At 47.1% G+C, this 63,658-nt stretch overlaps 1 protein-coding gene and 2 pseudogenes across 1 annotated transcript; 2 read left to right on the top strand and 1 right to left on the bottom strand.

The window, feature by feature from the left end:
* The first annotated feature begins 7,231 nt into the window (after positions 1-7,231).
* Positions 7,232-13,041, top strand: LOC136500025 (putative disease resistance RPP13-like protein 1; annotated as a pseudogene).
* On the top strand, positions 12,764-16,363 carry LOC136500486 (large ribosomal subunit protein uL1). Its single transcript, XM_066495842.1, has 6 exons — positions 12,764-12,883; positions 13,030-13,058; positions 14,654-14,873; positions 15,170-15,335; positions 15,753-15,958; positions 16,094-16,363. The coding sequence occupies exons 2-6, from the start codon at positions 13,054-13,056 to the stop codon at positions 16,145-16,147; spliced, it is 651 nt and encodes a 216-aa protein (XP_066351939.1). The 5' UTR covers positions 12,764-12,883; positions 13,030-13,053; the 3' UTR covers positions 16,148-16,363.
* Positions 16,364-29,141: 12,778 nt separating this feature from the next.
* On the bottom strand, positions 29,142-43,442 carry LOC136500023 (fatty acyl-CoA reductase 1-like; annotated as a pseudogene).
* Positions 43,443-63,658: the final 20,216 nt, after the last annotated feature.

Below are 63,658 nucleotides of genomic sequence, written 5' to 3'. Positions count from 1 at the left end.
AAAATTGACTCCCAAATTCTTAAAAGAATAAAGTGCTTGTTGAAAGTCATTCAAATTACTTGTGGTACTTATTTAGGGGGAGCTCAGTTTCTATTTTGCACCATTGTGGACTAATAAATTTATCTAGCATTATTTGTAGTCCTTTAGATGAAAATTGATTTCATATATGGTATGATTATTTGACAAGTGAGGTCAACATGATGTTGTCATGCCATGTATTATCTCAATGGTGATATTGTGGGCTCAAGGCAAAGGTATGTAGTTACATATGTGCATTGTAAGTGCATCTAAGGCCCTTTATATGCTAGTGTGTGCATTTGTGTGATATAGGATAGATGTTTTACAAAATCCCTAACTAGCATGTGTAGGTGGTGTGGTTTTTGAAAATCATGTGGTTTTTGGGTCTTTGTGACCTAGTCATGTCATATTGTGATTGTTGCTACCCTTGGTTGATTATTTGCCTAATCACATGTGACATGGTTCTCTCAAGTCTACAAATATCCCTATGTCCCACTAAAATCTCTCTCAAGTTTTGAAAATCATAAATTTGCCAAATATTCAAAAAAAGGAGAAAATCAATTCTTGGCTAATTTATGTCCCCTAAGTGAGAATCCTAAGCCTATTTCAATTAATGCAAATATTATGCCTAGAAAGGTTTGTTATTGTACCTTATTGGTTAGTATTGCAAAAATTCCGCTATTCATACTAAGGCTATGCCTAAGTATGTTGCGTCTAACATGAGAGGACCCAAACTAGTTTGGGTACCATCGAAAAGTGGATGATCGTTTGTAGGTACCATGGCATTGGAGACTTGATTCAATGGAATTATTTATTGAAGCCTAGTGCAATTCTATCCCAATGCCAAGTCAAAATTGAGTGAAGTCCATATGCTATCAACATACAAGTGTCATATTCAAGTTGTGGGAATTTATTGATATATTTGAAGGCATGCAAATAAGTGGAGTTGAAGCTTGCAAAGATGATCATAAGCTATCAAGGTATATCTCTTGTTGATCAAAGTTTATTTGGGTGCATATGAGTTAATTGAATTGGATATATATGCATATGTTGCTTGCTATGAGATGTTTGAATGGATTAAATGCTTAAGTAATCAAGTTTGAAGTTGGTTTGATTGAATATGTTCATAAGATTTCTTCTAGTAAGTGGTTTGAATGGACATATGTCTTGTGAGAGTATTCAAACAAGTTGATTTCAAGTTTGGTTCAATTTGGAGAAAAATAGCTCAATTATTGAAATCTGTCCAATATTGAAAATCTGAGCTAGCAGTGATCATTGACATGTTTGAGCGACAAAATCTATTTGTATTGGCTTGAAATTTGGTCTGCATGCTCTACACTTATGGTATTAGTTGCTGTGCAAATTTCATGATATTTGGATAAGTGATACTTCGGATTTGGAGTAGATCTTGTCAGCTATAGTGCAGCAGTTTTCAGCATGTAGCAGTGTGGAAAGATATGAAATCTGGTAGCAATATAGAAGTCAAAAGAAGCTCAAATTTTTACAGCTACTAGAAGACTTAGTGTGTCACATCTTCACCAAATTTCGTGGTTTTTGGATATGTACTTTGGGAGATATGATTTATTCTTTGAAGAGTACAGAATCTGCTAGGAAAGTGACAATTATTGGATTGATCAAAAGTCACTTAGATTCAAAGGTCCTCAAATTAGAATCATATCTATAAGTGATTGAGGTACCTATGTTTTGGTTTTGGTTTGAGATAGAAGCATGACAAATGATGAGTACAAGACAATTTGTTTGAAGAAGTGTATCTGGTACACATTTGGTACTCAAGCTAGAGATCAAGACCAAGATCAAGATGAAGATGGAGTTTAAGTTCTAGTGATAATAGGAGATCTTTTGATAGAAACAAAAGGACTTAAACAAGTAGAAAGAAAAGGACTTAAAGAAGGATTCAAAGTTGTTCATCAAATTAAGTCCAACAATGTGGATCAATCAAACAAAATCCTTCAAGTGGATCAAGTGATTTTCTTTCAAGTTATTTCAAGTGAGCATCAAGGATGGTTCTTTGGAGAGAGGTCACTTCACCCTAGGCTTGGATGGCTAAAATCGAAGTGGTAATCTAAAGGAATATTTGAGGTACTTGGTTGAAGAAAATCAAGAGATTGGTCTAGAAAGCAAGCAACACCTAAAAGAGAACAAGTCATGAAATTTCAAGTGGTATTACAAGTGGTGCATCTTTTAGTTCTCTCAAGCAAGCAATGATCAAAGAAGAAGCAAGCCAACCACAACAAGAAGAGTGCACTTGATCATTAGTGATTCTCAATTCATAAGGGTGAAGAATAGGAATTTAAAGAATTGGTATCTATTGGTCTTCACCAAGCTTATAATTGGACTTCATGGTGCTATTGGAGAAATGAATTGAAATCTATATGACTATCTTCCTCTCCAATATAGCAAAGGTATCATTGTATTGTGCATGATCATTTTTCATCCCTTACTAGTATGCGGTTAGTGCATATAGTACATGCTTATAGGATCATGCATTACAAATGAAAATTTTTTAGATTCATAGACTACCACTGTTGCTTGAATGGTTATATAATCTAGTGGTTAGTGTATGAGTTTGTTCATGAGCTAGTAAACCCATGTACTTGATCTATTTTAAATTGCAAACAAGTGTCAAGTACAACCTCTTTAAGATGACAAAGGGGGAGAGGTTAATACAAAGAGGGAGAGATTAGTACAAAGTTTGTACCTTAAACACCCTTTATGCTTTGTGTGACCCTTTTTGGCGATAGATGACAAAGGGGGAGAGATATGATTAAATCTTAAGGAGGAGAGAGAGATGAAAGCTTAAGGGGGAGAGATATGGGAGAGATATGCTTAAAGCTTCAGGATAGTCTCATTTGCTTATCTTTGTACCTGAAGATATGTACTGCAGGCTGTCGTTTCTTGTTTTTGAGCTTCATTGATATATCTTGGATTTGAGATAGATTGTATCATGTGAGAGATGAGACTTACTTATGCTTTATCTATATATCTCTTGAGACATGATCTTTATCTATATATATCAGTGGTTTCTGGACCTGAGAAAATTTGTAATGAGTGCTATGTGTGAATTACATGTGTCATATTTATTTTCATAAGGACTATGCATGCTAGAATGAAAATATTTGATGTGATGCCTTTATATTTATTCTTGTATGATATATCTTGTCATATGCATCACAGTTTCTCTTTGTCACACACACATGCACCCCACGGATGCAATGATTTAGGGGGAGTCTCCTATTTGTTTTAATATGTGCAATTGACATTTGAGGTCAGTTTGTGAATTCTAATCATAAGCACATATTAAGGGGGAGCCTCTCATAAATCATTGAACCCAAAAGTTTAAATGTTTATATCATTTTGTAAGCTTTAATCAAGTTGTCATCAATCACCAAAAAGGGGGAGATTGAAAGTGCATCTAGCCCTTTAGTGGGTTTTGGATGATTGAATGACAACGTGATTAAAGGACTAACCCGTTTGCTAAGTGTAGACAGGAAATTGATTATCTCACAGATACTTGATGAAATTGTATAAAGCCAAAAATGATGTATTGTTGTATAAACAATCTAGTTCAAGCATAAGACAACAATGCAAATGGAATTCATGTGAAGGCTTATTTATTGTGGGATTTCAATGATCTATGTGAAAGCAAGCACGATAAAAGTTAATTAATGAGACATGAGGGATTGCATATGGAATGGTCTCATATTTGAAGCTTGCTAAATTGAAAAGAAAAAGACAACAATACAAATGAATGGATGATTCAACACAAGATGTGACTTGATGGCTTGAGATGGTGAAGATAGCAAGGAAAGGCTTTGAGGTACTAAGCAAGGGTGAAGGGCAAGCGACGGCTTGGCGGCCGAAGAACCTAGCTAGGGTGAAGAAGGAAGTACTTGCATTTAGTTGAGGTACTAATCAAGCTGCGATAGTCATATTGATGTGGAGGATCAAACCTATATTAGACAAAGCGTTGGAAGTGACTTGATGCATTTGGAGTTATTCATATTTGATGAATGGAATCAAGTCACGTGCTCAAGATGGCTATGCTCAAGTGAAAAGATCAATATCAACATGATTGGCACCCTCACTTGATGAAGATTGGAAAACACGGCTTCGGTTCAAAGAGATCAACTCAAAAGGTTTAATTTCCTTATACTTTTAAATTTGAGTTAATAGGAATGCCGTACTATTAAGAGGGATGCAAGTTTAGGTGGTCTGAGGAAGATAGAGTGCTCAAGCATAATAACTAAATCAATAATGAGACACTCTAGCACTTCACGAGCACATAGAATAATTTTCTGTGACTGTCGGTGTCGGAAGTCCCGACGTAAGCCGGAACTCCCGACAGTCGGAAGTCATGACTCTTGCCGGAAGTGCTGACTCTCAGTCACAGCCTGCGCGGTGACTGTGGACGTCGGAAGTCCCAACGTGTGTCGGAACTCCCGACTGTCGGAAGTCCCGACGTGTGTCGGAAGTCCCGACAGTCAGAAGTCCCGGCCTCAGCGGTGTTGGCTGTTTGTTTAACTGTGCCCGTCGGAAGTCCCAACGTACGTCGGAAGTGATGACCGTCGGAAGTCCCGACGTACGTCGGAAGTGATGACCGTCGGAAGTCCCGACGTTTGTCAGAAGTTCCGACACTGACTTGCACACACGGACTTCTGACCTGTTGTGAACAGTGTTTTCTTCATACGTCGGAAGTCCCGAGATCTGCGTCGGAACTTCCGACGTAGATCTGAACGGTTTGATTTTCACTTGGGGTATAAATACCCCTCTCCTCACTTCTAACCGTTGCCCACTCATTTCATTGCGACAAACACTCGGCCAAACAGCCCCCAAGCATTCTAGGCTCCCCTCTCTTCACTCCCTTACTTCCAACTTCGATTCCCAAAGGGTTTGAGTGATTGGAGAGTGGATTGAGTGAGAAAAACACTTGGAGCAAGCTTGAGCACTTGATTTCTTCGTCAAGCCGGTTTGATTTGCATTTGTTACTCTTGGGGATTTTCCCCTAGCCGGCTAGGCGTCGCCCAAGAGCTTCCATCTTGTGGAAGAGCCTTGGGAAGTTTGTATTACCCTTGTTTTCTAGTGAAGAAACTCAAGTGACCTTTGTGGTATCCTTGAGTGAGGCAAGGAGGTGGAAGAGACTCCGACCTAAGTGGTCACCTCAACAACGAGGACGTAGGAACTCCTTTGTGGGGCTACTGAACCTCGGGATAAATTCTTGTCTCCCGCGTGCTTGTTGTTGTTGTGATTTGCTCGAAATTACTTGTATTTGGTTGTCTCCCTCTCTCTAGCTATTTCTTAGGGTTTGGGACTCGATCTACAGATTGGTGGCTTATCGACGTCAAGAGAGTGACCCAACACCTTACCTTACCACTAGGAAGTGGGTTTGTAAGTTATCGGCATCGCAAAGTTCATTTTAGCACTTGTAGTTCATTTCCCGCAGGGGTCGGAAGTGCTGACAGTTTGCGTTGGAAGTTCTGACTCAAACTGTTGGGACTTCTGACACGTCGGAAGTTCTGACCCAATCGTCGGGACTTCCGACACGTCGGAAGTTCTGACCCAAACGTCGGGACTTCCGACATTAACAGACTAGTGCATTTTGATTCAACTCTTTGGTTGCCGCTGTTTGGCTCCCTAGGTTTATCTAGTATCTTTTATATACTTTGTGGCTAACTTGTGAGGGGTGGTACTACTCTGATTTGGAGTTTCCATTTTGGAAACTCCTATTACTAATCGTTTCCGCTTTTAAAGGTGTTGATTTTTCAGAAACGCCTATTCACCCCCCTCTAGGCGACATCCTAGGTCCTTTCATGGTGACTTTATTCCTGAGCCTAGGTGCTCAAAGTTTGCAGTGGGGTTACAAACGAGAAGGAGAAAGATGGGGTGTATAAGAGGTCCGATCGGCTCCAGTCAGAAGGGCCGAGGGCGACAGGAGCTCTACTATGAGCTAAGTGTTCAAGCGTGTGCTTGAGGTCCGAACCTGGCAGTTCTATGGTTGTGAGCTAGTAAACTTGATCGATCTAATGAATCTGGATTAACTTGAACCCCTCTTTCTTGGGAGAGAGTGCATCCCCTTTTATAGATGAAGAGGGTGGCCTTATAAGTGAGAGGGAAGGAGTATGTTTGCTTCTAAGCTTTGTTGCCCATAATGACGGGTACAGGATGAGGATAGACGTCTACAACACTGTGGGATGTCAGATGCACGTGGGAGGTTACATCATCTTGCTTGGGCATGGTAGATGTCGGTACCTGCATATACTGTTGATGCCTAGAGGCATGTGAGGAGTTTCATCATGTTCACTCGGTATGGTAAATCCTGGCGCCCACAATACTGTCGATACCCAGAGGCATGTGGGGGCCTTATCGTATCAGAGTTAATGGCGTCCACAATACTATAGGTAAAATGTTGGCACCTACAACATTGTTCATGTCAGGGCGGTTGTAGAGTACTGTTCTTGTAGGTGACAGGGTACGGTCCCTAGTATCGTGGTTTGACTTATGCGCCTTGCTTTGCTTTCTCTGTTCGTTCCCTAGCCTATTTCGAGCGAGCGTCCCCGGTCGGTTGGCCCCAGTCAGCTCTAGTTGCGTCAGTCGGAGAAGAGCAGTGAGCAGGGTCTTTGCATACCCCGGTCGGAGACGTGGGGTCAGAGTCAGAGGTAGTGCTTTGCCAGGCCTTTCGATCGGAGAGACCGTCCGGAGGCGGCTGGAGACCGAAGTGAGCGCTCCGGTTGGAGAGGTGGGCCGAAGTCGAAAAACGGGCGCTGCTCCTCCTCGGCCAGACCTTTCGATTGATGATTGGATCGTCCTTCTGGCCTGCTGTTTAGACTCTTGGGCCGGCCCATGCATTACACGCTTTCTGCTTGGGCCGAGCCTTTGCGGGGAAGCCGATCCATGAGGGACCCCATGTTTATGAACCCGACACACCTGCTCGGCAGTCGCTACAGGCAAAACTCGCATGCTCGCTCCCCTTCTTCTCCGTCAGTCTTCTCTCCCTATGAAAAAAAACAAAACTTGAAGTCGGAGGAGATGAGGATGGGGCGGAGGAGTCATCGAATGCCGGCGCCCAGGAAATCACGGCGCCCTTCCTTCAGCTAAAGGCGCTGGTCCCTTAGCCGAGGTCTCCCCATGCTGGCAGATCGATGCGCGGGTCCAGCAGGGGTCGCGGTAGTGGGGCGGGCTAAGCTTCCGACAAGGGATGCGGTGGGGGGTGGGCTCGTCGGCTGATGCTGGCCCCATCTCATGGGGCAGGGGGGCGCGGTACGAGGAGATCACGAGGCGGCTCCACAGTAAGATCAACGACATCTGGGCGAGGTACGAGGAGATCGCGTCGGACAGGAAGAAGCTCCGGCTGTGACCCAGCCCACGGTGAGCCTGCTCGTGCCAAGCAGCGCGCTTCCCCATCCTGAACGCCTCCACAGGCGGCAGCGCGACATCAAGAGGGTCACCGCGCTGGTACACGAGGAGCCGGACGGCGGGAGGACCTCCGTTGTTGTGCCCATCATCGGGATGGCCGGCGTCGGCAAGACGGCTCTAATGCATCATGTCTACGGCATGGAGGCCGTGAAGTCCTGCTTCGAACTGACACACTGGATTTGGGTATCCAGGAGTTTGACGTCGTTAGCGTGACCCGCAAGATCATCGAGGCGGTCACCAGATCACGCCCAGAGTGCGGCTAGCTAAGCACGCTTCATGAGATCATAGTCGAGCACCTTGTGGGGAAGAGGTGCTTGATCGTTCTCAACGACATGTGGGATGACAATCCTAGCCACTAGAATAGCCTGCGCTCCGGGGAGCGCGGTTGCCGTGACGACGAGGAGCAACAAGGTTACTAGGATGGTGAGCACCAAGGTGTATCATCTCAAATGCTTGTCAGATGAAGACTGCTGGCGTGTATGCCAGCGACGGGCACTGTCGAATAGTGATGCCAATGTCGACCAAGAACTTGTAGAGATTGGTGAGAAGATCGCGAAGAAATGTCAGGGCTTGCCATTGGCGACGGAGGCAGCTGGTAGTGCCCTAGGTGCTTCAACCAGCTGGAAGCATTGGGATGAAGTCCTGAATAACGACTTGTGGGCTGACAATGAGGTGAAGAATCTGGTACTGCCGGTGCTGAAGGTGAGCTACGACCACCTGTCCATGCCGCTGAAGCCTAGCTTTGCATTTTGTTCATTGTTTCCAAATGGCTTCGTCTTCGACAAAGATCCGCTTTCACATTATGTCCATTTATTCTTTTCCTTATTTGTGATATTTATGCTTTCCTTATTTGACATTATATCCATTTATTCTTTTTCTATTTGGCACTACATGTTACTGGTATATAGAAGGGAATATATGTCATTTTAGGTGGCACTTGACACCGTTAGTGTATCAAATAGACGGAAGTGCCATATATGGAAGGAATTTTCAAGTTGATGCTAGATAAGGAAGTTCAAAATTTCCAGTGCCAAATACGGAAGTATGATTTGTTTTGGTGCCAAATATAGAATTCTCTCTTAAAACTATTGCACTCAAAGAAGATAAAATGCCCACACTAGTACACATGTCAGCGATTTTCAACATATATTCAACTTTCCTGTACGAATGTCTGATACCTAATCGTGCAACCTTCATCAAATTCAGTAAAACCCACTGCTTTACTAAAGTATGGTAGAATTGCACTAGCATTCCAAAAAAAAAGTAACCTTGTGCAAATTTTAGCTAACAGTATAAATAAACTGTAACTAACACTTTTCAATAGTAGGTAGGAGGAAATAGCAGACGTCAGAATATGAATATGAAATAATGAAACACGACAAACACTATAAACACGGGGTTTGTCATTCTTGACATGGCACAAGTTTGCACAGAGGAGAAACTGACCTCCAAAAATTAGACAACATTCAGCCCCATTGAATGAATGAACTGGTTCAAGAATCTATAAGAGTGACTCCATAAATTGGGAACACAATCAACAGGGTAAGAATGGATAAGAGTCAGTACCATTCAATGAACAGTTAATTCAAGTTTCAGGCCACAATCTAATCTCAAAAACAATTTCATGATCATGTAAGTTATTATAGACCAGAAATTGGACACGATGCACTCCTATTGAATGAACCGATCCATTCAATCTGACAAGAGTCAGCTCATAAATTGGAGACGCAAATTTGATCCACAATTACCTGTCCTCCAGAGCCGGTCCCTCCAATCTTCTAGACTGGGCAATCCACCGCTGCGGAGACCGGAGACACACAAGGAGATCATGTACTCAACCACCTAGCCGGTTCCCTGATCGGAGTAGTCGGCTTGTCCTCGGGTGGAGACACACAAGGAGATCGTGTACACTGATCGAGAAGAATGACCGCACGGTCGTGTTTTTGGGCGGTTAGCCGGCGAGCACGCCTGGGCGAGGTAGAGTTACAAGCGCACGACGAGCGCGGGATGGCGGTCGAGCGCACTGCGCGAGGCCGAGTTAGCGTGGGCGAGGGCAGGCCAGCGGCGGAGGCGCCATGCAATGGCGAGGGCGAGGGCGAGGGCGAGGGCGAGGCGGCCACAGCTAGGGCCAAGGGCAGGGCAAGCCGGCGGCAGCGGTGCCGGGCGAGGGCGAGGGCAGGCCGGTGGCGGCGACACGCGATGGCGATGGCGAGTGCGAGGGCCGGGCAGCCTCGCGTCCTTCGGCCTCGCCGCGTGCGGGTTCGGTTGCGCCTGGGCGAGGGGTGGCGGGGGGGGGGGGGGGGGGGGAGCCGCAATGACAATACTAACCTTCCACTCATAAATTAATTAGAGCTAATAACTTGCTTAGAAACCAAGAGGAACTCAGAAGTACCCCAACACTGTAAAAGAGCTCAATTATGAAACTACTAGAGAGAGAGAGGAACTCATCGTTCCATCAAATCATGTACGAGCTAGTAGTAAGTGGAGTAAGAGTAAATAACAAGGAGTACGACGACGACGACGCACGACGGACGCGGCGATGGACATACATACGTACGTGTATGTATATCCACAAGAGATGCCTTGCATGTTCTCTTGTAATCAATGGTATATTTAGATTATTATTAATTACGTGCATAATAATCACCCGATCGTCGTCGATGAAAGTATTACAGTATTAATTTTGGATTACTCGATCACAGTCGCAAACATTGCATATGGGATGAGGAGATAGATGATATATAGGAGGCCGGATATATATATATATATACTACCTCCATTTTCGTTTATTTGTCATCGATTTTTTACTGTAGTAATTGTGACCATACGTTTTTTTCTGCAAAAAATTTTTAGATACATCAAGTTTTCACATATATACTTCTTTATTAAACATACTTCATTAGTGTCATATACATTGAAGTATCTAAGATTTTTTTAGAAGGAAAAATAGATGGTCAAATTTGCTACAGTAAAAAGTTGCTCACAAGTAAATATAAACGGAGAGAAGTATATATATATATATATATATATATATATATATATATATATATATATATATAGAGAGAGAGAGAGAGAGAGAGAGAGAGAGAGAGAGAGAGAGAGGGGAACACCGGACTGCAATTGCCCAGATGCCGCCTGAAGGATCCAAGCTACCGGGCGCGCCGACTGCCTTAATTTGCCAATCATATATGTATGTCACAACTACTTAGTCGTCATATATACATGTATGTGACAATTAACAACTAATTAACTCTGCCCTTGACGACTACTTAGTCCTTCACATTCACATAGCATCCATTTGGTTGATTACATTGATATATGAATTTAGGTTGCTTGTGTGGAGTGTAGTCTATCCATGTTTGGTTGTCCACAAAGCTTCTTGTACAAGTTTGCATATTGCTCAAAACACATACAATGCACCATTAACCAATACGCCAAATTTAATTTGGTTGTATGCAATGATGGAACACACAAAAATAAAACTTTCTCACCTCCCACACGGTGCCTCCACTAGAACACAAACCTCTACTAGAACATATAGATGTGACTATATGCAACACAATGTAAGAGCCAAACACAATCTTGCCAACTTCACAAAGTACAAGCAAACACCAAGACATAGCATATATTGTCTTAAATTGTGCCAAATAAGGTCTAATACAACACAGACTAGACTAATACACGTAACCAATCATCATAAACATAAAGAGGGACACCTTGGATGGGTTTAACTCTTCTTTAGTAGCGTGTTTTTGGTTCTAGGAAAAGTAGGAGTTAGTTTGCATAATATTAAACTTCAACAAAGTTTTAAGCCGTTAGTTAGTCAAAATGACTATTGAAGTTTATTTTCCTAGGTCATATATATACCCACCAAAACAAGATTTTGTTAGTCTATTGTTTGCTTAAGCATTTTTCAACTTTGGATCTCTGACTAACCTGACCATCTTAGGGACCGCTCACCCACCGCTCAGACCAAAAAAATTGAATCGCCTCGAGTTATTGGACAGGCTTAAGTAGGGCTAAGTTAGACCAAAATAATTAAAAAGCCTAGTTCAATATTTTCCCCATATATGTTAATAGCATAATTAAATGTAGCAAGTGACCTGACGCACTTGAGTTTGAAACATAGGACCCGAGACATACCCTTTGGGTGGGCGTGTCCATCAATTTTAGCTCGAAAGGAACAAAAGCTTTTTCCTCCATCTAGCATTAGCTTGTCCTAGCTCTAGAAATGCTCAAGTGGCCATATGCACATGCAGGTAACGTCAAGGGAACGAAATCAGCTAAGTTTGCTGACAATGGGACATTTGTTTTTGTGTTTTTTCACAAACCCTATATTTAAACCAAGGAAAATCCCTCTAAGTTTCTAAAAATTATGATAAAATCCTAGATATAGATTAGTATACAACAAATTTAATAAAATATTTAGAGCTTATATCTCTAGCAGCTTCCAAAAATTAGATTTAACTCTAGAATTCTGGAAAAATATCCAAAAATTATAGAAAATTCCAAAATCATTCTAGTTGATATCTAAATGTATACAACTGAAACATAAGATGCAACCACCACAAATGTATAACATAAATACTGAACATTAATGTATGTTGCATTCATACTGGTTGCATCTCATATTTTTGTCATGTCAAGTTTTTAAAGCTCGTTTATACATATCAATCATAATGTTTTTGATTTTTTCAAGATTTTTAGTATTTCTCCCATTTTTCTTGTGCTAAATATGTTTTTAAAAAACTTCTAGAGACATTTTAACAATCAAATATTTTAATTGGATTTTTCACATCCCAATATATATATATATATATGATTTATCTTGAAACCTTAGAAATTTAGAGACATTTTTATTTTAAATATTATCAAGTATTTACTAGATTTTAATTTAATTAAAAAAAATTAAGGAACCTCCTTCGAAAACACTTCAATCCATGGCAGGAGCTAATTTGAATGGTCTCGAGAGATTATAGGAGCTATAAAATGTCTGATTTTAAAGTAGGAGGGAAATCCGATAATGACGATAGCTTATAGGAGTTAAAATAGCCTTATAGGCCATGTTTGCTTGTCTTATAAGTCATACTGTTTCAGCGAAGTAACAATATTTTTTCTCACAACAAATCAGCGAACGGTACTTTCAGACATGGCTTTTTAGCAAAGATAACAGGGCCATAGTCACTGCTGGAGGCCCTTGATCAGCGGCAAAGCGACAAACATGGCCCACATACATCCGGAAGAGGCCCAATGGCCCATAACGTCCATACCCGCATCCGACGGTGTCAAGCTTAACACGCGTCATTCATCAGGAGCTCGTTCTAGGGTTTTGCTTCGACACCGCTCCCCGCTCATATATATAAACACCCGGCGCCGCCGTTACAATTCCCTTTCCTCTCGATCCGTCGCTCGCCTCGGGCCAAACCCTAAGCAGGTACGTTTCTGCTGCCATGGCAGCCTCCTCTCTTGCTGACGGCTCGATTCGCGAAATCGCATGTTTCGATGCCCTATCTGCTGTCCATTTTACCGTATCTGACCCTTCTTTCTGTGTTTTATTTTTTATTGTTGTTCCTTCTACAGGGAATCGAGTGATCGTTTGCAGCCATGAGGTACTACTGATTTCTCGTTCACTCGTCGCATCTGTTATGTCGTGCATCAGTTCTTGCGATAGAAATGCCTATTTCGTGTAGTTGTCTTGTCGATTGCCATGGTAGGATTTGGTCCTTTCAGCTGAATCGTGCCTTCAGGAGATCAATGCCTTATGTATTTGACTTGTGTTTCATTTGATTATTATAAGCTATGTTATCGATCTAAGGATGATAAGAAATCTAGGAGCCCCTTTGTATCATGCTTTGATTAGTTTATGCTTGATTTAGCCGTGGTCTTTCCAATCTAGGCCTGCTAACGGGGCGGGGTTAACTGGGTTTTTTTTTTTGGGACGGGTTCTAATGTGTGCTGTGTAAATGGGTGGAAACTTGCTTTACAATGTCATGCATCAGGACGGGTTGGGTTTACAAGAAACGCGAGTTGGGGCGGGTCGGCGTGTGCAGTCAGCTGATTTTATCAGCCCCTACTGTCGCAGGGGAGCTAGGGGTGGGGGCTGGGTCACTGCTACGTTGGGCGGTGGCGAGGCTGAGCTGCGTGGCCGGTGCGGCACCACTCTCCCCACGGAGCCTAGTGTGGGCAGGGCTTTGTGGGAGGGCCACCACACTGGAGAGGAGGAGGGGCGGCAGGAGGAGCGTGTCGCCAGCTCAGGAGAGGATGTGCTTGTCAGTTGTATCTTCCCACAGGCTGTCGCCATCCTCGATCTGCCACCGCTGGCAGCTTGCATAGAAAGTGGGGAGCACTGTTCATCAGCGATTTCTCTAACCTATCTCTGCCGTTGAGTTCTGTTTTCTTTTGGTCCATTTGTCTACTGCATCACACTGCACTGGTTCTGTTTTTCTGGATCCATCTGGCTGCAGTCTGTTTTGTTCTTTTTGGCTATTTTTCCCCGGATTAGTGATGGATTTGGAAAGCGAGGTGACTGTGTGATATGGAAGTGATCACACAGTTTCCACCACAGCTCTGGAGCTCTTTCCTACAACAAGAAATGCAGGATTTAATGCTGGCTGGCCGTTGCTAATGGCCGTCCAGTTTGGCTTTTCTGTGACATTTTTTTTAAAACGAACTGTGGGAATCAAAATTAGTATCCTGGATCTTGGTTGCGTTGCTCAGAAATTTCTATTCATGTTCGTCTGGATTATTTTTCTCCATGATTCAGAACAGCCTGGGGACGGACCTTTCAGCAACCTGAGAGCATCAGTTAGCATGCTGCATGGGTTAAATTTTGCGGTTGGGGTGGTTATTGCGGAGCAGGTCGGGGTGGGTGCTTGATTTAGATTTTTTGGTAGTGTTGGGCTACAACAGGCTATGGGTTGGGTTGGGTTAGACCCCATTAGCAGGCCATCCAATCTGATTCTTTCGGAGTTGGGTTCAGCTGTTTGTTCGTTCACATAATGAAAATGGATGTGAGATAGATTCGGGCGGTTATCTCGACACATGAGATAGATTAACTTAGTTTGCTTATTATGATTGATTATTCTGCAGTTTTTGCCTTCTACAATTCTCCCTATTGGCAGGGATAATTGGAATGCTAGAGTAGTGTTCCCATCCAGATAGATTATCTTTGTCAAATAATTTCTATGCACTGATATTATTGCAGTAAGTTGCAGTCCGAGGTTCTCAAGGATGCAATCTCCCAGATTGTTGGGGATGCCAAGGAGAAGAATAGGAAGTTCACCGAGACTGTTGAACTTCAGATTGGTCTGAAGAATTATGATCCACAGAAGGACAAGCGTTTCAGTGGCTCTGTTAAGTTGCCCCACATCCCTCGTCCAAAGATGAAGGTGTGCATGCTTGGTGATGCCCAGCACGTTGAGGAGGTAAGCAGTTAGTTGTTGATGTGCTTGAAAATCTGCTTATTTATATGTTGAACATGCTTACAGTTGTACACTAGTAGTTTGTTGAACTGAAAAAACACCATTGTTTTGAATTACTCAATTGTGACTGGCATGTATTAGTCAGTCCAATCTTGTGCTTGATTCCATTTGCATGAAAATATGTATATACAAATTCTGCTCAACTGTATGGAAGTTTGAGAATTTTGCTCAGATAATCTAAGTGCCCTTTCTATCTGGATCAACTCTTCCTCACACAAACTGTTTTACTACATTTGCAGGCTGAGAAGATGGGACTTGACTACATGGATGTTGAGGCCCTCAAGAAAATGAACAAGAACAAGAAGCTTGTTAAGAAGCTTGCCAAGAAGTACCATGCTTTCTTGGCATCAGAGGCCATCATCAAGCAGATTCCCCGTCTCCTTGGTCCTGGTCTCAACAAGGCAGGCAAGTAGTCCATTTCTGACATGATTGTTACTTACTTTGCATGCTAAGCTGTAACATGCAATGTTGTTTCAAATTTCTGTATGTAGTTTTGCATGATTTTGCTGTTTTCATTCGTTTATGGTATGCACTGAAAGTGTTCCTCCTATGCATTGTCTTACTTGCAACGAGTGATAATGATGATAATGACTAAATTGGTACTTGGTACTCGTTGCAAGCCAATGTCCTGTCATTATTGTGTTAATGTTAAACTGTTTTATTAGTTGCTATTTGACATTCTCAAAGCAATGATACATACCTATTGTGAAATGGTATCATAGTACCCTTAAACTCTGAGCTGTGCATCTGAGAGGCTTTTGCTATATATGGTCTAACATTGCCTGCCCTGCTGATTGAATCATGTTGATATTACTACTGCAGGCAAGTTCCCTACGCTGGTTACTCACCAGGAATCCCTCGAATCCAAGGTGAATGAGACGAAGGCTACAGTCAAGTTTCAGCTCAAGAAGGTCCTTTGCATGGGTGTCGCTGTCGGTAACTTGTCGATGGAGGAGAAGCAGATCCAGCAGAACATCCAAATGAGCGTCAACTTCCTTGTGTCCCTCCTGAAGAAGAACTGGCAGAATGTGAGTGATGCTCTGTTCTCCGTTACATCTATACCTTAATAATAATTGTTCCTGTTGTGTTTACATGTAATGAACCTTTTAGAATATATAAGCTGAAGGAGTTGGTTATAACATGTTGTGATGTATTTTATGCAGGTGAGATGCCTGTACGTCAAGAGCACCATGGGGAAACCATACAGGGTGTTCTAAGTCTGCTCTTTGTGAAGTTTGCTCTTTATATGAATTATGATGCTAGGGTTTTGGACCGAGGTTGTCTTGAACTAAACTCTTGTTAGAGTATGTTTGGTTGGCAGGATATTGGGAGTGGTAAGTAAGGGCGACCAACAATGTTCGTCCGTTCTTTATCAAAAAACAAATAATGTTCGTCCGTTGGTCATCCAACTATCAAGATAGTTGTTTCAGCTCTGTTCACTCGTAACACCTTCGCCCTCGCTCGCCCACTCACGGTCAAACTCACTGCCGTAATTCTCTATTTTCGAGCTCCTCATCGTGGTGCCAGACTTCAGCCCATCAAACGCCAACCATGACTGGCAACTCTGCAGATCTGGCCAAGGACACTGTGAGAATGAGATCAATTCTTTTATATATCCGTGCTTGAGGAGCGAGGACACCACAGCCAGCCTGAAGTTCAGATACCACGACTAGAAATCCAGACATACAGGCCCTGTCTGGTTTATACGGGCGCTTAAAATTTCTTTCACATCGAATATTTAGATACATGTATAGAGTATTAAATATGGACTAATTATAAAACTAATTATACAACTTGTAACTAATTTGCGAGACGAATCTTTAAGCCTAATTAGTCCATGATTTAACAACGTGGTACTACAGTAAACATGTGCTAATGACAGATTAATTAGGCTTAAAAATCGTCTCGTAAATTAGTCTCTATCTATGTAATTGGTTTTATAATTAATTTATATTTAATGCTCTTTATTAGTATCTAAATATTTGATGTGACATGAATTTTAGGAGCGGACTAAAGAACCAAATACCCACATAGTTACCTTAATGCATGCTCAAGTTTGAAGTTTGAGTAGATGCTCTTTGTTTGGTTCAGTTGGGCTTTCAACAACGTAAATTTGCCTCAACATAACAGTTTTCTTACAAAACTAAATAGGGCACATACGTATCATAAATGGATCTGGATCCAGCATGTGGACAATGTCTCCTCCACAAGTGACCGTTTGACCAGCATGCCCATAAAATCTGAAGGCACACTTTGATTTCCTGAGAGATCAAAAACACAAAATACTCTTAATATCTTTTTTCCCCCATGAATGTCTGCAATTTAGAAAGCTGGGTAATAAACACATTCAAATCCGTATCCGTAGCAACTATGTTCATCCTACTAATACTTGAAATAGCAAAATGACTTAAATCAGTTAAAACCACATGTGATGATTCAAGCTAATGAAACAGGAAAGGAAGCACATGTAAAATGTAGATGCCACCACTAAGAAAAGCAGGGAAATCCTACCTCCACACCACAGGATCAAGCATAAAGAGAGTATTCAGAAAATTTTCTGTTGCTTCAGCATATATAGCATGTCTCTCATCATTCATGCCACTGTAATCTTCTGAATTAAAATTCTAATTCTAACTACATCAGGCCCTGTTCGCTTCTCTTATAATCCTTACTTTTCAACTTGTTTTTTCAGCCGGAACAGTGTTTTCCTCTCACAACAAATCAGCCGGAACAGTGTTTCGGCTTGTTTTTTCAGCGAAGCGAATGGACCTGCTCAGTGTGAGGACTGATTTCAGCAAAGCCATCAGGACATACCTGCACAAAGTTATAAATAAAAAACCTGCACCTTTGAGCAAATCTACACAGCTATATTTCTAGGAAACACGCACCGGAAAACTTCCAGCAAACTTTGAGGTGTGCTTTTTTTGGTTAATGTATGTTTCTTGACTCAGATAGCATGCTAACTGACCAGATCTCTTATATGAGGAGTTAATAGAGTTTCAGATGTCAGAGGTTTGGAGGTGCAGCTGGCTACATGATAGCAGAAGAATGCAAACCTCCCATCCAGATTAGCCAGCTGAAATTCATAGATGGTAATAGTACAAAGGATGTGTCTGCCAACTGGTCGGTAGGAGGCCAACTCAAATGGCTGTTGGTGCTGAAGTTTTCTTTGATACGATACTACGATAGCAGCCTTCGTTTATATAACTACAATTTATGAAAACTGTAATATAAAGTAAATTATGTTACTAATGTTTCCAGAAAACATATTTAGACCAGTAATGCACCTACACCATTTTTCTGACTCAGTTTCTAAGAAAGCTCACAGCCCTATAGTCTCATATATGAACAACAAAAGGACACTCGAAAGTTTAATTCAATAATCCTACATAATACATTAACAACTGAGATCACAGAGTTATACCTTCTCCATTCCCTTGACCAAAAAGTATCCACCTGCATCGAAAACACTTTCTTTGAGACAAAGCAACAAGCATAAGTTTGATTTCACCATAACCGAAAGGAGGCCAATAAATATCTAATGAGTTTCATTCATGAAGTCTCTCTCTTTTTTTTTAAAACAAAACAATGGTTCCTTGTTTTAGACTTGTCACTTTTCTCTAAAGAATAAACAGGGTACAACGAAAAATAACCCACAGATAATCAGGTGACCATAACACCTAAGAAAGAGTAATATCATGACACCAAAACCAGTACCATGATGACTTCATGTCTCCAGCTTCATCATGCACAAGGAATAAGTAAATGTACAGATTCTTCACATGGAATCCAGTATGGAGAAAATGCCATGTTCGCTTGAACTTATCAGCCCGACTTATCAACTATGGTACAGTATTTTTCTCTCGCAACAAAACAGTATCAGCCACAGAAAGAATAACTATAGTGCTGATGACTGATGGGATCGGGCTGCTTTACTTAATATTGAAGCAAATGAAATGCAGGCATGTCAATACTGCTCGGTAGCCAAGGCATTGGCTGGAACAAATATTCAGAGAGGCTTCTACTTCTCATATTCTTTAATTTCACAAATAATTTCTGTCTTTGATTTCACAAAATCAAGGGATCACTTGACCCCGATTGCAACTCAATAGGTAGAAATTTACACATGAACAGGCTGTTCTTTTTTTCGTAAGGATTAAGTCCACTTTTGGCCCATCAACTATTGTGTTGGTCTAATTTTAACCATCAACTACAAAACCGTCTAGTACCGATACCTCAACTGTCAAAACCGTTCACTTTTAGCACCTGGGTGGGGACAAGACTGTTTTGACCGACGTTGAGCGGTTTTGACTACGCCTCCCTCTCCGTCCCCACAGCAGCGCCCCCACGCCATCGACGGCCGCCCCCACGCCGCCGGCATAGCGACGCCCGCCCCCACGCCGGCCCTGACAGCAGCGACGCCCACCCCAGCGACGCCCCCACGCTAGCGCCGTTCCCATCGCGGGGAGCGGCGAGAGCTAGGGCGGGCTCCGCAATGACTGGTGGGTGAGGACGAGGTGGAGCGCCATGTGGTGGGGCAAGGCCGGCGGCCCCGCATGACCATGGCTCCCCGGCAACTGGCCAGCTGTGCTGCTCGCGCCGCCGCCCTGCTCGCGCGTCACGCGCGTCGTGCTACTCGAGCGCCACCGCCCTGCTCGCACACCGCTGCCGCGGCCGTGTCCGGCAGACGTGTCCCGGTGATGCCACAGTAGCCCTCATGCGGGCTCGCTCGGCGGCGGCGTGGCAGCCCTGTTCACGTGCTCGGTTTGCACCTCCCCTGGGTCGTTTTTGCCACGCGCCCGCGCTGCCTTGGCTCGTCTCTGAACCGCCTCCATGCCTTGCTCGCCAAGAAGCGCTATGGCCTCGCCACGCCGACGCCATCACCAACATCGCCACCCCGCGCTGCCGTGCCGCGCTCGGCCGCTGCCACGTGCCTCGCACCCCTCCGGTTGGCACCTCCGTGGACAGCCCTCTGGCCTTTCTTCGATGCCAAGCAAGTGCCGGTGTGCCCCAGCCCCGCCTTTGCCGAGTGGCTATAAAAGCCGAGAACACGATCGCCATGACCGACCACCCGTCCCTCCATCCCTTTTCAAATTCATCGTGCCCAATCCATCTCTTCCCAATTCATCTCGTACACAACTTCCTCAGGTTCCTAGCTATCTCTTGGACGCGATCCGGACTACTTCCGTGCAACAGCGTCTCGTCCGAGTCGATCTCGCCGCCGCAGCCACCATGGACACCGAACGAAGATCGCCATGGCCGCACTCTCCTTGCTCCACTTCTCCGAGCTATTTTTCATGATTTTGCTCCGATATGATGCCTTGGTCTCGCCTGCGAAACAGGTTAGCCGGAGGACCTTCGCCGTGACGGGAAGGCCACTGCCTCCGTCGCTGCGAACCGGCGCACCGCCGTACACGTGGCCAGGCTTCCTCGAGCCGTCTCTCCCGTAACCGACCCTACAGAAGCATTCGCGGTGAGTCCCTGTTTCTCATCCGCCTACCCGTTAAACCTCTACCGCCGCTGTCTCGTCGGAACGTAAGCGCCATCGCCGGCAAACCCGTGCTTGCGTGGGTAGCCGCGCTCTGCCCCTGCCGCTACCCCAACTGCGCACCAGTGGCCTTGCAGACCTAGCGCGTGGGGCGCCTCCCTCCCTCGCCGCCGACGAGCCTCCTCCCGGTCGGATTGGCTTCCGACCGTCGCCCCCTGTGGCGTGCTCTGCTCTGGTGCCGCCCAGGGACTGGGAAAGGTGAAGACAAGATTTTTATGGGTGCTAAATACAAATGTTATGACTCTTGTGAATAGTAGTATGTAGCCTGTTCGGCCGGTGCTGATACGATCGTATACGATAGTGGATTATTACTGCTGGTTGGTTGGTGTATGAGAAAAATATTGTTCTGGCTGGAAATTTACGATTGTTTACGACCAAGCGAACAGGCTGATGGAGTAAAGGTTAGTTTTATGAAAATATAGGGTCTCTTATGCAAAATGCGCAGCGCGCCCTGAGCCTCCCCTCCTGGGCCGGTCTGCTCCCCCGCGTGGTCAAAACCGCTCAATGTCGGTCAAAACAGTCTTGTCCTCGGCCAGGTGCTAAAAGTGAACGGTTTTAACAGTTGGAGTACTAGTACTAGACGGTTTTATAGTTGAGGATTAAAATTAGACAACATAGTAGTTGAGGGGTCTAAGAGTGGAATTAATACTTTTCGTAATCATTCAGGTTACAAATTCCCAGAAAATTTGAACAACCCTTGCGCAGGCTGTACTACAAGTACAAAGCACTCAAGCTGAAACCGGACTTCAGAGACTCCATTCGATCACAGAAAGCTTCCGAATTCAGATCATTCACTGCCCTGTCTGAAATCTGAATCCCCTACCTTTATACAAATTCATCTTACCCGAAGTGCACACCCCAATCCCATCCCCGAAGGACCGGCGCTGCAGGCTGCAGCATTTCTTGGCGGGATTATCGCAGCCCACGTCTTGATTCTCCGTACTATCTTGCCTCCCTCGAGCCGCATCAGCCACCGGGGGAGACGCGGCGGCGGTTGTTGCTGCCATCTTTGTTCTTGCCGCATTCCTTTTCCTTGCGCGCGGGCGCCTCGGGGACGACGCCCCGGAACAGGCTCGCGAAGATGCGCGCCTTGATCTGCCCGCGCCGCGGCAGGGTCCGCCTCGCGGCCTCCTGCTGCCGCTCCATCGCCGCCGCGGGTGGCTTCTTCTTGCTCAGGAAGGCAGGGGACTCTGGGGACTGGAGAGCCGTGAGCTGTGCTGTGTCTGATGTCAGAGTGAGGATTGGGAAGAGTGGGGGCCAAGGCGCCAAGCTTCCTTGGTGAGCAAGGAGCTCCTCTCCCAAGTTTGAAAAGTTCTAGAATCGCTCTGGGCTTGACGGCTTGTACTCACCTTTCACAGTCTGAAACCTAATACACTACTGTTCAGCTCAGAAAGACTGATGACGTCAATCTGTCCTGCATTCATTCAGTCCAAAAAGACTCCCGTCTTGTGTGCAGTGCATTGTGCTGCTTGGCCTCTGATTCAACCTCCATGGTATCTGTGGATGCATTGCCAGCCAAGTGACAACTGTGCAATGTGAAGAACAAAGTAGTACAGACATGGGAATAATCAGCCATCTTTGATGGTTACCAGCAATCAAATCTGATTTAGCCCTTGTTTAGTTCACACCCTAAAACTTTACACTCTGTTACATCAAATGTTTGGACATATGCATGGAGCATTAAATATAGACTAAAAATAACTAATTGCACAGTTTGCGACTAGTTTGCGAGACAAATCTTTTAAACCTAATTAGTCCATAATTTAACAATAAAGTGCTACAATAACACATGTGCTAATGACGGGTTAATTAGGCTTAATAAATTCGTCTCGTGGTTTACTGACGGATTCTGTAATTTGTTTTTTTATTAGTATCCGAACACCCCATGTAACACCACCATATAACATCTGATGTGACACCCAAAACTTTATAAGCCTTACGAGAACAATGGCCACCAGCCAATATGATGTTTCAGTGTTTGGGTAGAGTAGTCACAAAGCTGATCTGAAAAATGTTGGGACTACGACTGACTAGATTCTCTTTCTCTGATCAGCAATCCAGCTGGCTTGCCATAGAAAATTATGCCCTTGTCTGGCTGTCCAATTCCCCATGGTGATTGTACATGGTCTAAACATTAATCAATATCTAGCAATAGGATTTGGTCTCCAGACAAGAAGAGGAGAAGAAAATAGAGATTCACTGCTAATGCCAGATAGAATTATGCAGTTCAGTTCTGGTTCTTTGTTAGTCATGGACCTTGCAAGTGCCCCAAAACCAGACATAAACTAAGGCATCTGTTTGATAACTTGTACAATAATGCACAATCAATGAGCCACTAAAATACAGGTACAGATGGGCCAAGGTTGTTAGAAGAAATTATATGGTCATCCAGAGAGCAGTTGACTTGAATGACACACTACCCCTCTGTGTGATCCATCTATTCCGTTCACACAGGGAAAGAAAAGTCTTTGGTCATCAGCATGGACCAATTTTCTGTTTGCTACTGTCTGGAATTAAACACAGTGCAATAGTAACAAAAGCAAGAGACAAAAATAATAACTATCACGGACTCACGGTAATAATTCATAAAACAACATTGTAAGTTATATGTTCTGCACTGTTTTCAGCTGAAATGTAAACTGTTTTTTTTTTTTTTTTGTCATTAGTGAAGAACTGAAGGTAACACAACCAACTCCAGATGCTCTAAACAGTCTGTTATCTTAAGAATGCTAAAAATTATGGTTTGTAATTTCAGAACCGCACCAATCTCTTTTTACTGGACCGACAATGCAACAGCACACAAGAGTCAAAACTTGGAAAGTGTTTCAAGTCTGAAGGATGAAAAGTCTTAAGTTTGACTTGATCCAAGATGCTTCATATAAAGATGTAACGATCAAAGTCTTCAACATAACCTGAGAGCCTAGATATGTTAATTTGCAATTGCATTTCCTCTATATATTCAACAAAATATTAAAACACACCATTCTGATGCCTCCAACACAAGAGACATAAGCCAATTATTTAGGGCCTAGGAAACAAGGTTAGTTACATAGCTTTACATCTAAGCAAGATTCTTGTCTGCCTTGATCTGTCTTGTTTGACTTGAATTTTTCTGTAATAAGAAACGTGATTCTCATGTGTCCATCAGTTTCCAATTGATACTTTGCACATGTCTACTTGCCCAAACAGTCCCAACACTACAAACTACCCTTCACAGATTAATACAGCTAATATTCGATGATCACACATTGCAGTTGCTGAGAAGTGAGAACATGCACAAAAGTTACATCAGGAGCATCAACATGTATTGTGATTATTGAATACCGACCAACATATTATTCTACCTGACCCAAATATTCTTCGTTATAATGAAGGAATAAAGACTCAGAGAGCAGCCATTTAGTATACAATTGAAGAAAACCTTCAGAATGGAATGAACGTGGTGTTATATCTACTTGATTGACAATTGAAGCAATACTGCTATAGTTGGTATAATACACGTAAAAATGTACAATACAGACTTCCCAGATGAAATCTTAGTTTACAGCTCACCTCCTAGCTGTCATTTCTGCAGTTACTTGGGAGGAACAACTAGTGTATAGATTAGTAATGTCAAGACAATGATAATTGCCCCCACCAAGGTAAACTGGGGACTTGTCCACAGCATCAAGTTAGATCTTTCAGTTCTCTTGATTGGATCAACCTCTTCTGACAATGGATACTCGCTGCGCCGTGGGTTCCAGGTCACATACTTGTTTGGTGAGAAATCAGAAAAGAGGGTCCTCTTCCCTTTCTTAAAGGTAGTCCATGCCTTGTCCCAGTCAGTAGAGGTTTCACCTGACGAGGAAGAAAAGAAATGGTTATTGCTACCTTCATAACGGTATCTAAAATAAACTAACTATGAACAGATAAGAAAGGAAGGCAGGAATGGTGCCATCTTAATAAAAAAGGAAAGTGAGAAGTTTTAAAAGGTACAGTGGGTCAACTTTTTTTTTAAAGTACCAGCTTATAGCTGGCTTGTATTAATAAGGAGAGTCAGAAATACAAGCACATCGCCTCTTAAGCTGGTAGACCACCAGCCAGGCAAAAGAAAGGGAGGAGGAAAACTGACTACTCACTAACTGAGTTTACAACTAAAGTGGACAAAGGTCTGATGCTCAACATGCTCCAGGAGACTACTTGGTCATGGATTTCTTCAAAGATCGAGCTTTCGTTCTTTTCTCAACGACGGAAAATTCTACTGTTTCATTGTTTCCAGATCGTCCACACTACTAGGAGCACGAGGGAGTCCAGTGTCTGTCAGCTCTAGGAACCAACTTTGAATTTCGAGTACTGAATTCCAGTATGGTGGATTCAAAGTAAGCCATTTGCTCCAGCAGACGTCTGAATTACAGTGGGTCACATCAGGAGATCTAAACGATCAAAATCTATAAAGGGCGTACCCAGTGCAGAGAGCTCCCGCTCTGTGCGGAGTCTGGGGAAGGGTGTCAGTGGCAAGCCTTACCCTCGCCTGTGCAATGCGAGGAGACCGCGACTCGAACCCGGGATACAAAAGGTTTTAACTTCCTAATGCTAACTTTCTTTGAGCAATATCCTCCCTGATGAAGTAGTAGATGCTATCTTGTTGTCACATTCGAGTTTTGATACACTATGGTTTGGTGTATTCCAACGGTTTCACAAGGTGTAGGCAACGATGGCACTCGCTTCCATTCTCCTTTCCACCGGAACTAACACTAGAATCCACTACCAACACTTTTCAGGAGGTCTTTTGCAATTGCAGACTAGAGCTACAGTTAGCCATCTACATCCAGTTAGATGTCGTCCAAACATCCTGTGCAAAGGAACAATATAAAGTAATATCCTTCGTGTTTTCAGGTTGATGGGAGCAAAGTTCGTGAATTAGAACAGTGGTCCATCTCTCCTTGCATACCTGTGGTTTTGTTTTGCAGGAGAGCCTCAAGTCATCTAGTATTATTTCATTAGTACAGCAACAAAATTCTGACCATGAGAGGTTTCTCAGGTCATGCATAACCTTCTAGCCGTAGAATAGACTTTTAAAACCAACTATAAGATGGAAATTCATAAATCAATCATCACCAACTATCCACCAAAGCAAATGTATGGATAAGCAGCATCAAAGCCAAATATATTCAGGTGGAGCCTCTCAGCTCCCCCGGTGATGTTGCTCAAAAAAAATCAGTGACTTTTTGTGTAAAGGGATTAGGCACTATACGGAAAACAATGCAAATTCGAGTGTGAAAATCTCCAGAAGGCAGAAACACTGTTTTCTCTTCTTCAAAACCATCACAGTGCTGACACTTAAAAAAAAAAGGAGAAAAGGTTTCGATTACAGCGAAGCAAAATTCGCATCGTGTCAAAGACCAAAAAATGGAGCAAAAATTGTTTATGATTACTCAGGACCTAACTGCTGGATTGTGCACTGTTAACCTCACCCAGACACTCGGAGAGGGAAATGAACACCAACATGAGGACAATCTACACAATTGGTGCATCGTTGATTTTTCTTCGCCTAAATACATTTCTTTACGTCAAACTCAAATTATACATACGTTGTCTTAAGGTAAGGTTGCAGACAACCACCAAAACCTGCACCTCTTGAAATTGAAGCAAGCAAAGCAAGCATCATCCAACTCAAACAATCTTAGCACACAAAGCCCTACGCGATCAGAAAAAAACAGATCACATCAACCTATAAACGAGGAAAGCAGGCAGTTGCATCCTGAATTCCCGATGTGATGACTGGGCAACTCAAACCGTACTGTATCTCTAATCAGCCATACTCACGCTTTGATCACAACGCTAGACTGACTGACACCGCTACTAGTCAGGTACGTAATCCATTGCGGCATTTCACCAAACACTTGTACGGTAGCCACCAAAGAACTTGACAGTGACAGCTATCAGGAGTTCAGAACGCTTACCTTTGTCGCTGCCGCTTTTGTCCGGGGAGCCTCGAGAGCAGCGAGGGACGAGCGCGAGGGGAGGCCGTCGCGCCAAGAATCTCCCGGAACCTAGCAGTATATCCATGGCTGGCTGCCAAGATTAGCCGGGGCAGGAATCTCGATCAGAGATATTTTTTTTCTCTCACTCGTGTACTCCTGTTCCTCTCGCCGCGTGGTTTCTCTTCCTCTTATCCCGTCTGCAGGGGAGAGTGGTGGTCGGTGGACGAGGAGGAGGAGGAGGAGGCGTGGCGGGGATCTGAGACAACGAGAGGAGCAGGTTGCGTTTGCGTGAACGGAAGGTGAGAGAACAGTCGTAATGCACTGCCGCACTACGGCACCTTAAACATAAAATTCATTCATTCTTTATAGCACTACAAACAAAAGGTTTAATATATATTTAATATCTTCTGCAACAAACAGATCTAAAAGAGAATAATTTTAGTAATAGATTTCTAGAAAAGAGAATGTCCATATTTAGGTTATGCCTCTCAGACAACCTAAAATAGATCTTCCGTATAGATATTCTGTTTGAGACTAATTTTTAATTTTTTACTACTTATTTTAGATTTAAGTGTTTGTATGGATTCTTCGTTGAAAATAGTCTAAAATAGGGGGAGCCATTGAGAGAAAGGAGAGTGCAACTCGGAGCGCGCGTTGAAGGACATGCGGTGCGATCTGCGAGCAGCTAGCACTGAGGAAGGAACTGGTGCCGCAAGCAGATGCAGTGCAGGCTACGAGACTGGGAATTTGGGAGACGGAGGAGGGCAAAACTTGTGGTTCGGGATAACAACGATAGCCAGCTGAGGGTGACGCGATGGAGGGATCCAATTGTCCAGTCAGATCAGGTCCCGGTTTGGTTACCATGAGGTTTTTAGAATCTAAACTAAATAAAAATCCTAGAATCTCATCCAAACAAATAAAACACAGCAGATCATTTTTATCAAGATTAGCAACCAAAACCAAACGGTACCTACTACCTAAGGAAGCATTGAAGGTGGTATATATGTCGCCAGCTTAAAAAATCATGAAAAGTGGGATTATCAGGGAATATCAGCCTGTTCGTTTGGCTGTGGCTTGTCGTAAACGATCGTAAATTTTCAGCCGGAACAGTATTTTTCTCTCACACAAACCAGCCAGCAGTACTTTTTCATGAACCAGCAACGATACGAACCAACCAACCGAACAGGCTGTATAAAATAAAATTACAAATGCAATCATAAAGCCAACCATTTGCTGGCTGAGATGAGAACCAGTCATATCTTCTTCTTCTTCTTCTTCTTTTGGCTGTGGCTGAGCTGTTCTGACAATATTCTTTTCCTAGCAGTAAACCCTATGGTGGGGATTGAGCAACAAGTTACAGAATCAGGTATGCTGATGCATTCCTCACCTTAATTTGCCAAACTTAAATGTAAATCAGGCCCGGCTAGTAGAAAAATGCATCGAACTAGGGTGAAACTCCAGGCATGGAAGTGTCAACCAGGAAATGAATCCAGTCATGGTTCAAGTGCTCTGGACCAAGATAAATGTGTGAAAACATATGTGCACTACTTCAACAGTATTTTTCAACGAATAAAGTGTTTTTTTCTCACAACATTTCAGTATAAACAGCAGCTGAAGCCAAATTTCAGCGAAACGAACGGGGCCATAGTCGAAATCGATTTGTGTTTTGGATGGATAGCCTGGCCCAGCCGCCCAGGCCCAGCTTCTGATGGAAATGTATCGTCAGCCAGCCCGTAAGCATTGATGTCCTCTCAAAGCATGATGAGTTTCTGCGTGATCTGAGTGTGCTCCTGCTAGTAGATCCAATGCAAGAAATTGCATCTCTGTTTGTCCTGCATTTTGGTTGGGTTCCAAAGGAAGCGCGCGCACACATACACACACGCAGAGGACGCACTAACCTTATACAGGCTAATTAATTGAGGAGGGGGATTGTCAGGGATGAAACATGCCGATAAAAGAATGTGCCATGGTGAGATCAGGACGAGCCAAGGGTTGCAGACTTGGTCGTTATTTGGCATCAATTAATCCAGTAATAATTAGCACAGATAATGAATATTGGTATCCTCTGCTGACTTCACACATTTTATTTTTTCTGTATTTCTTTCATCCAGAGAAAAAAAAGGTGGTGATGATTGATACCTATAGTATTCAAGTGTATCATGGATGCTTCTATTGTATATATATTTTTTTGAAAATCAATTAACATTTCCAACAAACTGGAAGTATTAAGATTGTGTACAGTTACATTATCTTAAAACGTTGTTCTCGGCATCAGAGGGAAACTTGTTGAGGGTGGCCATGCTGTTTATTTGCATGTACTTTTAAGGGTTTGTTTGGAACGCAAGAATTCTAAAGGAATTGCACAGAAATTTCATAGAAATCAGTTTATTTTTACATGAAAAACACAAGAACAGGCAAAAAATTCCCGCGTTCCAAACAGGGCCTAAAGACTTGGTAGCATATCATGGATACAAACAGAGATTACAAGTTCATAACTGAGATAAGCTGTGAGATTATATATTTAAGATATATGGAATTTCTCCAATGCAAATATACAAGTTACTTACAATAGAGTCGACTTATAGTATGCCACCTTTTCTTTTATTTCCTTCATAATCACCCACATACGCGCTTGTCCAAGGAACTTTATTTTCGCCGAGATGAAGGCGAGATGTAGCTTTATACTAATCAAAGGAGGCTTCACTTGCACAAATACTTGAGAACACCAGGGATGTGGATTCTGGTGAAGTAATCATCCCAGTCGATGGTCTTGGGGTCGAAATTGAACATTTGATCTTCAGGGGTCTTCATCACCGTCGTCAACCTCAACCGCTCCATGTTCATGTCATCAAAGCTTCATCATCAGCCAACCAAAAAATATATAGGAAACGTGTTAATGACTTTGTTTTGTTACATAAGTATAATAATGGAGATAAGCGGTAACGTCTTGCCTCTGCACCACCAACAAGAGGGATGTACTACACGAGTTTTTTTTTGTTATATATTTTTTTTCGAATTACATAGTACAATGTAGACTATACCACCATTAGTATGGACGATCAATTTGCACACATTATAGTCCAATTCCTAATTAATTACAAGCCGAAGGGTAACTAATTAATTACCATCCATTGAACAAGGCAAAGCGTCCATAAACGTCAACAAGATGCATGACAAACTTGTACTTGCAGTTGAGGTCGTTGTAGAGCCGTGCGAAGAGCCCACAGAGGAGCAGATTCACCAAGTGCAGAAACTACAGTGCACAAACAGCTCACTTGAGTAATTGAGACAAGTCAGAAACTACACTATAATTATTAGTGTCGGTGCAGAAAGTGACCAACTAGTGAATATTTGTAGTTTTGCTGTACGTTATGATCGGAGGTGGCCTAGCACTCAATGACATAGGATTTATACTGGTTCAGGCAACATGCCCTACGTCCAGTCGGGGTCAGTCGGTGACTTTATTCCTGAGCCCAGGTGCTCAAATTTGCAGTGTGGTTACAAACGAGAAGGAGAAAGATGGGGTGCACAAGAGGTCCGGTCGGCTCCAGTCGGAAGGTCCGAGAGTGACAGGAACTTCGCTATGAGCTAAGTGTTCAAGCGGGTGCTTGAGGTCCGAACTTGGCGGTTCTGTGGTTGAGAGCTATCGATCTAAGGAACTTTGATCAACTGGTCTCCGTCCCCCTTTGTTGGAGGAAGCACACCCCCTTTTATAGATGAAGGGGACGGCTTTACAAGTGAGAGGGAAAGGGTGCGTATGCTACCGAGCCTTGTTGTCCATGCCTACCGAGCCTTGTTGCCCACACCGACGGGTATCAGATAATGGTAGGCGCCTACAACACTGTTGATGAATGTTAGATGCATACGGGAGGTCGTGCTGTCTTTTTTAGGGATGGTGGACGTTGGTACCTGCAAATACTGTTCGATGCCTAAAGGCATGTGAGGGGTCTCGTTATGTTCACCCGGTACGGTAAATCCTGGCGCCCATACCACTATTGATGCCTAGAGACACGTGGAGGGCCTTACCGTTTGGGAGTTTTAGTGGCCCCTACAATACTGTAGAGGGAGATGTCGGCGCCTATAATATTGTTTGTGTCAGGTGGCTGCAGAGTACTGTTCCGTGTAGGGTATGGTCCCTCGTACAGTGGTTTTGACTTGTGAGCCTTGCCTTGCCTTTCTTCGCACGTCTTCTGGTTCCTACCGAGCGGGCGTCCCCGGTCGGATGGCTCCAGTCGGCTCTGAGTGCGCCGGTCGGAGAAGAGCGGTGAGCAAGGTTCCTACGAGCCCCGGTCGGAGGGACGTGGGGTCGGAGTCGGAAGTAGCGCTTTGGGCCAGGCCTTCCGATCGAAGAGGGTGTTCCGATCGGAGAGGGCGTTCGGAGGCAGCTGGATGCCGAAGTGAGTGCTCTGATCGGAGTGGTGGGCCCAAGGGGTTGACGAGCGGGCACCGCTCCTTTCGGTCCAGACCTTCAGGTCGGCAACTGGGCCGTCCTTCTGGCCTGTTGTATTTAGACTATTGGGCCGAGCCTTGGCATGGAAGCCGATCCTTGAGGGACCCCAGGTTTATGTACCCGACAGAAGCCCCTGAGCCCCCGGGCGATTCGGGTCGAATCATCCAGGGGATTTTTGTCTTGCCGATGGGTGCGTGCGAGCGCACCCGCGGGTGTAGCCCCTGAACCCCTGGGCGGTTCGGGCGAAACCGTCTAGGGGGGTTTCTGTGTCATTAGGGGAGGTTTTCTATTTTGTCAACGGGTGCGCACGAGCGTACCCGCGGGTGTAGCCCCCGAGCCCCCGGGCGGTTTAGGCAGAACCGTCTGGGGGGTGTTGTTCTGGTGGGCGTGTGTGCGTGTTTTTAGTCTGGGACATAATTTTGTCGCCCGAGGTGTCATTGTGCAGCTGAGGCAGTTTTTTAGTTTGTTTTGATAGATTGGGTGAGAGGGAGCTTGTGGATCCCGATGTCGGTGCACGTCGTGGGATCGAGCGAGGGAGTCAGTCAAGGGTTTTGGATGAGACAGAGCTCACTGATCCTGGCATCAATGCACGCCGTGGGATTGGGTGAGGCAGTTAGTTTCGGATGAGACAAAGCTCACTGATCCTGGCGTTGATGCGTGCCGTGGGATCAGGTGAGGTAGTTTCAAACGAGACAAAGGTCACTAGTCCTGGCATCGATGCGCGGCGTGGGATCGGGTGAGGCAGTTAGTTTCGGACGAGACATAGCTTACTGGTCCTGGCGTCGATGCATGCCGTGGGATCGAGTGAGTTAGAATCGTGTTTTGGACGAGACAAAGCTCACTGATCCTAGCGTCGATGCGCGCCGTGGGATCAAGTGAGTCAGAATCGTGTTTTGGACGAGACAAAGCTCACTGATCCTGGCATCGATGTGCGCCGTGGGATCGAGTGAGTCGGAGTCATGTTTTGGACGAGACAGAGCTCACTGATCCTAGCATCGATGCACGCCATGGGATCGAGTGAGGGAGTCCATGTTTGGACGAGACAAAGCTCGCTGATGCTAGCATCGATGCGCGCCGTGGGATTGAGCGAGTCGGAGTCGTGTTTTGGACGAGATAGAGCTCACTGATCCTAGCGTCGATGCGCGTTGTGGGATCGAGTGAGTCGGAGTCGTGTTTTAGACAAGCCAGAGCTCACTGATGCTGGCGTCGATGTGTGCCGTGGGATCGAGCGAGTTGGAGTCGTGTTTTGGATGAGCCAGAGCTCGCTGATGCTGGCGTCGATGCGCACTATGGGATCGAGCGAGGGAGTCAGTCTTGGACAAGACAGAGCTCACTGATGCTGGCGTCGATGCACGCCATGGGATTGAGCGAGTTGGAGTCATGTTTTGGACTAGACAGAGCTCACTGATCCTGGCGTCGATGCGCGCCGTGGGATCGAGTGAGGGAGTCTGTGTTTGGACGAGACAGAGCTCGTTGATGCTGGTGTCGATGTGTGCCATGGGATCAAGCGAGTCAGAGTCATGTTTTGGATGAGCCAGAGCTCGCTGATGCTGGTGTCGATGCGCGCCATGGGATCGAGCGAGTCAGAGTTGTGTTTTGGATGAGACAGAGCTCACTGATCCTGGCATCGATGCGCGCCATGGGATTGAGCGAGTTGGAGTCATGCTTTGGATGAGACAGAGCTCACTGATCCTAGCATCAATGTGCACCGTGGGATCGAGTGAGGGAGTCCATGTTTGGATGAGATAGAGCTCGTTGATGCTGGCGTCGATGTTCACCGTGGGATCGAGCGAGTCGGAGTCATGTTTTGGATGAGCCAAAGCTCGCTGATGCTGGTGTCGATGCGCGCCGTGGGATCGAGCAAGTCAGAGCCGTGTTTTGGACGAAACAGAGCTCACTGATCTTAGCGTTGATGCGTGCCGTGGGATAGAGTGAGGGAGTCTATGTTTGGACCAGATAGAGCTCACTCATGCTAGCGTCGATGCACGCCGTGGGACCGAGTGAGTCAGAGTCATGGTTTGGATGAGACAGAGCTCACTGATCTCGGCGTCGATGCACACCATGGGATCAAGTGAGTCAGAGTCATGTTTTGGACAAGCCAGAGCTCGCTGATGCTAGCGTCGATGCACGCTGTGGGATCGAGTGAGTCAGAGTCATGTTTTGGATGAGCCAGAGCTCGCTGATGCTGGCATCGATGCACGCCGTGGGATCAAGCGAGTCGGAGTCGTGTTTTGGACAAGCCAGAGCTCGCTGATGCTGGCGTCGATGCGCGCTGTGGGATCGAGCAAGTCAGAGTCATGTTTTGTACGAGACAGAGCTCACTGATCCTGGCGTTGATGCGCACCGTGGGATCAAGCGAGTCAGAGTCATGTTTTGGATGAGATGGAGCTCACTGATCCTGGTGTCGATGCGCGCTGTGGGATCGAGTGAGGGAGTCCATGTTTGGATGAGACAAAGCTCGCTGATGCTGGCGTTGATGCACGCCATGGGATCGAGCGAGTCAAAGTCATGTTTTGGATGAGCTAGAGCTCGCTGATGCTAGCATCGATGCGCATCGTGGGATCAAGTGAGTCAGAGTCATGTTTTGGACGAGATAGAGCTCACTGATCCTAGCATCAATGCTCGCCGTGGGATCGAGTGAGGGAGTTAGTTCGGTTGTGAGAGAGCTCACTGATCCTGGCGTCGATGCGCACCATGGGATCGGGTGAGGGAGTTAGTTTGGACAAACCCTGGCATCGGTGCGTGCCGTGGTTTCTAAGTAGTTAGTTTAGGGGTTGGACGAGACCAAGACCGTGGGTCCTGGCATCGGTGCACGCTGTGGGACCGAGCGGGTTGGAGTCATGGATCCCGGCCTCGACGCAGCCTGGGCAGCCAAGGTAGTTAGTTTTCACACTAGTTCAGAGTCGCGGCCCCTGGATTTTTGGAGCGCAGTCGGAAGTGAAGCCGTTACGCGAGTTTAGAGTCACGGTCCCTGGATTTTTTGGAGCATAGTCGAAAGTGAAGCTATTACGCGAGTTTGGAGTCACGATCCCTGGATTTTTGGAGCGCAGTCGGAAGTGAAGCCATTAAATGTGTTCAGAGTTACGGTCCTCAAATTTTTGGAGCACAGTCGAAGCATAGTTAGTTAGTTAAAGATCGGATGAGGCGGTGCTCGTGGATCCTGGCGTCGGTGCGTGCTGCGGGACCGGGCGAGTCAAAGTTGTGGATCTAGTGAGTTCGAGGTCGCTGTCCTTGGCGTTTGTCTTGAGCCCTCGAGCCCTATCAGGCCTTCGTGGGGGTCGACGTGAGTTGTGTGCGTTACCCCATCCGGTTCCTCACAACTGGAGGGGCTGAGTTTTGTCTCTTGTCCCGATCGCTCTGGCTCAAAGACTAGCTCGGTGAGTTCACTAACGGGTGTGATCGAGCGGAATCTTGGTCTGTCATTCGTGACGAGGTTGGCAGAGCCCTCTTGTGACATTCCACTACTCCTTTACCTACAACCCGGCAGATGCCTAGGTCATTCCGGAGACTGGCCCGGGTGGCCTAACGGCCTCCCCTCGATGAAGATTCTATGAGTCTGGAGAGAGGTCTAGGATCGAATGAGAAGGTGAGAGGACCCAGTCTACTAGACTGGGCGAGGGCCACATGGTGCTCATCTACAGTTTTCTCCCCTAGCTCTATTTGTTGCTCATGTCGAATGAGGCAACCGCTGCTTCGTGACGCAACACGGAGCGTTCTGATGCATTTCGCTGCACGTGCGATGCTTAGTTTCCAAGCCCACGGGCGGTTCAGGGCTTGAATCATTCGGGAGGCATGAGCGTATGGAATGAATGCGCGTATGGATGTATGAAATGATTATAAGGAAATAGAGGGGGTTGGTAGTGCTCACCTTGATGGCTTAAGTGATGGGGTTCGGAGAGCTTCAGTTGGAAATGTCCGACCGAGACCTACGCTCGTCAATCGTGGGTGAGCCCTTATGTGAACAGTTTTTGTATTAATGAACACATGCTCACCTTGATGACCTGAGTGATAGGGTTCGGAGAGCTTTAGTCGGAAATGCCTGACCAGGACCCACGCTCGTCATTCGTGATGGAGTCGTCATGGCCTACATGGGGCGTCCCTTCGCTTCCTACTCGTTGCGCTTGACGAAGCCAAGGGAGCAGAACCGAGCGGATCCCTTGCGGTCGTAGTAGTAGAAAATGTAAAAGTTAAGTTTGTGGGGGAGCCCCATGTAAATATTACTATGTGTTTAATGACTACCGTCGGTTTTTGTTTTCTGTGATGGAATTGCTCCGTTCGGGGAAGCCTGTTCCCTTTCGTTTCTTAGTTTTCCCTTAGCATAATTTTGTTTTTTATTCTTTCTTTCTCGTACCTACCCATTTGTCCCATAGGCCGCAACCTTAGGAGCCCAGGGCATGGCCCGTGAGGCTCGGCTGCTCGTAACCGTAGGGAAAGGTGGGGTATGATCGATTGGAATGTTTTTAAAGCAAAGCTATGTAAAGCAAAACTAAGGAACAAACTATCCCGTTGGTTGGGTAGGAAGGAATTCCACCATTGGTAAACAAAACAGGGAGGTAGTCATTAAGCATAATGATAGTAGTGTACCCTAGTGGAGCCCCTGAGCGCCCCGAGCCAGAAAGTGTTTGGGTCGGGGCGCTTTTGTAGGTGCATATACTAAGTAAATAATGGTAAGATTGAAGCTTTAGGAAAAAATGACATAGCTGTTCCAGTAGTTCGGAGAGATGGGCGTTGTTGTCATCCTTCGGTCAGTAGGTGTCCGGTCAGATCACTTCAACCTTCAGTCATCTGGATCCTCGCCCGCTGCGCCCCCTTCTTTGGTCGCTGCTTCCTCGCCTTTTTCTTCCTTTGGCCTGCCAGCTTACCTTAGTAGATGCTTGAGGAGCTGGTAGTCCTTGTAGAGGTGTTTGATGGGGTAGTCATGGTTGGTGCACGGGCTCTCCATGAGATCATGGAAGTGGCCCGGTGGGTCTTGCTGGGGCTATGTGCCCGCGTGATCGGCCGCGGCGTTCGACGCGAAGTTGGCCGGTCGGCGGTGATCCTTTCTATTCTTTTTCCCTCTGCGTTGACCCTAGCGCTTGGCCTTACCTTTGCCATGACCTCCGTTGAAGCGTGGTGGGAACAACGCTTGCTGGAGGTGTTGGACGAAGGTCCGTGGTCCTAGGCCATCAGGGCTAGGACTCCGGTTGCTGCTGCGTGTGTCTTGGTTTGGTCCGAGCCACATGAATATAGGCGGTCACTGAGTCAAGACGAGGTGCCAGTGCGGCCTCTTGTGCTGCACTTGGCGATTGTAGCGGCGATCGGGTGGAGCGACCCGTCTGCCACGTTCTCGTTCCCCTGGCAGAGAATGTGGATGCATGTCGGCATCATGATATGGAGCACTCCGCTTGTTGAACGGTGACGGTCTCCACTACTGCCCGGAGGCTCCGGTGGATCGCCTATTCATGAGGGTCGTTCGGCTCGGATAGGCCACGCAGAAGCATTGCTACGGCGGCGATGTTCTGGTTCGCTCGAGCAAAGTGCGGGGGACCATTCCCCCTATCCATGGTGTTGTGCTGGACCTGACGGGTGTGCCCCCGGGCACTGCTCGCCGGTCTATGTGCACGGGGCGCAGTGTGGTGTGCTGGGCGTGCTGGCGCAGTTGGTGGCTGATGCAGCCGCCGTTGTCATAGTTCATCCCCGTGCTCAAGTGTGAACTTGGGGTCTCTGCGTGAGGGCCCAGAGGGGCAAGGGTCCAAAAGGACTCCATTACTCTTGGCGACTTGTTCCAGAGCGTCCGCCATAGCATACTCCTAGGACGGATGGTGGCTAGGCGCCATGTTGCCGATGCTGGAGCCATCACTCCCGATATCATCATCCATGATGTCGAGGAAATAGGTGGGAGCATAGCTCGCCATCCCCATGAACTCAGATGTGAGAGGGTGCGATGCCAGCATCTTTTGGAGTCCCCGGGCGTATGCGTCCGCAGAAGACATGAGGCCATAGGGGAACCAGTCATACGACGGTTGCATTAGGGACAATGGGGTTCCACCGAGTAATCGGTGGAAGATAAAGAATAGTAAGTAAATAACAACATGTATATTACTCATAGTGGGGTTTGAGCAGAGAGTTTGCTCGGAAAGAAGCGCAGATGCCGCGTCATCGAAGCCATGTGTCCCAGAGTTGATGGAGGGCACTCCTCCGATGGGTGTCGGGATGTGAGCCTCCTCACGGAGATGTAGCACGCAGAGCCGGTCGGCGACGAAGTTCTGGCTTCCAAAGAGGAAGGCCTAGGATGGCTCGAAGACAAGTGGAACCCACATCCCGGTGGGCGAGGGTGCAGGAAACTCCAACAAGCCGAAGCGAATCGTATCGCCCGAGCCTACCATGGTGGGGCTGGTGGAAAAATGGGCCATCTGATGACCAAAAAGTGTTGAACGTACAACATCTTCCCCACGAACGACGCCAACTGTCGGTGCAGAAAGTGACCAACTAGTGAATATTTATAGTTTTGATGTACGTTGTGATCGGAGGTGGCCTAGCACTCAATGACATAGGATTTAAATTGGTTTAGGCAACATGCCCTACGTCCAGTTGGGGTCGGTCGGTGACTTTATTCCTAAGCCTAGGTGCTCGAAGTTTGCAGTGGGGTTACAATCAAGAAGGAGAAAGATGGGTGTACAAGAGTCCCGGTCGGCTCCGGTCGGAAGGGCCGAGAGTGTCAGGAACTTCACTATGAGCTAAGTGTTCAAGCGGGTGCTTAAGGTCCGAACCTAGCGGCTCTATGGTTGTGAGCTATCGATCTAAGGAACTCTGATCAACTGGTCTCCATCTCCCTTTGTTGGAGGAAGCGCACCCCCTTTTATAGATGAAGGGGATGGCTTTACAAGTGAGAGGGAAAGGGTGCGTATGCTACTGAGCGTTGTTGTCCACGCCTATTGAGCCTTGTTGCCCACATCGGCGAGTACCAGATAATGGTAGGCGCCTACAACACTGTTGATGAATGTCAGATGCATACAGGAGGTCGTGCTGCCTTTTTCAGGGATGGTGGGCGTCGGTACCTGCAAATACTATTCGATGCCTAGAGGCATGTGAGGGGTCTCGCTATGTTCACCCGGTATGGTAAATCCTGGCGCCCACACCACTATTGATGCCCAAAGGCACGTGGAGGGCCTTACCATATGGGAGTTTTAGCGGCCCCTACAATACTGTAGAGGAAGATGTCGATGCCTATAATATTGTTTGTGTCAGGTGGCTACAGAGTACTATTCCATGCAAGGTATGGTCCCTGGTACAGTGGTTTTGACTTGTGAGCCTTGCCTTGCCTTTCTCTACATGTCTTCTGGTTCCTACCGAGCGAGCGTCCCCAGTCGGATGGCTCTAGTCGGCTATGAGTGCGCCGGTCAGAGAAGAGCGGTGAGCAGGGTTCCTATGAGCCCTGGTCAAAGGGACGTGGGGTCAAAGTTGGAAGTAGCGCTTTGGGCTAGGCCTTTCAATTGGAGAGGGCATTGAAGGTAGCTGGAGGTTGAAGCGAGTGCTCTGATTGGAGTGGTGGGCCCAAGGGGTCGATGAGCGGGCGCCACTCCTTTTGGTCTAGACCTTTAGGTCAACGACTGGGCTATCCTTCCATCCTATTGTATTTAGACTCTTGGGCTAAGCCTTGGCGCGGAAGCCAGTCCCCGAGGGACCCCGGGTTTATGAACCCGACAATTAGCAAGCACAAGACATTTAATTTCCCCTCCGATTCTAAATGTACTCTCTCTGTCCCAAACAAAGAAATGAAGTTGTAGTCTTTGAATCATGTCCTAGTCATTTTAGACATGGATCCCACATAGGATTCCTTTCTCCCCTCCCCTAGCCATCCCACTCGCCCCATCCTTCCCTCGTGATCCCCTCCCTCCTCTTTTCCACCGCCCTCTCTTCCTCTCCACCAGTGGCCTCCTTCTCTTCTATTCCACCGGTCATCCTCCTCTTCTCATCTGCCCATAGGAGGTCAGTGCCTGTTCTCCTCTTTTCCTCCACTAGTCTCCCTCCTTTACTCCCCCTCCCCCCTGCCTGTGGCTTCCCCTTCCCTCGCGCTGCTAGAGAGGAGTCTAGGATGGAGAGGGCGCGAAGTTGCTGGATCCAAGCAGGACGGGGTGGCGGCCTATGAGCGGGTGGTGCCTCCTTAGTGGGACACGACATGGAGCAGATTGGTCATGTAGGACGCGGGATCCCTTGTGATGCTCAACGCGGAGCAGACTAGTGATGAGGCAATCGTGGACTCGGCTTACCAGCGACCGCAGACGCAGAGCAGACCGACATCAAGGCGAATCCGACGGCGGCACATCCTGAGTAGGCTCTGCCCCCTTCCTTCTTTTCTATCTAGCGCCCCACCGAGATCCACGCATAGTTGTCACTAAGATCGATGCCTAGCTCAGGAGGCGGATGGTAGGATGATGCGGCCCATGGCGCCGCTACCTCAGGTAAGTGCAGCAGTCAGTCAAGGAGGAGGTGCGTCCTCTCACCTCTTTTCCGCCAGTGGGAGGCCTGGATCTAGATGGGGAGGAGGGCATGAGAGAGAATGTAGGGATATTCTATTCTTTTTGCTTCCTTGTTGGTTTCCATGCCCAATGCTAGGATGATGGTCTTTTCGGGATGGAGGGAGTAGGTTGAAGGACATATTGACACATGACATATATAAGGTTGTAGGACATATTGACACATGACCTATATGATTAAATATTACCCTAGTTTAGAGAATGAATCTAGTAGCTACTGTCAATCTCAAAAAGGTATACATAGATTATATTAATTATATTATGAATTAGAGGGAGTATAATACAACAGTATCACTTATCTGACTTCTAGTGGCAGCTTGAATGTGAGCATCATGTAGAGGTGGAACTACATGATTGTGGGGAAGAAGCGCATCTCCCTGGTGCGGATGACCTTGCCATCCTTCCCCATGTGAGGGTTCTCGTAGAAGTGCTGGCGGTCGGACTCGTACAGAACAGAGTAGGCGACTGGGTTGCGTAGCGATGAGGTGACGTGGTACACTGGCACCGCCTCCAAAGCCTTCTCCTCTAAGTGTGCCACCATGGCCGCCATCATGGCATTGGCCACCATGTCCCTCGGGATGACATCCACGACCACGCTAAGGTCACCGAGGAAGCAGGAGAGGTTCTGCTTGGCATAGCCGATGATGAGCATGTTGATGGTGCACGTGCCCTGCATCCACCCTGGCAACAGGTCCTCCTGGACGCTGGTGATGATGTTGGGGCACATGATCACCATGGGCATGTCACCCTGGAGCTACCCCAAGACCATCTCCCCCATGGCCTTGGCGAAGATGTACGTGTTGGACCACCCAAAGTGGCGAGCCCTCTGGATGCCCAGCTCCTTCATGGCCTTCCTCTCCATCTTCTTGTGCTCATCATCATTGGCGTCCATGAGCTCCTTCTTGGCTTCTCTGACAAGCCACAGCTCGGCGTCGACATCGAGGGGTACTTGCCTTCGAGCAGTGACTCACCGGGCTTTTTGGACTTCTCCAGGTGGAGCCCATCCCTATCGCCACAGACATAAGCTACAAACATAGACCAATGCAACGTTAATGTCATTAAGATTAATTGACCTCATAGGCTCTCTTCTTGCTTAGTCTTGCATTGGGAGCAAGTACTACTGGATTTAGGTTCTTTGCCGAGTGCCTAAGACACTTGGCAAAGGCCAAATTACACTCGGTAAAGCCTTTGTCGAGTGCGGCACTTGGCAAAGAACACATGACAAAAAATTGATCAGCAAAGCCCTCTTTGCCGAGTGTCTTTTATCGAGCACTCGGCAAATAAAAGCGACCGTCACGACGCCGGCCCCGTTGATGGTCGCTTTGCCGAGTGCCAACCCTGCAGGCACTCAGCAAAGATTTTTTTATTTTTTTAAAAAAATTCTTTGCCGAGTGCCCTCTATCCGGCCCTTGGCAAAGATGTTTTATTTTTTTCTAAAAATTCTTTGCCGATTACCTTCTAGTCGGTGCTCAGCAAAGTTTAAATATTTTTTAAAAAAATTTCTTTGCCGAGTGCCCTCTGGCCGGCACTCGGCAAAGTTTGAATTTTTTTTTAAAAAAATTATTTGCCGAGTACCATGGTCATGACACTCGGCAAAGCTAAAAAAATAGTTTTCCGAGCGCCCATTTTTTTAGCTTTGCCGAGTGCTGTGACTATGGCACTCGGCAACAGGGTCCTTTGCCGAGTGCAACACTCGGCAAAGTGACCCAAAACGGCATTTTTAATTTTTTTTACATTCCATCATGACAAATAAATTCATACAAACATATATCATATATATATCTCATCCATCACATATATATATATCTCATTCATCACATATATATCTCATCCATCACATATATATCTCATCCATCCACACATCCATCTGCACATATCACATCCATCACAATATATATCACATATATAAAAATAAGTGCTCAAGTCCATCCAAATAAATCCACAAGTCCATCAAAGTCTACAAGTGCATCACAAGTATATCACAAGTCCATCACCAAGTGAACAACAAATGAAAAAAATACAACGTGCACTCATCTTGGCCACTGCGACTATGGTGAAGGCCCAGCTCCATCATTTGGAGGTGCATAAGGTGGATTATTCAAACCACCGTCAGATGGAGACTGCACAAAGGAGAAAAGATTGCATGGGAGACAAGATTATTTGGATAACTAATCTAGGAAGGTAGAGTCCATACAAGCAAAGCACAAGCGAAAGTAAAAAACTTTCATACTCACAGGAGTAGCTGCAGCTGCAGGACGTGAAGGCGGAGGGGGAACCAACAACCTAGCTGGCAAAGAGAAGCCCACACGTTGCCCAAGCCCTTGTAGGAACTCTATAATGTCCATCAGCCTCTACGCCTGGGCCTGCCGCTTAGCCCGCTCAGCCTCCAGCTGGGCTGTCGTCCTCTGCTGCCTGGCCTCCAGCTCCTGACGTTGCCTCATTTCTTGTTCCAGCCAGGCCTGCAATATTTTACTCCACTGTTTTAGTAATACAAAGCTAATTAAGGTGTGTAAAGATCAATGTATGATGAGTAAAATAGAAATAACCTCGAGTGCGTCGATCCGATGCTGTGCAGCGGTCGGCCGTGTGTGAATGGGGGGGGGGCTCGCTCATGCTCTGTGCTTGGATCTAGGAGAGAGAGGGAGTAGAGGCCGTGTCGATGACGCCGTCGCCAAGCCAGAACCACCCATGCTTCTTGCCTTGCCCCGCCCTCATGATGGCCTCTCCATCAAAGTCTTGGGTGCTTGGATCGTGGTCTGGCCCATCGAGGGATCTCGCCACCTCAGTGTACTCACTGATGCAGGAGTAGATGCTAGGATTCATGTATGCCTCGGGTGGGTCCTCTAGGTTGAAGGAGACGTCAAACGTCGCCTTACTCTTGTGGGCCATACACCATGCCTAGAAGTCCAAGCAAGCCTGGCCACTATGTGACACTGACTGCGAGAAAGACAGCACGGTGATTAGAAATTAGGTAGAACTAAACATCACAATAGATAAATGAATTCGCGTACCCATGCTTGTTTGTATCCGGCGAAGCTACGGCTGCCTTGATGGTGTGCTGGACCTTGCATCTGCAAACGACGGTCCTAGGTATCCTTGTGCATCTTGAGGTACTCCTCCGTGAACCACCTCTCCACCATCATCGCCCAGCACTCGAGATACGCTTGGCACCACCAGGGAATCATCTACATGTCATCAAGTATTGGACATATAAGAAGATCAAATTAAACCAACTTAATCTCTAAACGAATCAATATTGATGTTCTTCATTTACCTCAAGGTACTGCTCCTGGGTCAACTGCATCTCTCTTGCATCTTTCTTGGTTTTCCTCTCTCCAAGCTTCGACCCATAGTAGGTTACGATGGCCTCGATGCGCACCTCGTGATGCATGTCGGTGACGAGTTTTTTACAGGCTTTGGTAGTCACCTGCTCCACCCTGGCGTCAAATCCCTCCTCGCATCTGTAATAACTCTGCATACAAAAGCGATGTATCTATTCATTATTTCAAGAAAAGTCCAATGAATGCGACGTATTGAGCAATGTTTTGCGAGGGAGACTTACCCAAAACTCTGCCTTCACCCGCGCCGCCTTGTTGGGGTACTCCGCATCGAGGGCGACGACGTAGTGGTCAAACGAGTAGGCTGGCTCCATCTTCGATGCATACTTGACAATGCTGGGGAAATGTTGCCTGCATAGAAGACCCAGGATGCCGTTGACTAGCCGTGCGCTACCACCCAACACAACCACCCAGTTCCTGCACAAGTGATTAAGAAAAATTATTAGTTTTTTTTCATCATATCATATGAAGTAGTGGTGATAACATATAAAGTTACTTAATTTTGCCCTTCGGGGCGAATCACTGGGCGTTGGTGAGGAAGCGAAACCTGTGGGAGGCTCACGGGACCTCGCAAGTAGACACTCGAAGAGGAGTCGGAGGATGCAGAACCCATGCCTACCACCTCCCACTCGTCGTCCTTGTGCAACCCCTCCTCGTTGTCCGTCTGCCAAACCAGCTCCTCGTCCGACTCATCCATGGGCGCCACCTCCTCCTCCAGCTCCTCCTCATGTGGCGTGGGAGGAGACGGCCCCCTCCTGCGGCTAGTGGTCCTCCTCCTCCTCCTCCTGTCTGATCCCTCCACCACCCCCTCTACCTCCTCCTACAGCCGGCGTGGTCTTTGGTAAATCGAGTTCACAGACCTATGACAGTCGTCCACCATCTTTGTTCAATCACCTGTAATAAAAAAGAAAAACAAGACGTAATTAGAAACAGGTGCAAAAATGAACAAGACATAATTACAAAAACATAGTAATACATGTATTAGAAATATATGCAAAAATGAACAAAACATAGTATTACATGTATTAGAAATAATCTTCATGATTGAGATTAGCTGGATCATAGGTCTCGTCATCACTATCAACATTGTCCAGCTCATCAACACTATCCGAAGGAGGAATGTTGTCTTCATTGTCATTGCCTAAACGTAATCGCTCAAGCATTTGTATGTCCTTCAGATTTCGCACCTCGTCTCTAGCATCCTCGTCATCATCCCTTTCATTGTCTACTTCCATTCCTATCACTTTGGTTAAGTCTATGTCAAACCTCCCTTGTAGCCCCTCTTCTTGATAGAACTCTCCATCATACGTGTTTGGGTTGAAGTTGTAATCTTCATCATTTGGGACAGGTAGTTTACCATGTGGTGATACCTTGTGTACAATAGACCAACCCTTAAGATGCTCGGCGTCTTTGCACGCATATGACATATAATAAATCTGGACAGCCTATTGAGCCACAATGTAGACATCTTTTCCTAGATAGATGGAATCCTATCGAATCTCGACTAGCCCAAGCTTAGGGGTCCATCTCGTTACTCTAGGATGAAACCAGTGGCATTTGAATATGACCGGAGTAAGAGGTTTGGAACCATAGAATGATAGTTCATAAATTTCTTCAATTCTTCCATAATAGTCGAGTCCATCAGTGCCGGGCGTAACAACTCTGCTGTTTGTGGTTTTTTGATTGGGTCGACTCTGCTTGTAGCTTGCTATGTGAAAATGATATCCATTCATGTCATAACCGGTAAATGACTTGACCCTAATGGCATAGCCATTTGCAACCTATCTTAGCTTGTCACTTATAGGCGCATTAGTTTGGGCTTTCTATTTGAACCAACAAATGAAATCAAGGCTCTCTAGTCCTACACCCTGTGAAAGAAGGGTGTCATTTTCTTATGGGGTAGGTTGCCTTGATCCATGCCAGGATTGACGAAGAAATTCCCTATACCAATGAGAAACAAGGGGGTTGGATGAAGAAACAAGGACATACAGTGAAATGAAACAAGTTCGTTCAGAACTTACCCAATGAACGACTGCACCTCGATAAGGTTGGTCAACATATATAGCATGATACTGTGCCACTCTTCATTTTTCAATTGCTTAGTGGTCGATGCACTTGCGCTTCTGAGTTGCCCTTGGAAAAGGCTGAGGTTCGATTCATTTTCGCCAGCATTGTAATGAGGGGGTGGATTATAAACGCTAGGAAGGTTCTCAGTGTAGTATTTCTCTGTGAAGTTCGACACCTCCTCTAGAATGTATGCCTCTGCAATGGAAGCCTCAATTTTGGCTTTATTTCTACATTTTTTGCGAAGAGTCTTCAGACATCTCTCGATTGGATAGCACCAATGGTCCTACATGGCCCCCCATCTATGCCTCACACGGGAAGTGCACAATCAAATGCTGCATCAGCAAGAAGCAGCCAGGGTGGAAAGATCTTCTCCAACTTACAGAGCAACACAGGTGCCGCTTTTTCCAAGTCATCAATGACAGTCCGAGAGAGCTCCTTGGCACAAAGCTTGCGGAATAAGTAGCTCAACTCTGCCAGCACTTGCTAGACATGCTCTGGACATAGCCTCGAACCATCATCAGAAGAAGCCGCTCAATCCATATGTGGTAGTCATGACTCTTCATCCCGTTGACTCGTAGAGTGCCTAAGTTCACTCCCCTCTTTAGATTCGCTGCATACCCATCAGGGAACATTAGCGTCTAGATCCATTCAAGTATTTCCCTCCTTTGGTCCTTTTTCAAGATGAAATCGGCCTTAGGCCTTCTCTAGGTCTTGCCACGACTAGGAGGCTACATCTCTTGATTTGGTCTATCGCACAATGTTGCAAGGTCCACTCTAGCCTTAGGGTTGTCCTTAGACTTTTCAGTGTCCATGAGTGTTGCCCAAAGTGCCTCAATGACATTCTTTTCAGTGTGCATTACATCAATGTTGTGGGATTCATAAACCTAGGGTCCCTTGGGGACCGGTTTCCACGCCCAGGCTTGGCCCAGGAAAACAACATGTAGTTCATGGGCCAGCCCAAGAGTCTAAAACACAATGGGCCAAAAGGGTAGTCCGGTCACCGACTGAAAGGTCTACCCAAAAGAACAAGCGCCCGCTCATCAACTTCTTTGGCCCACCTCTCCGACCGGAGCACTCGCTTCGGGCACCAACCGCCTTCGAGCGGTCTCTCCAATCGGAAGGCCTGGCCCAAAACGCTGCTTCCTACTCTGACCCCGCGACTCCGACCCCATGACTAGGGCTCGTGGGAACCCTGCCCATCATTCTTCTCTGACCGGCGCACTCAGAGCCGACTGGAGCCATCCGACTAGGGGCGTCCCATTCGGTAGGAACCAGAAGACGTGCGGAGAAAGACAAGGCAAGACTCACAAGTCAAAACCACTATACCAGGGACCATACCCTACATGAAATAGTACTCTGCAGCCACCCTAACACAAACAGTATTGTAGGCGCTGACATCTTCCCCTATAGTATTGTAGGGGCCGCTAAAACTCCCATACGGTAAGCACCCCCATGTGTCTCTAGACATCGATCGCAGTATGGGCACCAGGATTTGCCGTACCGGGTAAACATAGCAAGACTCCTTACATGCCACTAGGCATCAAATAGTATTTGAAGGTACCAACATCCATCCTTCCTGAAGAAGATAGCATAACCTCCTGTGCACATCTGACATTCTACAGCGACATTAACAGTGTTGGGGGTGCCTACCATTATCCAATCTTCATCAGCGTGGGCAACAAGGCTTAGAAACATTCGTACTCTCTCCCTCTCACCTATAAAGCCATCCCCTTTATCTATAAAAGGGGATGCACTCCCTCCAATAGAAGGAGGTCGACTTCTTTAAGTTCAGACTCACTAGATCGATAGCTCAAAACCCCTCAAGCACACGCTTGGACTTCTAGCTCATAGCAGAGTTCTGATCACCCTCGGCCCTTCCGGTCAGACCTGACCAGGCCTCTTGAACACCCCTCCTTTCTCCTTCTCGTTTGTAACCCCATTACAGACTTCGAGCACCTGGGCTCAGGAATAAAGTCACCGATCGACCCCGACTAGACGTAGGGCACGTTGCCCAAACCAGTATAAATCCTATGTCATTGAGTGCTAGGCCACCTCCGATCACAATGTACAACAAAACTACAAATATTTACAAGTTGGTCACTTTCTGTACCCACAGTTGGCGCCATCTGTGAGGAAGATGCTGTATGTTCAACAATTTTTGGTCATCGGGTGGCCCTTTTTTCTGCCACCCCCACCGTGGCTGGGCGAGGCGATATGATTTGCTTCGGCTTGTTGGAGTTCCCCACACTCTTGCTCATCGGGATGCGGGTTCCACTCATCTCCGAGCCATCCCAGGCCTTCCTCTTCGGAAGCCTAGACTTCGTTGCCGACCGACTCGGCATACTCCACCTCTATGAGAAGGCTCGTGACCCCGCAACCATCGGAGGGACGTCCTCCATCGACCTCGGGATGCGTGACTTTGACAACGAGGCATCTGCGTTTTATTTTGAGCAAACTCTCTGCTCAAACCCCACTATAAGTAATACATGTACTTTTATTCGCCCTTTATTTACTACCTCCCACCGATCACCCAGGGGGACTTCACCACAAACACCGTACGGTCAGTTCCCCTATGGCCTCGCATCCTCTACGGATGCTTGCGCTCAGGGGCTCCAAAGGGCACCGACATGATCCCCGCTCACGTCCGAATTCATAGGAATGGTAGGCTTCGCTCCTGTCATTTCCCACGAACTCCCGGACAATGAGGGCGAGAGCAATGGTTCCAACATCGGTGATGTGGTGCCCCGCCACCATCCATCCTAGGAATGCGCTATGGTAGATAGTCTAGGACAGCCGTCGGTGGTTGCGGAGTCCGCGCAAACTCATGCCCCTCCAGACCCACATGTGGAGGCCCTTGTGTCTGCGCAAGCACACACCGAGGAATTACGACAACGGCGGCAAAGCCAACCACCGCCTATGCCGGCACGGTCGGTGCAGCATGTTGTGCCCCATGCGCATGGCCCGACGGGTGGCACCCGGGGTCGCACTCGTTAGGTCCAGCATGACATCGTGAACGAGGGGAACGATGTCCCACAATTTGCCCGGGTTGGCTAGAATATCGATGTTGCAGCAATGCTTCTTCGTGGTGTTCCTGAGCCCGTCGACCCTTAGGAGCGGGCAGTCTACCAGAACCTCCAGGTTCTAGTAGAGGCCGCCATCGTCCAACAGGCAGAAAGCTCTACATCACGACTCTAACCCACGCCCTCTCTCCCCACCGGGGGGACGGGGGCGCGCTAGCCAGATCGATCCGTTTGCTCACCGCCACAGCCATCAGGCTCGGCTTGGGGTGCGGCAGCCACACCATGGTCTGACTAGGCACCTACTCCACACCGACTGCACCAGGACACTCATAGCGTCGTCGGCAACCAGCGTTGGGCCCAACATGGCAACGATGTCTGCTATATGGTAGCAAGCAACACGGATCCCGGCTGAACCATTGAGGGAAGCGATGAAATGCGCCCTAGGCGTGGTCACCGGCCGGACGACTAGAGCCCCAGCCTTGAGGGCCCAGGGCCATGGGCCTTTAGCTAGCGCATCTGGAGAGCACCATTCCCATAGCATTCCCAGCCTCCCTCCAACATCACCAAATACACTAGGGAGACAAACCTAGGCATTTGGCTTGAAGACTTCCAACTCACCTGTCGAGCCAGAGGAGTGGATGATGACTATTTCATCATCCAATATCTTCTCATTTGCATGGGGGAGCATGTTCGAGCATGGCTTGAATTCCTTCCACACAACAACATCCATGATTGGGCAGACCTCAGGAGGGTCTTCATCAGGAATTTCTAGGGGATGTACGTCCGCCCGGGAAACTCCTGGGACCTCAAGAGCTGCCAGCAAGAGCCTAGCGAGTCCCTATGGGATTACATCCATAGGTTTTCCCAACGATGCAACTCCCTCCCTGATGTCATCGACGTAGACGTCATCAACGCATTCCTCTCCAGGACAAACTACGAGTCCCTGATCCACAAGCTTGGCTACCTGAAACCCTGTACCACCTGCGATCTGCTCAACATCGCCACCAACCATGCCTCTGGCGAGGAGGTGGTCGGAGCGGTCTTCAGCGAAGGCTGGAACAAAGGCAAGCCCAAGCGCACGGATCTAGACGAAGGCCCCTCCACTCAGAGGGGCAAGAAGAACAAGAAGGATCGGCGCCGATTGGATGACACCGCATTGGTCACCGTGGCTGATCGCATGCCCAGGTAGCCCTAATAGGGACTGCCTGACCACTTCAACAAACTCATGGATGGTCCAGGCCCCAATCATGCCTACCCCGTCAAACACCTCTACAAGGAGTGCGAGCTCCTCAAACGTTTCCTCCAATAGGCCAGCGTGCCAAAGGAGGGAGACAGCAAGGAGCCGGCAACCAAGAGGGGAGGCATGGCAGGCAAGGTTGGAGATGGTTTCTCTGAACCTAAGGAGTGCATCATGATCTTCGGTGGGTCCGACACCATCTGGTCCAAACGCCAGCATAAGGTACGCTACCGAGAGGCATGCGCCGCCCAAACGGCCGTCCCCTCCTTTCTCAGCTAGTTGAAATCCCCAATCACCTTTGATCAGAGGGACCATCCCTCCTACATTGCAAGACCAGGATGCTACCCGCTTGTCATTGACCCCATCGTCCACAAGAAGCGCCTCACCAAGGTACTGATGGACGGGAGCAGTGGCCTCAACATCTTGTACGTCAACACCCTCGATGCCATGTGCATCCCTCGATCGGAGCTCCGCTTGGCAGGCTCCCCCTTCCACAGGGTAATCACCATCACGTTCACGTTCACGGGGCATACCTACTCGGATAGATCGATCTGCCCATCACGTTCGGTAGCTAGGCCAACTTCCGCTCGGAGGTCCTCACCTTCAAAGTGGTAGACTTTCTAGGGTCCTACCACGCCATCTTGGGGTGGCCATGCTATGCAAGATTCATGGCGATCCCCAACTACACCTATCGCAAGCTAAAGATGCCAAGACCAAATGGTGTCATCATCGTCAGTAGCACCTTCTCACACACCTTTGAGTGCGACCACGAGCATTATGAGCTCGCCATCATGGTCATCAACTCATCCAAGCTCCTGCAACTCAGGGAGTTGTCAACCCCAATAGTCCTAGACTGCAACAAACCAACCTCCTCAATGGCCTTCTGCCCTCTTGAGGAAACCAAAGCATTGGGTGTCGACCCCACTGACCCAGCCAAGATGGTGCGAATTGGGACCCAGCTCCCAGTCCAATAGGAATGCGAGCTCATCGACTTCCTACGCAACAATCATGATGTCTTCGCATGGTATCCTTCTGACATGCTAGGGATACCATGGGAAGTCACCGAGCATGCACTATGCCTTATCCCAGGCTCAAGGCTCACCAAGCAACGCCTATGTTGTTTTGACGACGAGAGGCATAGGGTCATAGGTGAAGAGATCACCAAGCTCCTAGCAGCTAGATTCATTAGGGAGGTTTTCACTTCGACTGGCTCGCCAATCCTGTCCTTGTTAAAAAGAAGACCAGAAAGTGGAGAATGTGTGTCGATTACACCAGACTTAATAAAGCGTGTCCAAAGGATCACTATCCTTTACCATGCATAGACTAGATAATTGACTCCACCTCGGGTTGCGAGATCCTCTCCATTCTAGATGCCCACTTAGGCTATCACCAGATCATGATGAAAGATTCTGATTAGCTCACGACCTCATTTATCACCCTATATGGTTCATACTGCTACGTGACCTTGCCTTTCGGTCTGAAGAACGCTGGCGCCACCTACCAAAGGTGCATGTAGCAGTGCTTCGCCAACCAAATCGACCTGCCTAATTAGCCTGATCAGGCTGAATGGACAAAACCAACAATCACCGTCTATGTTGATGACATAGTGGTCAAAATGGCTCGAGCTTGTGACCTGATCGAAAACTTGGCCGCAACGTTCACGAACCTCCGAAGGTTCAACATCAACCTAAATCCCAAAAAATGTGTTTTCAGGGTTCCAAGGGGAATGCTGCTTGGATACATCATATCCAAGCGCGGCATCGAGGCCAACCCCGAAAAGATCGTAGCCATCTCCAACATGGGCCTCGTACACAATGTAAAAGGCGTACAAAGGCTCACCGGCTGCCTAGTGGCCCTTAGTCGCTTCATCTCCCGGCTCAGCGAATGGGGGATGCCACTTTATAAGCTCCTCAAAAAGACGAAAGCCTTTGTCTAGACAGAGGAAGCCCAGCAAGCTCTCAAAAGCCTCAAAACATCCCTGATGTCAGCCCCCATCCTCGTCGCTCCCAAACGGGGAGAACCCCTCCTCCTTTACGTCGCGGCAAGTAACCATGTGGTGAGTGCCACCCTGGTCGTCAAAAGGGAGGAACTGGGACACCAGCTCAAGGTACAACAACCCATATACTTCATCGAAGAAGTACTTACCGACCCCAAGGTCCGGTACCCCCAGGTGTAGAAACTCCTATACGCCGTGCTAATGGCCACTAGGAAGCTCCTATACTACTTCACCAACCATGAAGTCACAGTCATCACTTCATACCCACTCAGAGACATCATCTGCAACCACAATGTCGTGGGATGAATCTCTAAGTGGGCCCTTGAACTCATGGGCCATGACATCAGGTATACCCCCCGCACTACAATTAAGTCTCAGGCTCTCGCAGATTTCATCACTAAATGGACGGAGGTCCAGCTACCGGCCCTAGACGTCTCCCATGAGTACTGGACAATGTACTTCGATGGGTCTATAATGGTGCCCGGCTCAGGGGCTGGAGTGGTTCTAATCTCCCCAGATAGGAGTAGGCTCCACTACATCATCCGCCTCCACTTTTTGGCTTCAAACAATGCCGTGGAATATGAGGCCCTTATCAACAGACTATGCATCGCCATCGAGCTTGGTGCTACATGACTCTATGTCCGCGGCAACTCAGAGCTAGTCATTGATCAGGTCATGAAGGAGTCCTCCTATAAAAGCTCTCTCATGACAGCATACTGCCAAGAGGTGCATAAGCTCGAGGACAAATTTTAGGGAATCAAACTACATCACGTCCCTCGAAGGGACAACGATGCCGCTGATTTCCTCGCAAAACTAGCCGCTAGGCAGGATCCATCCTCGAGTGGAGTCTTCATCAATGACGTCCACGAGCCGTCTGCCCGCATCCTAGAAGGTCCAACCCAGACACACCCCGATGACCAGCCGGTGCTCGGGGGCTCTGATCCTAGTACCTCTATAACGACGTCACCCACGAACGTCGCCGTATTGGCACTCAATCAAACCGACTGGTGAGTACCACTACTCGCCTACCTCCTCGAGGAGGTTCTCCCACCTAAAAGAACTGAAGCCCGATGAATCGCTCGATGTGCCAAGACCTTCATTGTGCTCGGTAACGAACTCTACAAACGAAGTTCATTAGGAGTGCTCATGAAGTGCGTTCCCACCAGCCAGGGATAGTAGATCCTCCTCAAGGTCCATGCCAGGATCTATGAGCATCATGCAGCCCCAAGGTCCCTGGTTGGAAAAACCTTTCGCTAAGGTTTTTGCTGGCCCACCACGCTACAAGATGCAGAGGAGGTCGTTCGTAGGTGCAAAGGATACCAGTTCTACGCTCGACCAACCCATTTATTAGCGCAAGAGCTCCAAACCATCCCAATCACTTAGCCATTCACGGTCTGGGGCTCAACATGGTAGGACCCCTCAAGAAAGGCCTAGGCAGTTTTACTCACCTACTCGTAGCAGTCGACAAGTTTACCAAATGGATAGAGGCCAAGCCCATCACCAATCTCTGCTCGAAAGAGGCAGTCAAATTCTTCCTTGACATCATCTATCAATTCGGCATTCCTAACTATATTATCACTGACCATGGGACTAACTTCACCGGGAAAAAGTTCCTTGACTTCAGCAATGGATACGACATCAGAATTGATTGGGCTTCGGTCGAACATCCATGAACTAACGGTCAGGTTGAACGCACCAACGTCATGGTCCTCCAAGGAATCAAGTCACACATCTTTGACCGACTCAACAAACACACCGGGCAATGGGTTGCAGAGGTCCCAGCGATCCTCTAGAGCCTAAGAATGACCCCAAACCGATCCATGAGATTCACACCTTTCTTCCTGGCCTATGGAGCGGAAGCCGTGTTGCCCTCCGACCTCGACCACGGCGCACCAAGAGTAAAAGCTTTTGACCGTGACTGAGCCGCGAAAGCTCAACAAGACACAGTCGACCTGCTTGAAGAGGCCCATGAGACAACTATCATCCACTCCACTCGCTATCAACAAACCCTCCGCAGGTACCACGAAAGGAAGTTTAGAGGAAGGATTCTCGAAGTCGGCGATCTCGTGCTCCGAAGGACCCAATCGACAAAGGAAAAACAGAAGCTCTCTCCACCCTGGGAAGGACCCTATATGGTAACCGAAGTAATCCAATCGGGCACCTACCAACTAGAGGACAACAACGGCAATGTTCACAACAACACTTGGAACATTGAACAGCTATGCCATTTTTTCCCTTAAATTTGGTCTAAACACTTTCGGTTAAAGCACATGCTCCTGTAAGAGCGCCCCTGCCCGAACACTTTCAACTCGGGTCGCTCGAGGGCTCCATAAATGTACAAATATTGAGCATTACCTCTCTTTCTATTTACTATCACATGGTATATTGAGCATTACCTCTCTTTCTCTTTACTATCACATGGGATACAACTTTCTCCCCGAGTGGAAACACATTCCATTCCTTTAACTACCCTATGTAACCCTGTTCTTACTCCCAAACCGAACGCACCCCGCCTTTCCCTATGGATACGAGCAACTAAACCTCGTGGGCCATGCCCCAGGTTCCCAAGATCGCACCCTATGAGACAAACGGGCAGGTACGAGAAAGGATAAAAACAAAGGTTATGTTAGGACCAGACAGAAAAACAAGGAAACATATATGATGGTTTCGTCACAGGGGCAGTACGGTTGTATTCATTGATACAAAGAAACTATTTACACGAAGACTTACCTACAAAACTTAACTATTACATTTTCTACTATTACAAATACTACTGTGGCCATTTCTCTCTCTTTTCCATTTAAATGTAGATGAGACGGGCATAGGAATCGAAGCGCCACCGCACGCGGGCGGCTCCCCACTTCCCCAGTCCAGACCTAAAAGAACCCGAATGATAGGTAAGGATAGACACCGGATGATAGGTAAGGAAGCGAAGGGGTGCCCCATGTAGGCCACGCCAACTCTGTTGCGGATGATGAGCATGGGTCTCGGTCGGACATTTCTGACTAAAGCTCTCCGAACCCTATCACTCAGGTCATTAAGGTCCCAGTTGGATTTTTCTTTACAAATCATTCATACATCCATACGTGCATTCATCTCATACGCCTGAACCCCCTGAACGGTTAGGGCATGAACCGCTCAGGGGCTCAGGAACTAAGCATCACACGTGCAGTGAAATACACCACAACGCTCCGTGTTGCGTCATGAAGCGGTGGTTTGCCTCATTTGATATGAGCAACCAAACAGAGCTAGGGGAGAAAACCGTAGATGAGCACTGTGCGGCCCTAGCTTGGCCCAATAGACCGGGTCATTTCAACCTTCTCATTCAATCCTGAACCTCTCACCATGCCCATAGAATCTCCATCAAAGGGGAGGCCGTTAGGCCACCTAGGTCAGTCTCTGGAACGACCTAGGCATCTATCGGGTTGCAGGTAAAGGAGTAGTGGAATGTCACAAGAGGGCTATGCCAACCCCGTCACAAACAATGGATTTGGATTCCACTCGATCACACCCGTTAGCGAGCTCACCGAGCTAGTCTTCAAGCTCGAGCGATCGAGACAGGTGACAAAACTTAGCCCCTCCGGTTGTGAGGAACTGGATGGGGTAACGCACAATACTCACATCGACCCCCATGAAGGCCCGATAGGGCTCGGGGGCTCAAGAAAAATGCCAAGGATAGCGACCTCGAACTCGCTAGATCAACAACTATGACTCACCCAGTCCCATGGCGTGCACTGATGCCAGGATCCACGAGCACCGATGCCAGGGTCTGATCTTTAACTTAACTAACAATGTCTTCATAACGGCTTCACTTCCGACTATGCTCCAAAGAAATCTTGGGACCGTGACCCCAAACTCGCGTCGATAGGATCGGCGACATCTGGCTATGGCTCTTGGGACCATGACCCCGAACTCATGTCGAAAGGATCGGCAACATCCAGCTATGGCTCTTGGGACCGCGACTCTGAACTTGTGTAACAGCTTCACTAACTGAAACTAACTCTCTCGATCCATGGCGCGCACCAACGCCTAGGTCTATTCATGACTCCACCTCACCTGAACCCATGGCATGCATCGATGCCTGGGTCTACCCATGACTCTGCCTCACCAGATCCCATGGCGCGCATCAACGCCAAAGATCAGTAAGCTTTGTCGCATCCAAACTAAGCTGTCTTCATTCACGGCACGCACCGACGTTAGGTTTTGTCTCAAACTAAACTTCCTCGCCCGATCCCTAGCGCGCACCGATGTCAGGATCAGTAAGTTCTATCTCGATCCAATCCCCGTGCCTAAAAACACCTTGGCTACACAACGACGCCATGGTTAAACAAATTCCATCTCAAAACTAAAAACATGCACACCCACAGGTGCGCTCGCGTGCACCCACCGACACGACACAAAACCTCTCCCACTGACAACATAGAAACCCCCCCCAGCCGGTTCCGCCTAAACTGCCTAGGGGCTCGAGGGCTACACCCATGGGTGTGCTCGCGCGCACTCACCGGCAAGACAAAAAATCCCCCGGACGATTTGGGTCAAATCGCCCAGGGGCTCAGGGGCTCCTATTGGGTTCATAAACCCGGGGTCCCACGAGGACCGGCTTCCATGCCCAGGCTCAGCCTAGGAAAACAACATGTAGTTCATGGGTCGGCCCAAGAGTCTAAAACACAACGGGCCGGATGGGCAGTCCGGTCACCGACCGGAAGGTCTACCCAAAAGAACAAGCTCCCGCTCGTCAACTTCTTCAGTCCACCTCTCCGACCAGAGCACTCGCTTCGGGCACCAGCCGCCTCTGAACGGTCTCTCCAATCGGAAGGCCTGGCCCAAAACGCTGCTTCCTACTCTAACCCCGCGACTCTGACCCTGTGACTGGGGCTCGTGGGAACCCTACCCACCATTCTTCTCCAACCGGAGCATTCAGAGCCGACTAGAGCCATCCGACCGGAGGCACCCCATTCGGTAGGAACCAGAAGACGTGTGGAGAAAGACAAGGCAAGGCTCACAAGTCAAAACCACTGTACCAGGGACCATACCCTACACAAAACAGTACTCTGCAGCCACCCTAACACAGATAGTATTGTAGGCACCGACATCTCCCCCTACAGTATTGTAGGGGCCACTAAAACTCCCATACGGTAAGCCCCCCCGCGTGTCTCTAGACATCGATCGTAGTATGGGCACCAAGATTTGCCATACTAAGTAAACATAGCGAGACTCCTCACATGCCACTAGGCATCAAATAGTATTTGTAGGTACCAGCGTCCATCCTTCCTAAAGAAGATAGCACAACCTCCCGTGCGCATCTGACATTCTATAGTGACATCAACAGTGTTGGGGCGCCTACCATTATCCAATCTTCATCAGCATGGGCAACAAGGCTTAGAAACATCCATACTCCCTCCCTCTCACCTGTAGACCCATCCCCTTTATCTATAAAAGGGGATGCACTCCCTCCAATAGAAGGAGGTCGACTTCTTCAAGTTTAGACTCACTAGATCGATAGCTCACAACCCCTCAAGCACACACTTGGATTTCTAGCTCATAGAGGAGTTCCGGTCGCCCTTGGCCCTTCCGATCAGACCTGATCGGGCCTCTTGAACACCCCTCCTTTCTCCTTCTCGTTTGTAACCCCACTATAGACTTCAAGCACCTAGGCTTAGGAATAAAGTCACCGACCGACCCTGACTAGACGTAGGGCACGTTGCCCAAACCAGTATAAATCCTGTGTCATTGAGTGCTAGGCCACCTCCGATCACAACATATAGTAAAACTATAAATATTTACTAGCTGGTCACTTTCTATACCGACAAATGTTATGTGGCAGAAGAAGGTCATCGAAATAGGGGAGCCTCGTCATGCCCGAGATATGAGTCCACATATGTTGCTCACCATATCCCACAAAACCACCTTCTTCATTGGGCACGAGAGCATCTATCTAAGCATGAACCTCGGCACTAGTCATCATCCATGGTGCAAGGTTTGTCACTTTGACACCTTTCGTAAAGTTCTTGATGTCTTGTCTGAATGGACGGTCAAGTGGTAGGAATTGACGATGTCTATCGAACGACAAATACTTGCTACCCTTCTGCAACCAAATGAACCTCACACCTTCCTTGCATATTGGGCATGGGAACTTCCCATGAACACACCAGGCGTAGAATATCCCATACATCAGGAAGTCATGCTGGGAGTAGTGGTACCAAACATGCATTTTGAAGGTTGTCTTTGTAGCTTGATCATATATCCATACCCCTTCATCCCAAGCACGGACCAATTCATCAAACACGAGCTCCATGAACACACCCATATTACTCCCTAGGTGTTTAGGAATTATCAATGACAAGAATACGTTATGTCATTGAAAGAAGACACCAGGGGGAGATTAAGGGGGATAACAAAGATGGGCCAACATGTGTATGGGGCAGCTATCATTCCATAAGGATTGAACCCATTTGTTGCTAGCGTGACACATACATTACGAGCCTCATCTGCTTTGTCATGATGTTTGTCATTAAAGCAGATCTAAGCTTCACCATCGGATGTATCTACCATCTTGTCAGGATTGTACCATTTGCCATTTTTGTGCCATGTCATCTGTTTCATGGATTCCTTAGTCATGTATAGCCGTTGGATCCTTAGTAGGAATAGAAGGTACCATAGGATTTTCATAGGGATTGTAAGTTGCCTCTTCTGGCCATCATCAGAGTCTACCTCCAGGTACCTGGAGGATTTACACTTTGGATAGAACTTTGCATGCTCGTGTTCTTTCCTAAATAGGACGCACCCCTTCGGACAAGCATATATCTGCTCATATGGCATCTTAAGTGCACAAAAGAGTTTCTATGACTCATACATGCTCTTTGGTAGAATGTGGCCCTTTGGAAGCAATCACGACCAACATCTTATCGAAGCCTTCTCGACTCAAGTTTAACTCAGACTTCAACCCCATTAAGCGTCCAATGGCATCTAATTGAGACACCATTGATCGATCATGAAGGGGTTTCTATGCTGAGTCCATCATGTCATAGAATGCCTATGCGGCTACCTCCATCTCCTCCTTCTCACGACCCTCATTGAACTATCCTTGGTGAAAGTCATCTAACATGTCTGCTACCCCGGCATCAGCATCAAAAGCCTCCACCCGTGGTCTCACCACCTCCTCTCTCATACGATGGGCTTCACCATGGTGGACCCACCAGGTGTAGTCCAACGTAAATCTATTCTTCACAAGATGTTTACCCATTTCCACCTTGTTTACCCTTCTCCTATTTCCACATTTGCTGTAGGGACACAAAACTAGGCAATGTCCTTTAGCAGCCTTACCAAATGCACTATTCAAGAAAGCATCGGTCTTGTTCATCCATTTCATGGTGTAATCACTCTGACTTCTCCAGCCCGTGTACATCCACTAACGGTCATCCTACCTCTAACATATATATCAGTGAGTAATGTAACCATCAATTGCATCTGCGGATAGGTGAGGATAGGTCCTAATCCCACCTGTGGATGCGTAGATGAGGTTAGTTTCCATGCTCTACTCCTATCTAAGATAGAATTTTGGCAGCACCTCCCCGCTGTTCTCCAGATACATGTTCTGCCAAAGAAGAGTGCGTATCCAAGAACAATAGGGAGGTGATACCGAAACTCTGTCTCGGACCAGAGCAGACCATGGAAACTAACCCATCTATGCATTCGTAGGCTGTCCAAAAAACATGGACAATCCGAAACAGATATAGTCATAGATATGCAAAGATCTGCATACCTCCAATCGTATCTCTTTCGAATGGGAGACGCCTAACTGGGTTACGTGATCTATGACCATGATACAAAAAGAGGGGTTATACCTAGAGTGGCAGCGGAGTCAGGATAGCAGGGCTATGGTGGGTCGGTGCAGTGGTGAGGTGACGCGGTGCAGGCAGACCGGCATGGCGATAGGAACTCTGACTTGGCTCCGATGGGCTCTTCTCAACAAAAATGGAACAAAATATTGTCATTTAAAAAAAATTCAGCAGAACCTCCCCTGCATGGTGAGGTTTCCAAAACCTACAAAAAATAATGTCACAATGGCCGACAAGCACATATGTCTCAAGAGAAGCCATGTAGTTTGGATATCAATCCATGCAGAAGAATATATCTAAGTAGTACCACTACTTCTACTACTACTTCCACTATTGCTACTACTACTACCACTAGTTCTACTACTACCACTATTGCTACTACTACTACTACCACTAGTTCTACTACTACTACCACTAGTTCTACTACTACTACCACTACTTCTAATACTACTACTACCACTAGCACTACTACTACAACTATCACTACCATGACAACAACAAGAGAGAGGGCATACCTGACGGGCACCGGGGGTAGGGGCGGGTGGCATCGAGGTTGGGGTCAGGGTCGGGGTCATTGGAGTCAGGAACAGGGTCAGGCATGGGCGGCGTTGGGACGGGCGGTCCACGGGGCGTGGCCGAGGGCAGGGCTGGCTCCTACTCCTCCTCCTCCTCTCCTCCCCCTCCTCCTCCTCCTCCCCTCCTCCACCCATCGGTGTTGGTGGGCCAGTGTGGGCGAGCTGGCCACACTTAGCCACACGTGGGCATAGGGTCGGGGCTGGCGGGGGTGGGGGTAGGCGTCGGCATGTGGTGTGGGGAAGGGTGTCGGTGCACGGCGTCGATGTCGGCCCGGTGGCTGGCGGGCATGGGCACGGCGCACGGGGAGGGGAGGGCGGCGCATGGCGTGGGGGCGGGCCGGCGTTGGTGGGCGGCGGCATGGGGACGGTCGAGAGCGACGGCGTTGGACTGTCTGTCTATGGCTTGGACTGCCCGACCGAATTCAGCTAAGTGCCCCCACCCGCCCCTTTGCCGAGCGCCGGATTAGGGAGGCACTCGACAAAGGAGGCAACTTTGCTGAGTGCCCCGATCCGGCCGTCGACATAGATTTTTTTTTGAAATACCTGTGCCGAGTGCCCCTGTGAAGACACTCGACAAAGAGGAAATTTCTAAAAAAAATTCAAAAAACCTCTTTGCTGAGCGCCATATTCTTGGCACTCGGCAAAGACCCCCTTGCCGAGTGTCATGCCCCAGCGCTCGGTAAAGTTTTTTTTGCCTCTAAATTTTTTGTGCAGCCCTTTTAAAGTACCAGGAACTCCTCGTTAGAATTTGGGGATTTTTGTGACTTTTTGATATATTTAGTTACTTTATTTCATTTACTTAATTTTTTTTCAAAAAATATAAATTTGAACTCCATGTGGTACGAATAATGGAATTTAATAATTCAAAAAATGATAGTCATGTTACTGAGTGTAGTGTGAGGCTGTATCCAGGAACGGACCCAAAATTTCCTAGTGCTTTAAAAGGGCTGCAAAAAAATTTGAAGGCCAAAAACAAAAAAATAAAAAACTTTGCCGAGCGCCGCCAATAATAAAGCGCTCGGCAAAGAGGTTTTTATTTTTTTTTCAAAATTTCCTCTTTGCCAAGTGCCTCCACAGGGGCACTCGGCAAAGACATTTCAAAAAAAAATTAAATCTTTGCCGAGTGCCGTGTCAGATGCACTCGGCAAAGTATTTTCTAAAAAAAATACTTTGCCAAGTGCCAGATCTGGGACACTCAGCAAAGGCATTTAAAAAAAATAAATCTTTGTCGAGTGCCGTGTCGAGGGCACTTGGCAAAGTATTTTCCAAAAAAAATCCTTTGTCGAGTGCCAGATCCAGGACACTCAGCAAAGGCATTTCAAAAAAATTAAATCTTTGTCAAGTGTCGTGTTAGGGGCACTCGACAAAATATTTTTCAAAAAAACTTTGTCGAGTGCCTAACAGCAGGCACTCGGCAAAGAAGGACGTGGCCAAACACCGTTATGTGGGGCAGCCTATGCTGAGTGCTGCACTTTTGCCGAGAGTCTGGCACTCGGCAAAGAAGTCCTTTGTCGAGTGCCCTTTTTTGCCGAGTTCCTGGCACTCAGCAAAGAACTCTTTACCGAGTGTAATTCTTTGCCAAGTGCGGCACTCGGCAAAGAAGGTCTTTGCCGAGTGTCCGATTTTTGACACTCGGCAAAGGATCTGTTTTCAGTAGTGATTTTGGCAGTGTTTCCAACAGCATGGTGGGGTACGGATGTATGGTGTATTTGGGGGCAACAAAATGGAAACGTGGGAGAGGAGGATCGATGCTCAGGTAGATAGAAGTCACCCGCATCAACCATTCAACCGAACAAAGATCTTGGTGGTTGGACAGCCATGTAAAACTAACTAGCATGGCCCAGACATGGCACCACCCAATGACCATCTTGCTCCGTACTGGCCTAGTTTGATGGGTGGGTGTCATGGGTTTCGAACCACGGCGAGCATTGAGTTGTTCGTTAGAGGGCGACGTGTGGCTTTCTCATGGCCTGGACACTCAAAACTAAAGATGACAATGGGGCAGGTTTAGACTCGAAACTCACAGGTTTCAGACCTGGTGGGGGCAGGGGCGGGTCTAATTTTTGTCCCATAGGTCTCGGGTTTAGGCCCTAATTCAGGGCGGGGTCGGGGCTGGGTTTCGACTTTAGCCCGTGGGGGCCTACACGGAACCAAAATCTACATTGTCCAACACTTAAAAGGCCATGAGTCTACAAGTAACATGGCCTAGCTAGCCCAACAACAACCCTAACTATATAAGCAAACCTTGTGTGTCGGCAGTCTAGACTCTCACCCGAGACACAGCCGCCACCCGCCTGCTTTCCAACCCAATGAGGCTATGCGGGCGCCGAATGTGCTCGTCGCTCAGTGCCACAGCCACATGACTCACTTGCTTCCTGATGGCGGTGCATCCTGCGTGGAGCACCGCACATGCTCTCTCTCAGCTGATATTAAAGCCGACTGATAAGCCGACTGAAGTTGTTTTGTTGTGAGAGAAAAATATTATAGATTCTAGCTGACAAGCCAGCTGATAAGTTCAAGCGAACAGGCCCTGGTACCATGGTAGCCAAACAGGGCGCATAGGTAGAGTCGTACTGCCTCTGAGCTCCTATGTCTAATAGTAGTACAATATTGTTCCTGTTAAGAATGTCCAATCGGTAGTTTCTTACAACAATGGTGTAGAGAGAGCTCGACAGGGGATTACACGCTGCTATTTTAGGGTTCTTGGATTTAGTTTCTACCTTGGGCTTTACAGGAGCCCATGCCTTCCCTTATATACCGGGGAGGACATGGGGTACAAATTGAGTAGGTTTTAACTTAGGGCTTCTCTGCCTGGTGTGTTCGGTTCCTTCGTCTTGGTGCCACCGTGTACTCATTTGTTGTGTAGGAGGGCACGAGCAATGTCACAACCACACGTTGATGTCTCTGCTATAGTCTGGCGCTTGACCATTAGCTGCAATGCAACCTTCCCTCGGTGAACCTTCTTGGAGCTTCCTTACACAAGGATCCTCTTTCTACCCAAAGGGCAGATGAACAGCCTCGAATCCCTCTACCCCATGGGCTTGGCGAGTCTTTTTTGTCCTGATGCATCATGCCCCTTGTGTGGCCTTGTCATGGGGGTGGCCAACAGTGCCTCATGGCTGTGGAACAAGAAGGCGGCGTAGTGCTTCTATGCTTGTCAGGCCCTAAGCGCCTAGTAGATTCTAGAGCTGGTTTCTGGTCTTGGCTTAGTGAAAGGTCCTTGTGTGGTTTTGGTAATTGAGTGACAACCTAGATGGACTAATTGTGTTTATGTGAGATACATAGATGATTAGTCCACAGGTACATATGTGTGAGCAACATATGCCATGAAGGTGAAAATGGCTTGGAGATATTGCAAAGCTCCCACATGTGATGATGAAGGAGCTCATTGCACATGAGACATGACATTGAGTCATGTGATCAAGGTGGAGAAGATCAAGACAAGACTTGGCTTGATAGACCAGTTGCAAGCATGAAGGGCAAGTCGGAGGCTTTGGAGCGATGGACCACGTGGCGGTGAAGCTTGAGCAAGACTTGGCGCCGATGGACGAAGGCAACAGTGAAAAGCAAGTAAAGTCAAGATCGATGAACCAATATGATCACGTGATGATATGAAGTGGATCATATCATTGTTGATCATGTTGGTGCATGTGTTGCATCAACATTGGAGATGGAATGGAATGCGAAAGGCAAAGGTATAACCTAGGGCATTTCATTTCACTATTCATAGGTGTATAGAGAAGTTGATGATCAGGTTTAGGATAGATGGCCGTACTATCAAGAGGGACATACTTGTTTGCATTTCGGTTATCTAGTGCCACTCGAGTGATCTAACTTTGCATCGTCACTAGGATTGAGTGTGTAACAGAACCAACCAATTATACGAAATTAAGTAAGAAAATCATCCGCTAGAGCAGACGATTTAGCAAACTTAAGCCCGTATAACCCGGTAGTCCGTGAAATCACGAAGGATTTCAAACCAACTTCCATTCCAGCCAAGATCGTAATAAGTTTAGCGGTCACCATCACATATTACATAAAAGTTCACAATCTCAGATACATCAGAGTTCAACATAGTTATTACAATCCAGTTCGAATAAAAGTAGCGGAAGTCATTTGTTCAAACCACACACACACTCATGCAGAGTTTAAATATAGTGCCAGTGAATGATCATCTCCA

This window comes from Miscanthus floridulus, chromosome 13 (genome assembly GCF_019320115.1).
Source record: "Miscanthus floridulus cultivar M001 chromosome 13, ASM1932011v1, whole genome shotgun sequence".
Taxonomy (NCBI): domain Eukaryota; kingdom Viridiplantae; phylum Streptophyta; class Magnoliopsida; order Poales; family Poaceae; genus Miscanthus; species Miscanthus floridulus.
The sequence above is the reverse complement of the archived record's forward strand: the minus strand, read 5'-3'. Positions and strand labels throughout refer to the sequence as shown.

Coding starts and splice junctions, on each gene's coding strand:
- LOC136500486 (XM_066495842.1), top strand. Junction 15,336..15,752: donor TCCTGGTCTCAACAAGGCAG/GCAAGTAGTCCA, acceptor TTACTACTGCAG/GCAAGTTCCCTACGCTGGTT. Junction 15,959..16,093: donor TGAAGAAGAACTGGCAGAAT/GTGAGTGATGCT, acceptor TATTTTATGCAG/GTGAGATGCCTGTACGTCAA.